Here is a 72089-nt window from a genome sequence, read left to right on the forward strand (position 1 = left end):
TAAGAATATTATATATATATATATATATATATATATATATATATATATATATATATATATATATATATATATACGTATATATATAATGTATTTCTTTTTTTGGGGGTTGGGTGTGGTGTGCATAAAACTTAATAATCATCTATTTTCGGCTGCTCCCTTTAAGGGTCGCCACAGCGGGTCATTCATCTTTATCTTGCCCCGTTCCTAATCATCCTCCTCTGTCACACCAGTAATCTTCATGTCCTCCCTTATTACATCCATAAACCTCCTCTTTGGCCTTCCTCTCCTCCTCAGCACCCCTCTCCATATCGAACTCTCATCCCTCCTCTGCACATGGCCAAACCATCTTAATCTCACCTCCCTAAATTTGCACGTCTCTCTAATAAACTCGTTCCTAATCTTGTCCATCTTCGTCATTCCCAGTGGTCAATATGCTAATATCAAAACGTGTGGCACGGCCATTACTGTAAATCAGTTAAATTTGCTAGTTTATTAGCTACATATATCTAATGTCAACAGTGTACAAGCATTTAAGACCAAATACTTTAATGTAATCTCAGTTCTATCGATTTGAGGTACAGGTTTTATTAGAACTATAGGATCCTAGCACAGCTATCTGTTCTGCTTACTAGCAATTTGTTATTTTATTAAATTCTATACACATCACTGATTGCAACCGTATGTGATCCCTATTACTCATCTAAAAACAACATACCTAGAGTAACTGAATAGGCTTGTGTCCTGTCAGCCTGAATGAATAAGAAGTCTCCAGTACTAACGACTATACCGAGTTCCTAGTTAAACTGAAAAAGAGACACAACAAAGAGGTGTTCATTGTAAAATACATTTAATCCATATGTAACTGGGCAAAAAACTGAACTAAAATCTGTAACTGGTGAACGAGGACAGAGATTTGAGTCAGTTTGCCAGTGTGGGTCCTGGTGAAGGAATCCAGGTCCTTTTAATAGATCCAACATTTCTGTTTATGTTATTGAAACCTGATTTGATCCAGATGTTATCAAACTCCATACATCTGGCTAACTTTTACTAAAATCTATGTCCTTTTTCTATACCAAAGTACCAGAGGAAATCACAATGCCTTCACACAGCCAATAGTACAATGATATATGGAGCTGTACATATTACAAGACACTTGAGCATATCAGCATAAGCAATATGTGCAATTACAAGATCAAGCTGGAGATTGTATGTAGGAAAACAAAGTGTGTGTGTGTGTGTGTGTGTGTTGGGGTTAAAAGAGATGATCTGGGTGTGTTACCCGAAGCCGATGTAGTGTTAATAAAAATGACTCTTTTATTGGCGTCATTTGGGCGACACCTGGTGGACAGCATAGGAAGTACAGAAAGCGCCGTTTTTGGCAATGGCAGTGAGGTTGTGTTCCAGCTGCTGTGAACACTGGGACATTTTTAGAATCCGTCATAAACAAAGTCAAAACATTAATTAAAATGACCAATCACAGTCCTACAATTACCGTGTCCGATCATGCACTATCTGTGGAACGCTGGACACGAAGGGGGCATTCAGTCTAAACAAGGCACCACCTGATTAAACCCAAAACCAAAGGACCTGGACATAAGGGATCAACTAGATCTGTAAAACCCTAAACTACCTGCACCACTGTACATCACCCTGTACGATCCATTCTTTGATTTATTCCTTCGTTCTCCTTTAGTGACCACCCTCAATGGTGTGCCAGTTCAACACAGTCCCTTTCTTACACACTAAGGGCATCTGAGAGCACCCAGTCCACCTACAGGCATGTTTTTGGTATGTCTTAGAAAAAAAGTGCCTAGAACCCCAAATCAAATCACCTTGGCCCATGTGTTCAATCATTCATTAATTGTCATTGTCTATTTTTCCACCACTATATCCTGGTCAGGATTGCGGTGGGTCTGATTCTTTGGACGAAGGGCAGAAAACACCCCAGTTCATCACAGGACACACACACACACACACAGCAATTTTTGTAACCCCAAATGGCCTGAATTCATATCTTTGGACAGCAGAACATGCAACAGGAAACACGGAGAACATGCAAACTCCACACAGAGGGCCTGTGTCGCCCTCCCCATGTGTTTAACAGTCACCAAACGTACATTAATGTGTCTTGACGGATTCAAAATGTGCCAATAAACACAACTGGTCAACAGCTCACACACTGGAGCCTTACAGTACACTGAAGAGTTATTTAGTGATCGATTACACAACAACATTGTCAAACAGCTCCAGAATTTAGGAAGGTTTGGTGGAAAAGTCAGTAAAGATTGTTTTTTTTTTTTTACTTTATTTTTTAAAAGAGAAGCATTTCATCAAATTGATACAGCAGATTATATACGAGTAAAAAAATTCCAGTAGGAATTTACAGGCCATTCTATATAATGCAGTCTTAAGTGTTTTCGCACCGGCAGGGCAGGGCAGGACATTCAGTCGGTAAGGCTGGGAGGTGCATATAAGAGCTTTGGCATGGGTTAGTTAAAGGTAAAGAGGCTAAGCGTGACCATTCCGCTGGTTTCCAGCCTGCCTTAAGGGAAAGCATGCGGGCGTCGGTTAAAATACGTTAGTCACAAAACATCGGAGGGAACTTCGCTTGGCATCTAGGAGCCGGTTAGGATCTCAAACGTTGGCATGCTTGGTTGGGGACGGCTACGGTTCTTGCAGTTGTCTGGCACAGACGAAGCCAAGGCTACACCGCGTTACGCTTTCAGGCTACACCCTAATGTACAAAGAACAACAATTTAAATTCATTGTATACTTTGACCTACTCTTATCTAATACTATTTTCAATTGTTAGCAAACATATAAGTACAAATTCAGCCAAACAAAAGTCAAGAGGTCAATATTCATGCTAAACGGAAAGGGCTGCAAATATATACAGGTTTTACATACAGAAAAATAACTGGGAATCTGACGTCCATATGGAGAAGAAAATAATAAAGCTAACTACTATAGAAATCAAGACTTAAAATATCAATATCAACGCGTGTTTACATATTTCATTTGTATATATACTCGTGTATGGTTGTGTTTGAGTGTAAAAGCATCTAGCTGTACTGTTTTTATGCATTATTAATACACAGCATACACAGGGAGAGTCGTGATCAGAACAGATTAGCATCATAATAAAACGAACCATAATTCATACTTGTTCCAAACGAACTACATTATACATTAGAAATTCAGGCTAGAATTATTCCGAAGAATATTTATCCTTCTTCTCATTGGCTGGTGACTCCAGATGCCACATCTTGATCTGCCCAGTCCTCGTTTTTTTAGTATACAGGGCTGTTTCGAATGCCGCAGCAGAGCACCATGCTGAAGATCATCTCAAAGATCTTTCAAGAGCAAGACGAAAGAAAGACACCATATCAACATGAGAAAAACATTAGCAACACACACACATGAATTTTGTTACTTCTGCAAAGTCACAATTATTTAATCCTTACAAAATACTGTTGATCCTAAAACCTGCTAGTCTCAGATGTATTAATAAATATTGTTTCTCTATTTACAGAGACCTATTGCTGTATATTTTAATTGAATTTCATTCAGTTATATTCAGTGGTGATTACGATTCTCTATGTGAGAAACGTTTTGTGATGTTTCTGAGGAATGGAGACGTCACTGGACATGCTGTCTGTATTGCCCCCACACAATCCAAATCAGTGAATAAATTACTACATTACTACAAGTTATAATGTACACACCCGGTCATGTGCATGCAGTCGATTATTCAGCACAGCAGCATAATCCTGTGAACATCTACCATATAAACAGCTGCTGAAATTAAAGTCCCTCTGTCATCACTGTGACAGGAGTAAAACATGACATGTTGATGTGTTACCTGGTAATCTAGCCTGTGTGATTGTGGTCGGTCTTGACCCAGTAATTACGGTGTTATTGCTTTTAGTTATAATGTTTTTATTATACACACAAAACCATTTAACTGTTTACTCACCATGATGGCAGCAACAACCAGTGCAGCGATGCCGATAAGGTAGATCTTTTCATTGAAGAGTTCAGTGATTTTAGTGTGACAGTTCTGCAAGCAAACAAGTTTATATTTAGTGTGGGTCAATTCGGCACAAAAATGACCAAACAAATGTGGATGTCTGACCATTGGTCAGTCTGAAAACTTAGTGATCTCTCTACTCAGATGCTTTCGATGTCATTCTACACTCCTGAGAAGAGGGCGTATCTAAATTCTTAGATCCCTTAAAATGCTCCTACTGACGCACCTTAATTCTAAGTGATAATCTGACTGAATAACGAGGGAGCGTCCGGCGCTTCTTTAGTGCTGAAGACAATCCCAGCATTCAGTGCGGCACAACTTTTCTCATAAAAAATGACAAATATGGCGGACATTCTATTTAAATGTAAATAAATTCTCACTGATGTTTAATTTGTATAAAGGTGTAATTATACAAGTGTCGTTTATTTGCAAATCCAGGCTCATCAGGGACAGTTTAACCGTAATCGGCGTAATCTGTCTAGTAGTGCATCTAAATAATCTGCCTTATGAGTTCGATGTCTTATTAGAATCCTCTCCACTGAGGCAGCTGATCAGATAGGCAGTAGGCAGCAAGGCGATGTAAAAAAGTGATGTGCTTTGTTTCTGAAATTCTTAAAAAATAGAGTTTGAAAAAGTGCAGAAAAAGTGCACTTTTTGAAGAACCCTCGTACATCCTATGCAATCATAATCAGTGATTTTAACGTTAGGGCTGAATGGTGCATAAGCAAGAAATAATAGAATAATATACAGAACTTACATCATGAAATGGTCCTTTTCCTTCAGGACAAACATTAGTTGTTAAACTACTGAAAATAGAGTCAACTGCACCCCTGCCACAGCATTGCAGCTGAAAAACAGAAAGCACATTTTTAACCACACTGCAATGACGGGCGTTTCTGGTGTCTGCTTCAAAAAAACACCGATTTTACTTTTTAGAGACTTTTTAGACTTCAAACATGACGAGGGAGGCGTGTGCTACCTCAAGCCCCCCTGGGCCCAGGAGGTTGTTGGGCTTCAGGCAGGAATCATATGCTAACAACTAACTATACACTCACCAAGCATATTACACGACACAACTAGTACTTACATTAACCATTTTATAAGCTACACCTACCATGCAGATGAACTATCTGTTGTTCTGTACACTAAGCCCCCCTATTCTTAACTCTGCAATGATACTAACATGTGTTGTTTTGCTATGAGCACAGCAGGTACAGCAGTGTTGGTGGAATTTTAAACACCTCAGTGTCGATGCTGGAAGAAGAACAAAGTTCCAACCAAAAACATAAAGCCAATGGCGGCCTGTGATCCCAAAAAGGATTAGAACAAATTGAGCATGAAATCTTAAACCGTATGTGTTCCCAACAAAAAATCCCAACAAAAAAATCCCAACAACACTGCTGTACCTGCACAAGTGGGCACGGACTGCGACATTTAGTCATGGACAATTTTGTAACTCCAATTCATCTCACTTGCACGTCTTTGTACTGTGGGAGGAAACCGGAGCTCCTGGAGGGAACCCATGCAGACACGGGGAGAACATGCAAACTCCCACCTGGGGATCGAACCCAGGACCTTCTTGCTGTGTGGTGACAGTGCTACCCCTGCGAAGTTATAAATAGCGGTGTAAAAAACACAGTTAATAAAAAACCTAATAGCCAAAGTCAGCAATACTGCAGCCGTTTACGTTTCATTTATTAAAGAATGCCAAAAATCCTCATCCCAAAATGTATCAAATCTGTGCTTCTGTGGACTCACGATCTCATGGAAGGTCTTCAGCACTGTTACTGCAGCTGCATTCTTATTGTCCTGGAGGGGCAAGGCCACTCCTTTTTCATATACCGTGTCGTAAAAGCCGATCATTTCTTTGGAGATCTGAAAAAACAAAGAAGTTAAAACTCATTTACATAAAGGACAGGAGGAAGAAGACTGAAATTAGGTCTGGGTGGGGAGCAGCTGCTGTATATTGGTTTGGTGCTTGTAGTGTACAATGTATATTTCATATGTAAATTGGATAATACACTTGAATGGTTTAACAAACTCACTGGTGTCGTCCTATTATCACATCCTTGTATGTGTAGGGCAGAAGGGGCGATATTCACCGATGAAAGGCTTATGAAATAATCACTGAAGTTATATATGAGAAAGGCGTACCTAATAAAGTGCTCAGTGAATGTTAATAAAGTCCACGCTACTCTATTATTTTTGACTGTTAATATTCATATACATTATTAACCAAAATGATAAGGTGAGAGACACGAGCCCACTACCTCTGGGATTTAGGGTTCGAATCCCCAGCTGTGCTATCGGTCAATCGGGAATCTACACACAGACATGACGGGCTATTACTGAGGTGAGGGGGACGGCTGAGGCCCCTCGATGGATTGGCGTCCTGTCTGTGGTTATATTATTTACATGACCAGTATAAAGCAGTGGTAAAACATAAGCATGAAATGATTTGGGGTTTGCAACTGTAACTGGTTTGCTTTCTCCTCACCTTGTCTTTGTTAATAAATCCCCAGATGCCAGCAGCGACCTCGCAGGCGAACAGGATGACCAGGCAGGCGAAGAACTGGAGGAGGGGAAGAAAAAATAACAAAAACCGTAGTGAGTTCCCTCCATTGTACCAGTTTTCCTGATGAACGACTAACACGCCGTTATTAAAACAGGAGACTAACAACGTGTTACAGTTTGATATGTGATTAGACTGCATTTCAATATTAATTCCATTTTTATTTGTTTACCAGAGCATAAAATGCACACAATGTGCTAAAAATGAAAATATAATATATGTATTATTTATTATTATATCCTATTTTATTTTAAAGACGTTTCATCCAGTAGTCCAGAAAACAGTGCAAGTTCTTCCTGACATCGGTCCGTTTGCTTGCAGCCAGTCAAACGATTCACTTCAGGACAAATCATTGTCCTGTGTATTAGCTCGGTCAGGGTCACAGTGGCTTGCTAATCAGTCTTTTTTTGGGCCTGGAATCCTGTATGGACACTTTAAGACAATGTGCATTGTTAAAGGAAGAATGCTATACAAATAGATTTGGTATGAAGGGTAGGAAAAATTAGGAGTGTCGGAGGAAACCCACATGGACACGAGGGAAGGTGAGAAACCCCTCACGCTGACCACTGACAAGGGTCAAACACAGATCCTGTAGTATTGTTAGCAGCAGCCACTATACCAGATCCACCTCTGTGCTGAATATTACTAGTATTAGAAGTAATTTATTAGTATTAATAGTATTAGAGTGTTTCATTTGTTTACTTGTTTAAATTCTATCACTCTTTATTTTAGGTTTGCAGTGTGATGGTGCTAGGTGAAAACACTGGGCAGGGCATCACACACTTACACACACACACGCGCGCACACACACACACACAGACTAACACCTCTAAACTACTGACTATTTACAGATGTTCCCTGAGCGTTAAAAATGTGAGAAGCAGTGCCATAAATTACCATCCAGTACCATAACCACTAAGCTAGCACTACTATTAAAAGTCAGAATTTCCATGACATTTCAGTTTAAGCTGTGATGACTAATCTGACTCAAGAGCAAATCTGTTTAACCAAAATAAACTGGTGTCATGGTGGGGATTTTTAAACTTCCAGGATCTGGCAGCACATCTAAAGTTTAATAAGTTTACCAGAAATCCAGTCTGGGTTCATTTTAAAAATAAAATATTGTTACAGAATGAAATTTTGCATCGGGTGCGTTTTTATGCTCGTCATGTACATTTCTGATCACTGGGTGTCACTGTAGTTCAATATTTGTAAACTGTGTCGCACATGGATTCGGTGCAGAAGTGTAATGTGGATTCCTTTAATTTATTAATTCATTTTCTGTTACCACGTTTTATCCTGGTCAGGGTCGCAGTGGGTCTGGTTCATTGAGCAAAAAGCAGGGAACACGCCCCGGACAAATTGCCAGTCCTTCACAGGGCGCACACACACACACACACACACACACACACACACACACACAGGACAATTTCTAGCAGCTCCAATTAACCCGACTGCATGTTTTTGGACTTGTGGGAGGACACCCATGATGATACAGGGAGAACATGCAAATTCTACATGGAAAGGACCCCTGACTGCCAAGCTTGGGAATCAAACCCAGGCCCTTTTTGCTGTGAGGTGACAGCGCTACCCACTGCTTTAGGAAAAACTTTAGGCGCTTACATTACACTGACCTTCACTGTATAAGAAAGCTGTTGGGGCCAGTGATAGCTTGGTGGTTAGGGTACTGGACTAGTAAGCAGAAGGTTGCCGGTTCAAGCCCCGCCACCACCAAGTTGCCACTGTTGGGTCCCTGAGCAAGACCCTTAACCCTCAATTGCTCATCGTGTTCCGCTCATTGTGTAAGTCGCTTTGGATAAATGCGTCTGCTAAATGCTGAAAATGTAATGTAAATGTTTAGCTTTGAATAACTCTGTTATCCTTGATTGATTGAACTGATAACCCCACTTACAGGAGCGACAGGAGTGTCTCTCAATTTGTGCTAAAAATAAGTCGGTTTCCTTTTGGAATTCGCTTTACTAACAGTTGATACTCATATAAAAGTCCATGAATGCTGGACAATGCTGTTCTTCTACTTGTACAAAACAAAAGCCTTCATTATTTAGTCGGGTTGTAATTAAGCAACACAGACAGCAACTTACTGTGCTGTGGTGTTTTAATTAGCTTATTTACTTTTTATAAAAGCTTTTCACGTCAAGAGCAGCATTTGGGTCACATCAAACCAATAAACTAAACAAAGCAACTCTGCAGTACCAGTAAAATAGAAATGCTAAAATTATACATTGTAGGGCAGTTGAAGCCTAGCAGTTAAGGTACTGGACCAGTAATCAGAAGGCCACTGGTTCAAGCCCCACCACTGCTAGGCTCGTCAAAACACAGACGAGAATTTTCGTATTTGAGACAGAACATGAAGCCTCGCACCATGACTGAATGTTCCAGGTTTACATTCAACTATTAAGGCTGTGCTGTGTATTATAACTTCTATTTATTCTATTATTCAGTTTATGAGTGTAATTTAATGACTGCAGGAATGTAGATTAAAAATGTCTGTGAAAAACAGTAAACGTTCCTAGAATTTTTGTCTTAGAATTTATAACAGGAACAAAAATATAACCCAAGCCCTGATTTTGTTTTGGATTCGTGAAGGTAAACACAATCACGTTTGTTTGTTTTTGGAACCATGATGGCTTCCTTTAGCTCCAAATTTAGTAGCACGGCGTCGCCCTGAACTGCAGCTTTAGTTCGGTCTCACTGTGAGATAAACGAAGGCCGAGCAGATGTGCTGTGTGCTGTCTGGATGGTGCGTGACTCACAGTTCCCAGCAGGCACTGAGACTCCTGGATGGCACCGTAGCAACCGAGGAATCCAACAAACATCATCACGGCGCCAACGGCGATCAGGATGTAGACACCTAGGGTGGAGAAAGAGAGCAGATTGTGACATATTAATAAAAGTCAGCTGTAATAATCATTAATCTGTTTTTTTTTATTCTTTCTTGAAACATCATCCACTTAATCTCTCTCTATCTGATCTCTGAGGATGTGATACTGCCATATGTCCACCAGGTATCAGTATGAGTTTATTTATTTATTAGGATTCATCAGTTCATGTTTATAATGTCAAACACAGTCATGAACAATTTAGTATCTCCAGTTCACCTCACTTGCACGTCTGTGGACTGTGGGAGGAAACCGGAGCTCCTGGAGGAAACCCACACAGACACGGGGAGAACATGCAAACTCCACACAGAAAGGACCCAGACTGCTCCACCTGAGAATCGAAACTTGGACCTTCTTGCTGTGAGGCGACAGTGCTACCCACCGAGCCACCGTGCCGCCCTTGTCAGTATGTGAGCAATATATGACTGAATTAAGCTCGGTACTTTTCAGATTACAGATTTGACTTTGTATTTTCTTTACTATAATTTATTCATGAAACTAACGAACAAGTCGTTATCAGTGTGTAACACAAGTGTGTTGGTAACAGAAGGAAAAGGAAAAGTCTTTCCACAATCTCAGAATGTGTTTACAGAGGCTCCACCGCGTCCTGGTGCTGTAACCACAGAAACCTGCCCGGGTGGAGGAGAGACGAGACGAGACGAGACGAGAGAGCAAAAGCTCTCCGCATTACACAACAGTGCAAACTTTTTCCACCTCTAAAGAGCAAAGGGGGGAAAAATCCACTGTACACGTGTTGTTTCATGTGACTGATCTTTACCCAAAATAATCTTCTTGCTCTTCGTCAACTTTTGCACCTCCATCCTGAACTAATGATCGTTTCACACAATGCTCACACTGGCATGTGGTCATTTCCTTCCTGTCTGTGTTCAAGTTTAACATAAATAAAAGTCAAGCAGGCTAAACTGAACTCTTACCTTTGTAATGTGTGTGACTTTTAATATAGTTCTTCGGCTGCATGTGTTAGAATGTAACAGGTTACTGTCAAGTTTTATGGCCCTAATGTTATTAATGAAGTGTAATTGTAAGAGTGTAATAATTATTATTTATAATTATATATTTTGAGTTTTTCAAACTTACTTTCAAGCGAAAGATCTTGTCCATGATTTTTACAGAGATCAACACAAACAATGCATCAATACTAAATATACTTAATAAAAATAGTGGCAATCTGGTCCCACGGTGGTTTACAAAATGTAACATAAAGCCTCCACAAGGGGGCGTTCGTGTACAAGTTTAATTCATGTAGTTCTTACCTTTTAGTGCTAATTTAACATGTACTCTGTGTCCACGGAATTGGTAGGGAGTTTTCCCAAACACAAGACTTCAACATCTTGGACATTTTGACTAACCAATTGCTGTAGGATTGCTAGGACGCCTCATAGTGCAAATTAACCAGTAAACGTGAGGCGCTTGAATGCTACAGCAATGAAAAATGTTAAATTGCTAAACACAAATTTTAAAGTTTGAATGTCACAGCAAATTGCATATTACATGGGAAGAAGGCTCATTTCACTTATCATTTAGGAAAATTATTAATATATTAAGGAAAATTCCTCCTGGTGATTAGAAAGTATCCATCACCTTCACAGATCTTTATTTTTACAGTAAATTTTTATTATTTTGTTGTGCTATGTTCTTTTCTCAGTACAAAAAACATGTTGAAATTATTGTCTGTGGTAACTGGCTACTTGCTACAAATGCAGCACATGCAGATCAGGTTAAATGAAGCTATCGGTCAGTATACACAGATTTATGCTTCACACATTTAGATAAATGGCTGGTATCGGTTCCTTCTGCACAAAAGTACCATATTTTTATTTAGTTCTCTTCAGGCCCATCAGTCTCTGCTTCTCTAAAAATGTTATTTCTCATTTTCAAAACCTAATAAATCACGTCCTGACAGCCCTCATTTTCTGTGGCATTTTTAACTGGAATGGGTGGGCAGTAAAGGGCAGGAGATGATCAGACATCTTTACGTTGCCCTGGCTAACAGTAAGTCATTTCCAGCGCTTAATTAAATTCTGGATTCCTGGGTTTGAAATGTCTGCAGAAGCTCTCGATGGCAGATGATGGCTCTCCATGCATGAAGCCATTAAAGAAATTGATGGATGGAAAGACAGAGAGAGATTAATTGGGATGTATAGTTGGTCTAGAAAATGGCCAGCAGCCAAAAGCTTCCCGAGATACACAGCATGACTAGAATACTGATAAGCTGCTCTGGACAATGCAGACCAATCACTTTATTCTGTCCTCCACGTCTGGCTCCCAGCTCTTTTCTGCTTCGAGTTAAGTCAGTCTCACTGTTTTTCCCTCTCAGTGGTTGTTTACTGTTTAACCGAGCGACCTGGAACTGTTTTACTTAAATACATTCAGATGTGAGAAATTACTCAGTAACGTTGTACACGAACGCCCCCTTGTGGAGGTGTTATGTTACATCTTGTAAACCACAGTGGGACCAGATTGTAATCACTTTTATTAATGAATTATATTTCGTTTTGTGTTTGGTTTTGATGCTTTGTTTGTGTTGCCTGGGTCGTGGTTAAAATCATGGACAAGATCTGGGTCACTTAAAAAAAGTTTGAAAAACCCTGTACTAGTGTGCTTTAGTCTCTGGGAAAAAAACACACTTGAGTGTAAAACGGTGACGCCCAGCCCCCTACTCCGTCCGGCCTTGCACATTCTACTCAGTGTGTGTGTGTGTGTGTGGTGGGGGGGATGGGGCTCGGCTAAGTGTGTTAGCGCAAAGAAAGTCGTCCTGCCAAATGCAGCTGCTACTGTGGTTCAATTCACAGAGGAGATGACCGGCCCCGGGGCCCCGAGCCATAACGAGATAAAGATACAAGATGGGGAAAAAAAATGATCACAACACTCATTCATTTATAACTCTTATAAAACAACAAGACTGTTCAATTAGCCGAAGAGAGAGAGAGAGAATGAGAGAGAGAGAATGAGAGAGAGAGAGAGAGAGAGAGAGAGAGAGAGAGTCACAGAGGGAGACCAGGGTGTGGCATGTAGAAGAAAGACTGAGGGAAAATAAGCCGTGGAAAATAAAAGAGCAGCAAAACAAAATCCCTAAAATCCAGTAAGAATAAAAGATGACACGATGGCGGAAAAGCAGCAGAGAAAGAAAGTAAACGAGAGGCGAAACGAGAAGTGCAGAAAGTGAGAAAAGTGAAACTAGGTGCCTAAAAGAGAAAAAGGGGAAGTAGGAACAGACAGCACACACTCCACAGACGTTAAACACAAACAGATGTGCCGAAGCTCGACCTCAGTGGAAAGTGATGTGAAGCAGAGAACGAGGAGGGGTGGAAACAGGGGCCATCGAGGGAGCTCCGAGGAATTTTTTCCTTCCACCAAAAGTTCTGGGTTTTTTCTTTGCTTTTTCATTTTAGCTCTCTACAGCGATACATCGCGATAAAGCTTGTTAGCTACGTTAGAACCTACAGCCAAGAGGTCTCAAATAACAACGACCAGCAGAAAGCAGAAGAACCAGTGGTACCGAAAGTTCAGTGATGTTTAACAGTACACTGTTATAGTGTAGAAACGTTCCACAACTCCACAACTGTTCTTGTTCTGGCTAGAGATGTTGTGGTCAGTCGTGCTTGTTAAGTGGAACTAAGAGTGACAATTCAGTTGCAAAGCTGCAGCCCACTGTGCACAAACCTCAGATCAATGTCAAGCTTCATAGTGGTGCAAAGAACACCCTAGGTGGACTGCAGCAGAAACACATTTCAGATTGGCACTTTTATATGATCAATTAAGTTGATCCAAAATCTTCAAAAGTATGTGGACACCACTCGTAAGTACTAAGTTCAGGTGTTATAGTAAACTGAAACGTAGTAATTGGAAATCAGCTCAATGTTTTGACTAATCGGCCACAAATTCCAATAGACCCACTTAATAAATCTTTTTTAATGCCTGTGGTTTTGGATTTGGATTGGATTCCAACAGGCTCTTGGCAAGGTGTAAAATGCATTTTATAGAAAATTCTGGACGTGTTCTATGCTCGAAGCAAAGCCTGAATAAATGATTTGTTATAGCTGCAAAGAGCCCCGACCTCAAACCTCTTCTGTACATTCTGGATGAATTGGAAGCCTGACTATGAAAAAGGCCAACTCTGCTAAAGAATAATATAGAATGCCTTTTATTTATCATATACACATGTGCACGTGTGCCGCCACTGTACGGCGCCCCTGGAGCTGAGAGGGTTAAGGACCTTGCTCAAGGGCCCAACAGTGGCAGCGAACTCTCAACCTTTTGATAGTCCAAAGCTCTACCCACTACGCTACCACTGTCATTCTTGTTGCTGCATGGTTGTGAATTCTTGTCTATTTATTTATTTATTTATTTATTTTAAATCCTGATGGAAAAGGCATGTCTCGACCTATTCTGTATGTCTGATAATTTGAAGTGTTGAGCCGGGCTGTAAATTATGTTAAAATGATGTAAGCCTCAGTATTTTACACCAGCATGCTTCCTGCTGTATATTACAACAACTGCAAACACAGCCCACTTAAAAATAGTTCCCATTTGAAACCCAGACTGCTTCCTTTTCCTGCTCAGAGATGCCCACGATTGTAAACCCTGACCTTGCTGGGTACTATTTTGCCACAATTAGACGTATTTCCTGTTCACTTGATCACATCTGTCTCTGTGGCCTCCACTGTTTAAAGCTCATCTAGCTGCTAATGTAATGCATAGGGGTGTTTTCTTCCCATTTGGGTCTTTTAAAATTAAAATTAGGCTGGTACCTGATACGTCACATATTAGTCCTCGTTGTGAGGGACAAACGTTCATGTAATTTCGGTGTGGGTATTTCTCTTGCTTCAAGTGGGGCAGGAAGTTGTAAATAAAGTCAGTGAGAGGAACTGACGTCCATGTACAAGAATTTAAGGAGGGTGTGTTCTGCTAACTAGAAGTTCATTTCTCTTACAGATGATAATAACATAAAATTCTCAGCTCAACTCCCCGATGAACAAACATCAAAGCAGACACACAAAAATGCCAGTACAAAACTGATTTTACTGCATTTAATATTGTTTTCATATTGGTAATGGTTCCACATCGGAATGCACACTGTCAGATTCTCTTAACCATTAATTGTCACCAGTTAATTATCAAACGAAAAGTTTATGGCACCCTGTTAACATCTAAAAACACATCAGAGTTTCAGGGAAGAGACCCCATCTGACCTTCACACCCTTAATCAATCCATCCATCCATCCATCCATCCATCTACCTATGTCTCTCTCTCTCTCAAAATATTCAGCCAATGCAACTGTTTGGTCTTCAAATCAATAAAACTGCTCCATTTACTGAAATCTGTTTACTAAGCAGATAATTCAGTCTTATTTGGGAGATCTCCAGCAGGTGTGGTGTTTTAGCCGGCATGGCAGACGGCCACAAAGATATTTTCCCTTCACTACTGTAGGAAGTAAGATTTTATACCCAGTTCTCTTCTGAGACCCAGTAACGGTAACAACCTGCACACCCAGTCTAGATACGGGTGTAATTAGGACTACAGGATAATGGTTGAAACATCATTACCATTTTATGGTAATATTTTAGTGACTGTGATACACTGCAGGCAGACAGTTTACAACCAACATAGCTTTATAGCCAAACTCTGGAGTCACCGCAGCCTAAAATGTGTTTAAAAGGAACACTCTGCATCACTCTGATGGCCAACACACACAAAAGTGCTCATTAAATAAAGAGGGTGGGGTAAATGTATCTTACTATCAATGGGAAACCTGAGCCTGAGAGAATGCACACAAATGCTTCAGTCTGGCCGGGATAGATGAGAGGTAGACACGGCGCTCCTGGTTCTCAGCCCTGGACTCGAGAAGCTCGGTTCGGACAAATACAGCATAGAGAAGGCCAGCAGAATTACAAGTAGTCCTGTATGAAACTACTGGCTAAAAAAAGTAGAGCTTTCGGGCTATCTATCAAAAGGTTGAGAGTTTGAATCCCAGCTCTGCCATGCAGCCACTGTTGGGTCCTTGAGTAAGGCCCTTAACCCTCTCAGCTCCAGGGACACCGTACCATGGCTGACCCTGATGAAGCCAGGCGGCACCCTGGTTCCGACAGGTTGCTACAGAGTACACTAAGTACCACTACTGTCTGAGAACTGCACCCTTTCAGAAAGTCGTCAAATTTCCGTCCTGCTGAAGCTGCCGGTTAACAGTAAGCACCATTAGTTTGGTGTATGCCAGGAAAATACCCCCATGCACCAAGAGTGATTCATGAAGAAACCACGGCCAAATTTGATGTGGAAATACTTGATAAGCTTACACAGAGCACACTGTCCTGAAACCACCGAACAAACCAAAAAATATTGTGCTGATAGTGTTTCATTTAATAAATATGAGTAGGGAGGAGCAACAGATGGAGCACAGTCAGTAATTGTATACCTATATAGAGCATCGATCTGGTAACTGCGGCTCAAAAAATGGCCAATACATGTATGTTTGAGGCAGATGTTTCTAATAAAGTGCTCAGGGAGCGCAAGTCTAATCAAAGCTGACGTTTTTAATTCAACGCGACTGAACTTTAAGATTTGCTCTTGGATATTAAGGCAAGTTTGGTGCCTGCGAGGCCTTAAATGCTTCCAGTCTCCGGGGACGAGATAAGTGCTCACCTACAACCATGAATAAATAACCTACATCAACATAACTGGCTTACTGAGCAGCTGGATCAATTCTATTTGGTCGTCCTCCAACAGGTGAAATCTTTCTGCCTGCTTGGCCGGTGGCCACATGATCACTTCTCCCTTCGCTACCTTTAAAACTCGGCTCGACGATGCATACTAAAGTCTCTTAATAGGACGCCACTAAAACCAAAAAACAACCAAAAAAATCACAATGACATGCCACTTAGATTGCTAGGATACGACTTGATTGAGTGTTAGATAATGATGAAGGGAGCTTGGGTGGTATAGTGGTAAGTTACTGTTTTAAACCAGACATGCTATCGAACGGTCGGGCCTTTAACACAGACATGATTGGCATAACCCTGACTAGGTTAAAGTGGTGGTAAAACATGAAAATTAATATAAAAAAGAATAGATACAAATATTCATATACTAATTATACATTATATTATTTAATTGTAATTAATTATATTAATTATTTTCATCAATTTAAATAATTATAAGTCTGAACACAGGCAAAATGCATATTTTCAATAAATTTGAATACATTTTTCAACATTTTATTTCATTTAAATATTAATGAATAACATCTATGTGTTTTCCACTATTTGTGATGCAATATGTATGTGTGTGTATTTTATTAAACATATAGTTATAGTTAGTGATATTTCCTGAGTGTCCAGACTTTAGGGACACCCTGTATAGTGGGCAAAGGCATAAAGGCAAACATAAATATTAATAAAACCGAAACAGATGAAATATAAAAATGCACTCAGCATCCAGTTTAAAGAGATTTGTGTGTTCCTATTATGAGACTTTAGAAAATCTTTACATCATGTAAACTCTGAGCATTTTCGCATTTTGATTGTTATGCAAAAATCTGGGACATTTTGTGGCTGCAGTTAGACAGCAAACATCACTGTATGAGTGTACGTGGGAAATGACTAATGCAATATGCAAGACTCATTTTGTTGACGTCTGTGTTGGATTTCCCCAGGCTGGGGTTTTCTTTTGGTTTTTTATAACCATTTTTTTTTAAATCTGAGATTCTTTTTTTCTAACCTTAAAACAAAAGGCTAAACGTCACCCATGGAGAAGTTTGTTACTCCTAAAGTACAGATTCATTTGATTTAATGCTTTTATTAATGTTTTATTAATATACGTGGGTTTGGACTCGGTAAAGATGATAACAAAGGTCTGGGTTTCTGAATAATAATTAATAAAACAAAACAGGAACTACCGAGCTGTGATTCTACATGTTGCTCAATCTTATAGTCACGCATGAATAAACCAAGCCATTAAAACAAGTCCACTGTACGTCCAAGGAGCTTCTGGCCATGAAGGTTAAATACTTAGAAATAACTACAGGTCCACAGTCCTGTTTGCATTTTCTGCATTTAGCGGACGCTTTTATCCAAATCGACATACAGTACTGTGACAGTATATTATCTAAGCAATTGAGGGTTAAGGGCCTTGCTCAAGTGACCAAGAGTGGCGACCTAACAGTGGTGAGGCTTGAACCAATGACCTTTTGATTACTAGTCCAGTACCCTAACCGCTAGAGTACAACTAGGCTATAACTGCCTTGTTTAAGATGAAGCACCTATATGATGCTACTGCACTTATTTATCTTCTTTATTGCTAAATAAAGGGGGGGGGGGGGGTCGGATACAACTAGTTTGGGAGAAATTTGGGGAAAAACTGCATAAATAGGAAAAAGAGAATTGCTGAACTGTAGAAACATGTATGTTGGATGTCTTGTTAAGTGAAGACAGCATATTAACCGGGTGTTCCTAATTATTCGGCTCATGAGTGCATAACTACAAGTTCTATATGATGGCAACATAAAATGCAATCAATAAAAAAAGAACTGCAATTTATGACGTGTTCTTAAATATTTAAAAGCAAGAAATTCAAAGATTTATGAATGAAGACGTGCTTCCATTATTGACTGCGGTGAAATTCACGGCTAATGTGTAAGGAGCCCATTAGCCTGATGCATGAATTTGCCAAAAAGCTCTTGCCGATGCCGGACCGATGCATTAACAAAGCACGAGCACTCAGGTAATTCGGTTTCTACGGATACATCACTCTTCTTCCATTAACGCTAATTTAGTCACCCCAACCCTGCTTGATGCCGCTAGCACTCTGCTCTGTGGATCCTCTTAGCAAGACTGACCGCAAAACTGATAAAATCTCTGTATCCAGGGCACGGGTACAAAGACGTTGTTTCGTTCACTCGGTCTTCACTTCGCCGTTACTTTACGTGTTATGGACCGACAAAGTGCATCTGCTTTGCTTTAGCCTGATTCATGTCAGTATAGATTAGAGATCTTAGTGGGAATAATGACAGGGTGGGAGTGAACGCCAACATGACCAGCATAATCCAATAAATCTACTGTGCTGGCACAGTCCATGCCCATTTAGCTCAGACCCAACCAGAACTGAAGGTGGTTTCGTATCTATTGTCAATGAGTTGGTTTTAACTCTTATTTAGTGACAATTTTGAGCAACCAGTTTGCCCACTGGTAAGCATTTATATCGGATCTAAGATTCAAACTCAAATCTCTAGGACTGCGGCGCTCGGAGGCACTAACACTACATTCGGCACTATAGTGTTGCCCAACAGCATGGTCTGTAACGCTGTCGGCAACAGTAAATACTACATCTGATGTGTACATATATAACTGGGATGTGAATTATTGGGTTAGATATATTTTTTGGTTGGTTGGGGCAATGGGGTGTAACTCACACTAGCCCACTACTGCTGAGATCCAGGGTTCAGCTCTCAGTGGTGCTATCGGCCAGTCGTGCATCTACACGGACATGATGAGGAGCGTACTGGTAGGTAGCCAAACAGCCTCGCCAGTTGTACGTGCACTTGTCAGTGCGCTCCCAGTGACCGTCCCAGTGACCATCCAAATCCTGGATACAATATGAAGGGTTGCGTCAGGAAGGGCATCCAAATCAGTGTCGCCAAATCAGATATGTGGACCAGAATTACCCACTCTGACGACCCCCCAAAAATACATGAGCAGCCAAAAAGTACAATGAGAAGTTTGTTCTGTTTTGAAAAACCATGAACACTTGAGATAAGTTTCAGATGCCTCTTAGGGGCAATTCTGATTAAATATAACCACCATCACAATGAGTTAGTTCGGTTTGTTCTGAACTCACACATGCTTTTGTCATCATGAGGCATGTTCTCACCTGCAGCCATTGTATGAACAACAGGCTGGATATCCTGATTAAAAAAACATTCAGATCATCACGGGTTCCTCTGGCTTACATCCAGCTTATGTCATGAACCATCTCTAACTCAATGAGGGGAATGTTTTGTACAGCCATGCTAGACTAACATTGCCATGATCATGGAGGCTGTTTATGGACTTACAGGTTCTTCTTATCTTCTAGGAAAACTCTTGTAGCTTTTGTACACAAGTCTACGTCCATGAAGACATGGTCTGGTGAATTTGGTGTAAAGAAACTACAAGAGCTCTGACCAACTCTACTGAACACATTAGAATGAACTGGAATGTTGACTGCGAGTCAGGCCAGTGTCTGACATCACAACTGATCTTCTGACTGAATGTAAATTGTTATCAAGGGGTGTATACAACTGCCAATACCAACTGCCACTGTTGGGGCCCCTAAGCATGGCCCTTAATCTTCAACTGCTTTTACAATTTGCAAGTGCCTCTGGATAAAAGCATCTGCTAAAATGCCAAAATATAAATGTAAGTTGTTGTTGAGAAAGAGACCCAACCCTAAAGAATGTTTGCACTGGATTCGAGTTCAGATGAAAGCGTCTGCTAAATACCGTAAATGTTTACGTAACCGCTGAGCTACCGCCGCCAACTGTAACATGAACACTACCTTAGTAGGAATCAGTTGGCGTTTCCTGGAACATTAGCCCTGCTTCATACACATTTTCCCCCGTTTGATCAGTAAACAATACTTTTAAAACATTGATCAGCTTTGCACGGCATCTTCTGCAATAAAAACTACAGAATTACTTAACACGGGTCGTTATTGCTAATGTTTTTATACTTGTGTAATCAGTTTACGTGGTGAAATGAGGGTTTTTGAAACGCAGATGATTCAGTTATTCAGACAGACTATCGGATCTGCCCTGCTCACCCACGAGTGCAGACTTGGCGACGTTCCTGCGCTGGAGCCACATCGCAGGCGGAGATGAGCGTGTTGATCTCTTGAGCGTGTGCTTAAGGATTTCCCTAAAATCCAGAGAGGATGACTAATTTCTTTCAACTGATCCACACCCTCATAGATCCCGCTAATATACGAGACAAAATCAGCCTCTAGTCTGCTGGGTGGGAAAGACCAGACTAGATGGTGGGGTTGCCAATGCTGTGTAAGGACCTTGGTTGCCTAGGGCGTCTGTACAGAAGTGGAGGAGCGCAGAAATCAGGGTGTGTCTCTCCGTACACAAACCCGACCTCACACACAAATCCACCAAAGTATAGGAAAATAAGTGGCAACTTGGCAGTGGTGGGGTTTGAAACAGGGACTTCGGATTACTAACCCACTATATTTTAACCACTGCACCTTTAATTGGGAAATAATAAAGGAAACAGAATAAAAAAAGACAAGTTATTATACACTATACGGTCAAAAGTATCTGGACACCTCTTCCGATTAATAAGTTCTAAGTTCTGGTGCTTCAACCACCTTCATATCAAGCGTATTAAATCAATCAATCCCGATTGGCTGCACTGAGCTAGAACGATTCCTTTACTGAGCCAAAAAGCCTTCAGTTGTCTTTTATTTAAGAATCCTACATTAGCTGGTGGGATCACACTGTTGGCTGCACGTCCACAGACTGCTAGCGAATTGCCGTCCTGATCCTTGGCATAACAGTGTTACTGTACCGGTCCTGTGGGATCAAAACACAGACGCTCAGCTGTGCTATCTAACTGGCTGGTCAGCCAACAAACACATCTGGTAGTCTGAGAGACAGAGGTCGACAGGAATGAGCAGATTCACCATCTACAAATGTGAAATGGCTTTATGTGAGACTCCACCTCTGCCAGGCGATTAGGAGCTTGTCAAAGAGGGCAGGTGATAGTCTGATACTCTTCTCAGTCAGGTCGATGGTGGTGCAACTGGTGAGAGAAGTTCTAGCTCTTGTGGCATGATATTTCTGGAAGTACAAACTTGTTTCCAGAATAGCTTTGTACGGTATTTAAACCGCATTCCTGTCAATTTCCACCCTGCATTAGTAATTGTACTCTCAGTCTGTGATCCCAGCTGTTCCCAAAAATCAGCACAGCCACCCGCAGAGTTTTACAATGTCCACTCTGTCCATCTGACCCATGTATGGCCCCTAAAGGCTAGGAGGTCAAGGCCCGGTTAAAGTATTGCATAGATACTGAGGCTGTGGTTTTGCTCCTGGTTTATCACTTAGGCCACATGTGTGGTTCAATTCAGTGGTAAAATTTCTGCGACACGTTTTTTTGGGCTTGCAACCCACCCAAGGGTCACGATCCAGTGTTTAAAGAAACCCTGCTTTACTAAAAGTGACATCCACTCCTGCTAAAACTGAAGTAACATGTGGGTGAAGTTGTGAACACATTTAGAAAAAGACTCCACACAAACAGCGATCACATTTCTGACATAACTTAGACGTTTGGGACAAACTTTGGACCATCTACTACAGAATTTTCCCCTTTTTCCCATTTTCCAAACCCCCAGTAAAGCCTAAAAGTTTTCAACTCCCCCTTTATGCAAACAGAGTTGGACAAAAAAGTCCCCTATAAGAATGGACACAATAAAGAGAGACATTCAGTTTTCAGCTGAGCCTTTTTATCCCCTAATAAAGAGAAGGAGCTGTGAAGAGGGAGCACAGAGAAGCTCTGTGCTAAAAAGCTCTCAGTCAGTCACTCTTCTGTCACCACTAACATGCTCCCACAGAGACCAGGCTAAAATTTACGAGCCTTGGTTTTGCATTTGGACAAGAGTGAAGACGAAAGTTCTCCGAGTGGCAGGAAATGTAATCATGACGGAAAATTTCTAAATGTCTGCCAAGATCTTTCTGAAGCAACAGAGAAAAAAGACAGAATGTAGGAGAGAAACAAAGTAAATTAAAGTGTCTCAGATTATTTACATTTCATACATTTTTTATGAAATACACAATCAACTAAAACATTAGCACCACCTCCATTTGCATGTTACAGCCAAAAATAGATAGAAGGATAGATGGATGGATGGATCGATAGATGGCTGGACGGACGGACAGACAGACAGATATTCTCATAAACAGTAAATACATATATAAAACAAGTATAAAAATAAATCATCAAGCCACAAACCGGTGACAGGTTTAGTACATGAATGATATGGGGTCTGATATTGAGCCCCACTGTGGCTCAGATTGCAGATTTTAATCCTGGTAATGAGTTGATTGTGTCACAGACCAGTCAAAATGCCCACGCTTCCATCTACACCGTTTAATGTTAATGAATTATTGTGTAGGAAAAACAATAATGCACAGTATCTTAGTATAAACATTAAACTATATTAAAGCTGATGGATGGTTTAGTTGTAAACATGGTTGCACATTTATCCGTTTCTCTGATCTTTTTGGCGTCTATTCGTCAGGTTTTACTGCTCGTTGTATAGTCTCTAAACTAGCACTCACCTACTACTTACCTACCTTCCACTCATCTGCCATCATTTTCAGAAGACTGTCCATGCAGCACACAGCACACTTTCACATCTGAAGCGTCTTTTGAAACGTTTGAGAGACCGAGACGGAAATCATGTTTTCATTTACACAACTACACTGTGTTACAGACAATTTGCAACAGTTTAGCACAGCCCATGTTTGCAACAACATTTCGTGGTTTGTATGTGTTACATTGCCCTCATAATGACCTTTCGTTACAGGGGGCCTTCAGAAAGCATTCTAAGAACAGTTACAGCGTATTAAAGCCTCAGTTTTCAGTAGTGGATGTCTGAACACTAATGCATCAAATTAATGTACCATGATCACAAACACAGCTCAAAAGTGGCGGCCATGGCAGTAAAGGTAATTATTAAGACAGATCCGAGCACTATATTTTATAATTAAGTCCAGTGTAATACGCAATTTGCTGTGAAGTTCAAACTTTAAGGTTTGTGTTTAGCGATTTAACATTTTTCATTTCATTCAAGTAACGTTCAAGTGTCTCACGTTTACTGGTTAATCTGCACTATGAGGCGTCCTAGCAATCCTAGAGCAATTCAGATTCCACACTGCTGATTTTATGCAAGACCAGTAACTAGAACACATCTGCTCACGCCTGTCTAAGATAAACGGAAAATTCCATTGAGAGGAACTCGATTCAATTCTTATTATTAACAGCACGTCAAAATATGAATTCGCTTACTGATGTAGAATGTGCTTGGTGCTGCTTTGTCCTCAAACTTCAGTTCCAGCAGACTGCTGGTCTTCTGATCGTGACGGAGCCAGAGAGACACGCCCAAAATCACGCATCCTGCCAGCTAGATGGAGAGAAATAAAGAAACAGCACATTTAACAACATCCTGAATGACCACAGTACTGAACATCAGTCCAATAAACGTTTCAGGTGTTAATTCATAAAAATAGCAAGTAAAATATCAGAAGTAACAAACGTTATATAAACTTTCCCTAGGCAATGAGAATAAAATATGGGGGCGCTCAGGTGGCGCGGCGGTGTAACACGCTAACACACCACGGGACGGGACAGGGTTTCTTCCTACTGGCCTTTGCGCAGGTTGGGGGGTTACATGGAGCTAAGCGTGACTCTCCATACACGATACAGCTCTGTGTAGGAACCCAACACTGGCAGGTGATAAAAAGTGGCCGCAGATTGGACACGTGTTAAAGAGAAGTGTGGTGAGCCGACTGTCCTTGATCAGATTGGGTTGTACAAGAAGCAGCGGATTCATAATCGGGAATTAGAAATGACTAGATTAGGAGATAAAGAGGGAAAATCCGGTGCCCAGTTTTCACAAACATGAGCAGCTGCAATCAACTGATAAATAAATTCATTATATTAAAAAAATGGTACAAATGTTTTGTCTAGATGATCTGTTTAACCCGATTACTGGGCACAAATCCAGGAATCCTTTCCTCAAGATCCAAATTGAATCTTAATCAGATTTAGATCGTTAAAGCATGATGTACACGACCATTTAAATAATCAGGTTACTATGGGAACCAATGCTTAACCAGATTAGCATGCATGGAAGCAAATGGTATATATTTATGGTATATTCTTAATGTTTTAAAGAACGTAAATCTTCCCTATCCACTCATTTATACAGATTGTTCTGTCTGTAAACTGTGTGCTAAGCTTTATAGCCTAAACAGTGAATATATTGGACTTATTTAGATATTAAAAAAGAATCATGACCAAAAGACGAGAACTCATTTCAAGGAAGTTTCAGAAATATGACCGGTCAGCGTGAGTTTTGACTACGAGCACGGTCAAAGTTCAAAGTTCAGCCCTACATCTACCTAGAGAAGGAAACCCACACAAGACCTGCTTCTTCCTTCATTTAGAGAAACTGCTGTGTTTGTAATTTTGTCAGCAAGTTTGACTGACCCACTGGTCTCCTCATTCTTATCTCTGTTTTCCTTCTGGTACTGGGTTACTGTCTTCCCTCTCATCCCCGGAAAACTGAAATAAACATTTCTACAAGAAAAAAAAACACACACATCCGGTAAAACCTCTCGGCTTTTCTGCAGTCTAAACTCTGGATTGTTTTAGGAATGAGGGAAGACATTCTGGGAATTCTGTGATCTTCAGTTCGGCTCGGAGAACCACCAAGCCACCAAAGCTTTGGGGGGAAAGAAAGGTCAGACGCTCACATCCTGACCATCTGAAATTATTACCATGGTGAGTTGTATTTTGTGGGCAGAGGTTGGTAGAAGGGGGAAAGGGGGCCTCTCGTTTCCGAGTAAATCACTATCGAATGGAAGCGTGGGCCGAGAGCCGCTGGGGCAGCTGGACCTCGTCACGAGAGTACAGACGGTCGAAAGGAATGCGGGACACAAATAAAAAGAGATGGGACGCAACCCAGAGCCCAGCAGGGTTTGTATTAACAAGTGACCGGAGAGCCAAATCCACCACTAATGGAGGAGAACCAGGATTGGAAGCTGGATTGGAGTTATAGCAGGAATTCTGGGACAATAAGAGCTCAAACTATTTTAAACAATATTCCCTCACACTTTTAACCACCCTACCCTTTGAAATATCTAACAAAACACAGTCATCGACCCCCTGTTCGCCCTTCACAGACCCCAGCTTTACATCTGTGACCAGCTGGAGAAGGAAATTTACCCACCCACACGTAAAATTCAGAAGGATTTTTTCCCCACTCACAGTGCTGTTCTCCCACAGTATTGAAAATTTACTGAAACAACGGACCAGTGTAATTTCTGGGAAATCACTTGATGGACTTGTGGGAGTGGAGGCTCATGGGAGAGGAAGCTCATTACTTAAATGGTAAAGATTTGCCGATGTCTTGCAACGACAAAACGAAAGTAAAACAAAAAAGGAAGACACTGTTGTAAATAATTAACCAGTTACCCTACACAAACATCATTGTTTAATTATTGCTGTTATTATTTAAAATGTCTTTTCCAGTACAGTCTGTACAGTGTAAGAGCACCGATTTGAAACACGCCCCGACCCACCTTCATCTGCTCAGCTCTGTGTACAGAGTTTTTAATCTGACTTGTTTATGCATGTATATCATTAAAAAAACTGAATGAAGAAACTATTATGCATTAAACTCACAAACGGAAGCTGTTCTGTGTCAGTATGGAGTCTGCACATGTGAATCTCTCTTTGTCACAAAAAGGATGTGGATATTTTGCATCTTCTTACTATATAAAGTCAAACTGATCATTTGTGCTGATCATTTTATAGTAACTACACTTATGTTGTCTGGAAAAGCTTTAATATACTGACTGCATCTTAATAAATCATATTGCATGTTTAGTTGTACTTGTAGCACTTGTAATGAACTGTTCAGTACAGACTTGTCAAAATAATGTTCTGAATGGTGAACTGGTTCTGCTCACGGTGTTCATGATCATCTTGAAGTTTTACATTACTGACATGCTAACTGCAAAGCTGTTTTTTTTTTTGTTTTTTTTAAGTATAAAGACTCATATTAGTGTACTGTGTTTAAAATTTTGAAGCGATGCTACAAGCCTGTCGGTTATTGGTTAACCTTTAACCAGTGACTGTATGTTATTGGTCAAAAGAAATTGGAAAAATTTGCATTTCTACCATCAGAGACTGAGAAGTATGTAGACAAGATTCAGGTGATTGATTAACTAAGATTGCAGAACATCGATGAGGGTCTTTCATAGCGATTCAAACAGGATGCAAAGCCATATATATTTCCAGTAAAGATATACTGGTAATGTCTTGGTGTTGGTGTGAAGTGGGCTATTTTAGCACATGACATACTGTATATTCGCTAGCCCATGAGGCACCTGAATCTAAACTTGCCTCTGGTTTGGTTGCTTAAAACTGGATTTATGATTTTCTGGAAATGTTTGATGGCGTGAAAGTGTACAGGCATTTGGGACAGTACCCAACTTTTTGAGAGAACCCCCATCACACCACCGTGCTTCCCCAGTGCTGCTTGGAAATTCCAGTACTTGTGTATTATGTAATAAAGCTTTGAAAAGCCAGAAGCCAGGTTAATACCTTGTTTGCCAGGCAAGTACAAACAAAAACGAATGGAAACCTGGACCAAAAAAATCAGCTTTTACTCAGAGCCCAAACTTCTGTACAAGATACTGTAAATACATCCTGGCTATAAGAATAAACGGGAGATTTTACACTCATGTTCTCATTTATCTGTTTAAATGTTAGCACGGCAGCCCTGGAGCAAACAAACCCTGAATCAAGTATCTTTCCCTCAAACACCAAACATTTCTCAGAAAAAAAAATCGGCGTGACCAAAGCGCCTCATTCCTGTAACCCGATCTGTTGCCATGCTGGATGGTTCCCGCGAGGAGAGGGATAATGTTCGCCCACCGCTCCGAGGGGACGAAGGCATCTAAGTAAGTGTCTGTTGGACTGATATAGAGACTCTTTCATCCCGTTCCTCCCCCGCTATCCCTCCCTTTTTTTAGGTCCATTCCAGAGCCCAAACTGCCTGTTGCTCAGTGACCGTATAAACACAAGCTGTGCCAAAGGGTGAGGCTGAACTCGCACCGAGGGAGCTCAAGTCTCATCTTCAGATACACAATCGTGCCACCCATGCCAAGGCATGTTTAGGTGAATCAACTCAATTTAGCCCTAAACTGAAATTCGAAGGGGGAGGGAAATTTAGGGGGTTCCCTAAAGCTTGTTCTGAGCAGATCAAGCAAACATGAAACAGAAACTAAAGTGTGGGGATTTCTAGAGCCACTGATTACCCATCATTCAGTACCACAAAACACACAAATACCACAAACATCCTAACAGGGTACAGTAATGTGACTGCAGGCTTTGGCTGGGCGTCACTGTGTCCGCTGGCTACCTAAAAGGATTTAAAAAAACTTCAAGCTCAAAACTTCCATCATTAAATTCCAGTTTGCAAATAATTGCTTGCTCACATAAATCAGGCATTAATATGCAGTTGGCCCTCAGTTTATGGCCTAAATAGCATTTTTTCCTCAATTTTCCTTCCAATCTGGTCGTATCCAATTACCCAATCACATTCGCCTCTACCCGAGCCACTTAAGGTCAGGTACTGATGTTGGACGAAAAGGCCTGGCTCACAATTTGGGTTCTAATTCATCCCAAAGCTGATAAAGTTAAGGTCAGTACTTGTGCAGGAAAGTAAAGTTTCTCCACAGAAACACAACCTCAGGACCCTCCAGAAAATGTTGGGACTAAGTCAGAAGCATGATGACTTATGATGAATAATTGTTATTATAGATCTGTTAGCAATGGGTGTGGCAAAAACTCCTAAACTCAATGATTAATCATTTTGGATATGTACCTGTCTTCATTACAAACAGCACCACATGTTTACAGTATAAATATGAGTAAAATTAATAAGTAAAACACCTTAGAAATAAGGAATTAATTCATATTACTGGTGTATTTTGAGGGAACTTTTTAGATTCTATACACATACAGCCCTAAATTACAAATAATCCATCTGTACATGATAAAACATGATAATGGATACTTTCACTGGCTTTTCACTTCATTAATATATGAAATTCTTCCATAAAAGTATTTTTCAGATATCCTGATGTTTCCTTCAAGGTGCTCGGGTGGCGCCAATGGCCGGTTGGACGCCTACATGTGTGTTAGGGTGTGGCCGAGACCCTGCGATGGATTGGCGTCCTGTCCTGGATGTGTAAGCCAGAACAAACCATGATTCAAACCAGGAAAAATTGGTGATAAAACATAAAAATAAAATAAAAATAGTTACTTTTCTCACAGCATTAGAGTCAAATGTAAAACAAACATCAATAGAAAGTGAAAACGACCTCTATTTAATTTCCACACTAAATCATCCAGAAAAGGTGAGAGGAGGCAACAGATCTGAATCAGTACTCAACGTCTTCTCAGGAACTTTGTACCTCAATAGGAACTTTTTTCCCCCTCTTTCTTGTTAATCGTGTCCCAACTGATAGTGGCGTAAGCAAAACCCCTCACACTTGCAAATCTGGCATGGCAAATCTACCCCAGAATGCACCGCTTTGGTTTGGTCCAATTCCGAAAACTATAGATGCCTGCTTTAACTGTACCTATAGGGGTTGGACAAAATAACTGAAACACCTGGTTTTAGACCACAATAATTTATTAGTATGGTGTAGGGCCTCCTTTTGTGGCCAATACAGCGTCAATTCGTCTTGGAAATGACATATACAAGTCCTGCACAGTGGTCAGAGGGATTTTAAGCCATTCTTCTTGCAGGATAGTGGCCAGGTCACTACGTGATGCTGGTGGAGGAAAACGTTTCCTGACTCGCTTCTCCAAAACACCCCAAAGTGGCTCAATAATATTTAGATCTGGTGACTGTGCAGGCCATGGGAGATGTTCAACTTCACTTTCATGTTCATCAAACCAATCTTTCACCAGTCTTGCTGTGTGTATTGGTGCATTGTCATCCTGATACACGGCACCGCCATTGGATGCACATGGTCCTCCAGAATGGTTCGGTAGTCCTTGGCAGTGACGCGCCCATCTAGCACAAGTATTGGGCCAAGGGAATGCCATGATATGGCAGCCCAAACCATCACTGATCCACCCCCATGCTTCACTCTGGGCATGCAACAGTCTGGGTGGTACGCTTCTTTGGGGCTTCTCCACACCGTAACTCTCCCGGATGTGGGGAAAACAGTAAAGGTGGACTCATCAGAGAACAATACATGTTTCACATTGTCCACAGCCCAAGATTTGCGCTCCTTGCACCATTGAAACCGACGTTTGGCATTGGCACGAGTGACCAAAGGTTTGGCTATAGCAGCCCGGCCGTGTATATTGACCCTGTGGAGCTCCCGACGGACAGTTCTGGTGGAAACAGGAGAGTTGAGGTGCACATTTAATTCTGCCGTGATTTGGGCAGCCGTGGTTTTATGTTTTTTGGATACAATCCGGGTTAGCACCCGAACATCCCTTTCAGACAGCTTCCTCTTGCGTCCACAGTTAATCCTGTTGGATGTGGTTTGTATGCTGACATTACCCTGGATACCGTGGCTCTTGATACATCACAAAGACTTGCTGTCTTGGTCACAGATGCACCAGCAAGACGTGCACCAACAATTTGTCCTCTTTTGAACTCTGGTATGTCACCCATAATGTTGTGTGCATTGCAATATGTTGAGCAAAACTGTGCTCTTACCCTGCTAATTGAACCTTCACACTCTGCTCTTACTGGTGCAATGTGCAATTAATGAAGATTGGCCACCAGACTGGTCCAATTTAGCCACTAAAATGACAGGTGTTTCAGTTATTTTGTCCAACCCCTGTATGTTCCCAGTAAGCAATGTAGGACGTTTCTAAACTAATATATTCAATAAGAAAGTCGTCAAATACAGAAGGGACATGTTTTTCTTAACAGAGTTTTCACAGGTTTAGTGTTTAGTTTTCCTCCTGTATTAAAAAACTTAAGTCCTAAAGTTTGACTGATTGGGAGGGGAGGGTCACTTCCCATCTCTAATCACCCATCTTTAAACGTTTGTACTCTGATCAAAGGAGAAGTGAAATGTTTTGGGATGGTCTTCCTGGGTGGGGTAAAAATACATTTTCTTAATAATATTTATGTTTTTTTGCCCCTCTCACTGTCGCCTAAGCTTGCTCATCAGGGTTTTTTGGTCCTGGTATCAGTAAAGTTATAAAAAGTTTTATAAAAATACATGTGGCTTGACTATCTGCCCTCACTGCTTCGGTTTGAGTCAGAAACGGCATTTAAAACCACATCCTACTCTTTCACAACTCTTAAATCTATTACAGATCTCCTTTATCACACTGTGTATCTCCTATCGAGGATGTTTTGCAATAATAGCTGTGCAGACATGTCATCATAATACTGAGGCCATATGTCTGTAGAGACACGGCGGTGGAGTGTTTGAGGTGATGCCTACCGCGCTCCTACCGCAATCTGACATTAAACGGAAGCAGTAAATTGGTGGGTGGGTTGTCAATACCACAAAGACAAGTCGGTGATGGTGGGCAGGGTAATGACTTTTCTCATGAATTTTTGATTTCAGGAGATCTACAGAGATTAAAAGCTTGTCTGCACGGCGCGAGCAGATCTGAACGTGTAACATGAGACGATATGATTGACACATACGCCTAATTACTCTGAGTGGAGGAAATAGATTTCATCTCCACAATATTGTTGTGTTTTTTTGACATTTAAGTGTGGCGTCTGCTTCCCACACATTTTCCCCCGAGCAAATAAGAAAGCCTTAAGTGTTTACGCTTGGCTGTGAGTCTCCATTTAAAAATGGATAAGCCATTTCCTTGGCCTGAGTTGTAAGGAGAGCTAAGGCCAAGTTTCCAAGAGGATGGAAATCTAAAAGATCAGTTTCAACATAAATGATTTTGTAATCTCTGTTTCACATATACAGTGTATCACAAAAGTGAGTACACCCCTTACATTTCTGCAAATATTTCATTATATCTTTTCATGGAACAACACTATAGACATGAAACTTGGATATAACTTAGAGTAGTCAGTGTACTAGCTGTATAGCAGTGTAGATTTACTGTCTTCTGAAAATAACTCAACACACAGCCATTAATGTCTAAATAGCTGCAACATAAGTGAGTACACCCCACAGTGAACATATCCAAATTGTGCATAAATGTGTCGTTGTCCCTCCCTGGTGTCATGTGTCAAGGTCCCAGGTGTAAATGGGGAGCAGGGCTGTTCAATTTGATGTTTTGGGTACAATTCTCTCATACTGGCCACTGGATATTCAACATGGCACCTCATGGCAAAGAACTCTCTGAGGATGTGAGAAATAGAATTGTTGCTCTCCACAAAGATGGCCTGGGCTATAAGAAGATTGCTAACACCCTGAAACTGAGCTACAGCATGGTGGCCAAGGTCATACAGCGGTTTTCCAGGACAGGTTCCACTCGGAACAGGCTTCGCCAGGGTCGACCAAAGAAGTCGAGTCCACGTGTTCGGCGTCATATCCAGAGGTTGGCTTTAAAAAATAGACACATGAGTGCTGCCAGCATTGCTGCAGAGGTTGAAGACGTGGGAGGTCAGCCTGTCAGTGCTCAGACCATACGCCGCACACTGCATCAACTCGGTCTGCATGGTCGTCATCCCAGAAGGAAGCTGACGCACAAGAAAGCCAGCAAACAGTTTGCTGAAGACAAGCAGTCCAAGAACATGGATTACTGGAATGCCCTGTGGTCTGACGAGACCAAGATAAACTTGTTTGGCTCAGATGGTGTCCAGCATGTGTGGCGGCACCCTGGTGAGAAGTACCAAGACAACTGTATCTTGCCTACAGTCAAGCATGGTGGTGGTAGCATCATGGTCTTGGGCTGCATGAGTGTTGCTGGCACTGGGGAGCTGCAGTTCATTGAGGGAAACATGAATTCCAACATGTACTGTGACATTCTGAAACAGAGCATGATCCCCCTCCCTTCGAAAACTGGGCCTCATGGCAGTTTTCCAACAGGATAACGACCCCAAACACAACCTCCAAGATGACAACTGCCTTGCTGAGGAAGCTGAAGGTAAAGGTGATGGACTAAACCCAATTGAGCACCTGTGGCGCATCCTCAAGTGGAAGGTGGAGGAGTTCAAGGTGTCTAACATCCACCAGCTCCGTGATGTCATCATGGAGGAGTGGAAGAGGATTCCAGTAGCAACCTGTGCAGCTCTGGTGAATTCCATGCCCAGGAGGGTTAAGGCAGTGCTGGATAATAATGGTGGTCACACAAAATATTGACACTTTGGGCACAATTTGGACATGTTCACTGTGGGGTGTACTCAGTTATGTTGCCAGCCATTTAGACATTAATGGCTGTGTGTTGAGTTATTTTCAGAAGACAGTAAATCTACACTGCTATACAAGATGTACACTGACTACTCTAAGTTATATCCAAGTTTCATGTCTATAGTGTTGTCCCATGAAAAGATATAATAAAATATTTGCAGAAATGTGAGGGGTGTACTCACTTTTGTGATACACTGTATTTTCGTCATCTGTTAACAGTTTTGTCACACGTTATGTCTTACATAAACGTTTACATTAAGAGGTTACCTTAATGCCTAGTGCACACATTGGCAGGTATTTAAGGCCCAGCGTTCCAGACAAAGTCATTTTGGCGATCAGTGAAAAGTCCCCAATAAAACTAAGTCTAAGCTTACTGATGAGCAACCTGAGAGCAAGTATTACTATCCACATAACTATACTACATATATGTCAAATAAGTAGGTTTTGACTATAATATTTAGTATGACATTTGGGACACAGCCTTTTCAGCTAGGAAGCTGCAGCAGTGCCATTTCCCCACTTTCTTGCTGACCTTGGTTTATGATTAACTGAACACTGACTGTCACAATATAATACGGTCACAGGAAGACCACCGCATGGGGTCAAGTAGTGCATTGTATGCATTACATTGTTCTGGTACGTACGATGACATGTACAACGTATCCAACATACACTGGATGTAATGAAATTTGGCCAAACTTTGTCAACTGAGGTTGTTCGTCATCTGGAAAGTAGCTAGAAAAAACGACTGCTAACCAAGAGAAACAGCAGTGAAATAGAAAAAAGGGCCTGGATGATAGACTGACAGTTCAAAATATATGCTAGCTTTTTACACAGTAAGGACTGAATTGTGTCCAACAGTAAACAAACGTTCTATATTGCATTGTTAATGCAGATCAGCTCTTAGCTTAGGAAGGCAGGGGGCAACAAATGGCCTGGAAGCCACAGGTTAAGAACCTCAAGAAGAATAACAATATACATGAAAATAATATTGTGTTAAGAAATATGCATTTCTGGATTGACCTTGTTGGAGTAAAAAGGCTAGTAAATGAACAAAAAAACCTTATTATCATAATGCATGGGGTCTTATTACAGCCTAGGGCCAGTGTGGCTGTATGTTATCCAGGCGTTAACTAAATATGACACAACAGAGCAGAGATCATTGGTCAGAAAGTCTGACTGCCTGTCAATGTTTCACCAAAACACTTCTTTCATTCCCCAGTATTAACACTGAAGTAAATAAATGATCTGAGAATAACCCTGCACGCTAGTGAACAAACAGCCTAAATCAAATGTTTGGATATAGCCGAGCTATCTGTTCATTCTGGGAAGCTCTGAGTGTGTATCGAATAGGTCTGATTAGACACTCCCCTACTAGGCTTCTTCTATTTCCCACCAGAGTGATGGTGGAGTCTATTTCTACCCTGTGACTTACTGATATAGGGTTGGAGAATAGCTGGGATGCCAGTGATGGGGCACAGTATGCTACAACCCCAACCCTGACTCAAATTCCACAACGTATCTCGAACGTAGTTTATAATTTGTAGACCAGCGTTTGACATGCTGCATTACTGATCTTCTTACTGATCTACCGTCATAAATCTAAAAGTAAATTAGCTCTGGGAAAATCAATATGAGGTAAAAAATGCAGCGACTTCTTGTGCATATAAAATGAGGGGAAATCCTTTAGGAAAGGGAGGGAAAGCAGTGGCTAATGGTATAGAATTTCCCATCGGGAGGAGCGTTCAGATGAATAAGGAAAATCCATCAGCGCTGTATGACTGATGGTTACCATTACAAACCGAGTTCGCTGCATGTTCAAGCTCTACGAGAAGTGCCAAAACCACAAGGCTCCACTCTCCGCCCATTCCAGACATGGTTACACAAAACAAAGTGTGTGTTCGCAGTTGGTGCCACTAACTGGTTAGAATGAATCTAAAAAGCGCTTGATGGTTATTTCCAGTTGAAGTAGCCACAGGTTAAAACGGAACGGATGAACAATCAAGATCCACCCAAGCAAATGAGGGCTGTAACAACATCACAGATACTTAAATGTTAATTTTAGTACTACATTATCATTCTTTTAAGATTAATATTTTAGTTTTAGAACTACGATGGTTGGAATGTATTTCTTTCTACATTTTCCAGAGCCTTTGTGTAGTCTTATGTTACAGTTTAAGCTGTCACATTCATTCCCTTGATATAATGATCTAGAAAAACTGACGCAATCTATTTTTCCCCACAACTTTTTTTTCTCATTAACAGGTTAGATGGTAAAATGTGATTTCCCCCCGAAAGATCTTAAAAAAAGAACCTGCACTTTTCCCAGTAAATCTATGAGCAACAGCTTTTCCGAATGGGAATCTCAAAAGCGAACAGAGCAGCTCAGCTCATGCAGGGCTAAATCTGTGTGGAAAAAGTGCCTCACGTTCTGAGGTCTTTTGCATGCATTTGGTTATTTTCCACGGGCGTACACATGACTCATTCAGTTCCATTTTAGAATGAACATCTGGATATAATTAGACACTTTATTATGAATTTAAAGAAAGTGATCAAACTGCTTACTGGTTATTGGGGCTCGAACCCCACATGCCCCACTATGTATAATAATGCACAGCACTTGTTTACTGTAGAAAAGGATTTTAGACACTAAACATTAAGTGAATAATATAGTGTATACATGTATACACGCACACATATATACAATGTATGCACTGTACACTGTTTACCCAAGGCTTTCAAACATTCTAAATAAACACACTTCCTAATTTAGAAAGGTCCTGTACTTGAACCAAGCCAATTATTAACATGGCTCATTTCCATTCTACTGTACATTGGCAAGTAGAAGTACCGAAAAATAAAATTGTAATCACTCATTCGTTTCCTGAAAGCTGGAAATGCTGCCATTACAGCCTTAAAGCCGAACGTGTTTTTGAGTTACATACACACTAGGTGAATTGTAACCCAATTTGGGGTGGTGCCTGAGCTACCCCTTGATCAGCAACTTGGCCACAGTGCACAATCACTTACAGTCGCTTATGTAGTGTTCACCACTGGGTCACTGAGCTGCCAATATTAAAGCATGTTTAAAGCTCTTAGTGATAATTTATGTAGTCTACACTACACACTAGGTTTCTGTCACCAGAGCCACACCCATTTTTTACTATTAATAAAACTGAAAGTGCTGTCAAATCCTGTGGCCTGCATGGTCTGTTTTGGTCAAATATTTCTATTGAACGAAGATAAATGTTTACTACTTGACACTAAAAGGCAACACACCTCTGTTCATTATTATCCTAATATGGCTTATGTATTCATTCATCTACACAAAGTATAACAGTATTTAGTTGAGGTTTAGTTAGATTTACTAACAAAACTGCATTAAAACAACTAAGTTATCAATAAAAACAATGTTTACATCTCACAATAATGTAAAGTAGTTAATATAGGGGTACATGATCAGGACACAAGTTAAAAACACCTGTAGACACCCATGTGTCAGTAAATCACAATCAAAAAGATAAACTAAAGCTAGATCATCGACAATACATCAAAAACACAATTAATATAATGAAAAATAGCACTGCGATCTGTGTTGCTTTCTTTTTGTTATTCAGCACCCGAGCAGGGTTCCACACCCTTGAGCTCTGTGTGATGTCAGTAAATTCTGAAGGGGCGTTTATGGGCATTTAAAAACAGGGAAACACAGCAACGGAAAGAGCAAAAAAAATTTGACAAATTTATGTTTGTTATGACAAATTGAGACTCGGCATTTCTGACCACAAATGTAACACACACACCACCCATTTCTCAGCAGCCAAAAATTCTTTTTCATTCAATTTTTCCCAATAAGCATTTTAGAAATTATAACTGAAACAGTTTAAACCATCAGAACAAGCACTAACAATCACACAGTGATGAATACTCCTCAGCAAATGTGCTAAAATAATGAAAATAATAGAAAACAGTGGAAAGATTGTGTACTTTTACACTGGGGAAGGTGGGGCATACTTTATTAAAGTATAAAAGCACTGTCTGAGTAAAAGTACAACTAACTTCTGACAGATCAACACATTATGGTACAAATATTACAGGAATATGAAGGAATACCACAAAATAACCACAGAAATAATATCATAGAGATTATCATCACTTTAAAAGATAAAAGTTCTGTACCGTGCAAATGCAAATCTGTGCATATGTTATTACATAATGAGAATACTTAATTACATTTAATTAATAATAATAAACAGCAAGCGGGGATGAATTAAAAATTAAAATTAAAAATTTAACCAGGGTTGCAAATTACCGTTATGCGGGGTGCGTGCACACCAAAAATAGCGTTCTAAACGGATTTCTACAGCTATAGAAAATACTCATGCCTTCAGTAGAGTATTGCCTTTTCACTTTTTAGGAAATAAAATCGAGCCGACTGGATTTTAGTACCGCAATCAGTTCATTGGTTTCATTTATTTAATGTGAATAAATCTAATAGGCCTATATACTCTGCGTTGTTGCTGTACATCAATAAGAGAACGAAATATCGCGAGATTAAACTTGTATAGTGGGATATTTTCAAGTATCGCGAGATTATTGGTTATCAGACTAATTCTGTTTAATTTCACAAGGACAAGGACAGACGCACCGTGGATGCAACAGCAAAAGCGCCTCTCTCACACACACACACACACACACACACACACACACACACACACACACACACACACACACACACACACACACACAACACACACAACACACACACACACACACACACACACACACACACACACACACACAGTTATAAAGACACAAACACTCACCCAGAAAATAAAGTTAAAGAAAAACAGCAGGTATTTGATGCATTTCGTGCAGCCTTCCACTCCCATGGTTGCTGATTAGTTGTTGTTTTTTCTGGCCGGGATGCTGTGAACACGGAGCCGGTGTGCGGATCAGACAGACGCGCTCAGAGGAAAACTCGGATTTGAAGAACGACTGCGAGGCTCCACAGACCGACCGTGGAAACAAACGGGCAACACCCAACTCCACCCCCGGCTGCAATGAAAAGTGGCACAGTCCAAAATCATGCAGCCTATTCTCTCTCTCTCTCTCTCTCTCTCTCTCTCACACACACACACACACACACACACACACACACACACACACACACACACACACACACCTTTATTTAAAAATGACAGAAAAAAACAAGTTACAAATATATATAAATTATATATATATATATATATATATATATATATATATATATATATATAATATATCAGTAACAAAGATATAAATGTATCAGTTAAAAATATGTAAATATATCAGTTAAAAATTAAATAATTAAATAAACCAATTTCTTCCTGCAAACTGTATTTGGGATACAATTTCAAGCTTTGAAAAAAAGAGTTGCTAATAACCTGACATTATTATTTTACTTTAAATTTAGAGTCAACTAAAATTTAATCTTAGCTCTTTAATTTTTATTGTTATTAAAAGGACTCTACTTGTTTCCACACAACAATTTCACTTCATAATGGTAGTACACGATCTGTAGTTTACACTTAGTTAATATCAAGACATTCTGATGCATCATATCTCAATGAAGGCCTTTATATTACTATTTTCAATCTAGACTGTTATTAAAAATAATTATCTAGTTTCCACACAACAATTCCACTTCATAATGATAGTACACCATCTGTAGATGTCACTCAGTTAATATCAAGCAATTCTGATGTATCGTTTCTAAATTAAGGCCTTTTAAATTGTAATATTTGTATTGTTTTCACTCTAGACTGTTATTAAAAAGAATTCTCTAGTTTCCACACAACAATTCCACTTCATAATGATAGTACACCATCTGTAGATGTCACTTAGTTAATATCAAGCAATTCTGATGTGTCATTTCTAAATAAAGGCCTTTATATTGCCACATTTCTATTATTTTAACTCTAGACTGTTATTAAACAGAATTCTCTAGTTTCCACAGAGTAATTCCACTTCATAATGATACCGTGTTTCCCCGAAAATAAGACATCCCCTGAAAATAAGACCTAGTAGAGGTTTTGCTGAATTGCTAAATATAAGGCCTCCCTCGAAAGTAAGACCTAGCAAAGTTTTTGTTTGGACCGTACGCTGTCCCTGCTGTGCTGCACGAGTGTGCTGTGGTGAGCTCCCCCTGGTGGCCGGAAGCCGCCATACAGTGATGATGTTCCAGAATCTTTCTTTGTTCATAAATATCAAGATCAGTAAATGTACCATAGATTGTTGTACATGGAAATAATGGTAGTAACAAGAAATTCTTGATAGGATTCACAGTTTGTCTGGTTATGTTGGTTTGTGATGACAACTACTGTACAGTATATAATAAATGTTCTTTTTTTTTTGTTCAACAATGAATGTGAATTCTTCTTCATGGAAAAATAAGACATCCCCTGAAAATAAGACCTAGCGCATCTTTGGGAGCAAAAATTAATAAAAGACACCGTCTTATTTTCGGGGAAACAGGGTAGTACACCATCTGTAGTTTACACTCAGTTAATATCAAGCAATTCTGATTTGTCATTTCTAAATAAAGGCCTTTATATTGTAATATTTGTATTATTTTAACTCTAGACTGTTATTAAAAAGAATTATCTAGTTTCCACACAATAATTCCACTTCATAATGATAGTACACCATCTGTAGATGTCACTCAGTCAATATCAAGCAATTCTGATGTGTCATTTTTAAATTAAGTCTTTTATATTGCCACATTTCTATTAATTTCACTCTAGATTACATAAAGAGTAAAAGTGTCAGCATAAGAGTTGTAGCATATTTGATGCATATTTTAAAAGTTATTGAAGTTATTAATATGCTGAAAACTTTAAATGTTATTGAAATTATTAATAAAAAACGCTTTTTATTATATAATAAAGAGTAAAAGTGTCGGTATAAGAGTAGTAGTATGTAATGTGGGTCACACTTGATAAAATACAACTTGTTTTTGGGCAACTTGACATATTTTAAAAGTTATTGAAGTTATTAATATGCTGAATAATTTAAATGCTATTGAAATTATGAATAAAAATCAGTTTTTATTATGAATGCATCACCACTCTCACTTGTGCCATATTGCTTAAACATTCTAATGTGAGGAACTATAAACTTAACCCTTATGGTTCTGATTGTGAGTCGGCAGCTGGTTTGACTGGTCAGATTAAATCTTTCACTTGGGAAGAGCACTTTTCTTACAGTCTCTTGGTACAACTCTCTTGGCTGCAATTTGGTATTAAACGCTATGAATGTTTTTAATAGTAGCAGCAACTGAAAAAAGAAAATAAATACTTTCATGGCCACAACACTGATTGAGCCTAAGCAGGAGTTAAAGGGACAGAGTATCGTTATTTTCAAAGATAATGTTATTTTTAAAGATAATCTGTTGTTTGGGTGGTCTTTTTGTGATCTCAGCATTAATTTTTATGGTGCACAAAATATTTATTGCTGAAAAACATGACTTACCTTCACCTGCACTAATGCACTGCCTCAGACAGATGTTCTCCCTCTTTAACCTCAACAACAAACAGCATCACATGCAAAATATAATAAATTACGGCCACCATGAGATGGCGCTGTTACTCTATCTGCAAAATACCCTCATTTTTAAACTCGGGTCTTTATGCTGATCAGATCTGCTGCATTTAACACGAGAACTATGAGAAATTATTATCAGATCAACATTTCATACATTCATAAGTGTGGCATTCACACGTGTTAGAAAACTGGCATTGCCATGCATATTTGGGGGGGGGGGGGGTTGGTACTGATGTTTAAGCAGATTACTGTACATTAAATAAGCAAATCACTGCATGAAATTACTGGTTCAAGCTCCAGCACTGGCAGGTTGATACTTAATCAAAGTCCCTAAACATAAATTGCATAATCTAGTATTACTGTTATTTTACACTCATGTTGTCTTTGCATGTCTTCGATATATCAGTCATCCTTTGTCTTTAGTAATTGCAATTGGAACACAGAGCCTGGATAAGCTTTTAGTCCCTTGACTTAATGAGTTTCTGACTGCCAAACTATAGTTGGACCCATGAGAGACAAAAACGTGAGTTCAGGACTAGAGACACAATAAAGAGAGGCCTTAAATAAAGAGATTTTTAAAAACAAAACAAGTAATCCAGATGTACATTTGTCTTTTAGATACTAGCACCAGCATATAATATCAATAATGCATGAACTAAAGTGTGCCAAAATGATTTTAGTTACAGTATAACAGAGATTTCCTAGCATGGAAACAACAAAGTGGTGGAAGTCTTGTTAACATAACTGTGTTATGTAATTGTCAGGGTTATAAGTCATTATCTAAGGCTCAGGAACTGCACTGAACCTGCACTGAACCACAGTAAGAGCCACTATTTAAAAATTCTACAATTTCAATGATGCGCTAGCCCACCATCAATGAGATGTTGAATTTCAGCTCTGCTATCAACCAGCCAGGCGCCTACACAGACATGATTGTCTCTGTCTGTTGAGACATTTACATTTACTTACACACACACACACACACACACACACACACACACACACACACACACACACACACACACACAGCTGAGCTCCCTCTGGTTCTGTAACCATTTGAAAGCTTGAGCTATTAATTCATTGCGCATGCGCACAGGTGCAGCTACTCCTCAGAAGCCTCTCTTTTCTCTGTTCCTGCAGCGCAATGCAGAGACACAGAGAAGCTCAGAAACAGGACTGATTCTCTCCGGGCTTAAAATACAGATACAGAGGAAAGAAACCAGGCTGCTGAGGGAGGATGTTCATGCGCCGTACTGCCGTACTGTGAATGAATGTAATGAATGTAATGTTTCAGCTGAGAGGAAAACCACGCAAACTGCCTCACGATGCAAAGACAAAAGATCAGTTGATGGTTTGGTGAGACTGATCTGACTGGCACAGATCAGTGCTGAATCCTGATCCTACACATCCTGAGAGAAATGATTCTCCATGCTGGGCTGTAAGTCAGGAGAAAACCAGGAGGGTTTACAGGGTGTGGGCAGACCGGGAGCTGTTCCTTCAGTACCAAGATCCTTTCCATCCTTTATTCCACGGGTTGTGCGGCATTTTTGAATGATGGTCATGATGCTTTTGGAGAAAGTTGCTTTGTGCAGCAGCGGTTCACACATCTGTGGGAGGTTGAGATTTTATTTTGAGGTTATCTGCGTCTCCTGTAATTAATCGAGACACACAGGGGTTTTTATTTCCTCACTGGTGTTACATAACACTGTTGAGGAATATCCAAGGCATTTATAATGCGAATTTGGATGCGAGTGTTAGTGTTGCGCGAATAAAACTTTGATCACCGCCGCGCAACTGCTTGAAGTCGCTCCCCGGTTGCGCGCATGTTTCCCCCGGGTTTATGCGCGCTGCTGTGCGTGATCCTAGCGTCCTAACCGCCGGTCCTGGGTCGCGACATGCCCGAGCGACGCGATGGTCCAAGGCGACGAGAAAGACCGAATTGTGATTAATGTGGGGGGGATCCGGCACCAGACCTACCGCAGCACCCTGCGCACTCTGCCCGGGACGCGCCTGGCCTGGCTAGCCGAGCCCGACGCCCACAGCCACTTTGACTACGACGCCCAAAGCGACGAGTTCTTCTTCGATCGGCACCCGGGAGTCTTTGCGCACATTCTTAACTACTACCGCACCGGCAAGTTGCACTGCCCGGCCGACGTGTGCGGACCCTTGTACGAGGAGGAGCTCGCCTTCTGGGGCATCGACGAGACCGACGTGGAGCCGTGCTGCTGGATGACCTACCGACAGCACCGCGAAGCCGAGGAAGCCCTGGACAGTTTCGGCGGTGGCCCTGCAGACCTGGGTGAGGATACGGATGTAGACGGTTTGGGGGAACTGGGGGACGCGGACGATGAGCTGGAAATGACCAAGAGACTTGCACTGGGAGACACAAGTGACCCCAAAGCTGCAGGACACTGGCACCGCTGGCAAAGGCGCGTCTGGGCACTCTTCGAGGACCCGTACTCTTCTAAATATGCAAGGGTGAGTGATGTTATGAAATTTGGAGATCCCTCTGGTGTAGAACATGCCCACTCCTGGTTCTGGCATGCCACAATTTAGAATAGTCTGGAGAATTCTTGCTTTTAAGTAGTTCTTTAACATGACTTATTACAGTTTACAAGTTTAGAGTGATTACCACGGGCAAAAAAATTAACACGTTCCCTTGTACTAAGAAAATATAAAAACATAAATAAATAAATAAATAATTAAATAATTAAATAAATAAATAAATAAATAAATAGTAAAATAAAAACACTGACACAAAACATATGTATAATTTAAGGCTATTGCCAAAGCTCTCAAATCTATAACTTTACACAAGGATACACATATAAAGAATATGAAGCATAATGTGTGTATTGAATTGAACACATGTTTTATTAAGGCAGTTTTAAGTATACCAGGAAATATTAATAGATAAGCAGAATACTTTGTATATTAGCAAAAACTAATTATTAACAAGGCTGGCAAACTGGCAGAATGGGTACCACACAGCAACATCTCAGATCTTTCCTCTAATCACCATCAGTGAGGGGTTTGGCATGTTCTAGCGTGTGTTCCTGGCACTGACGGTGCATCCTGGAGCTCTGTTCATCATTAAGAGGTTATTAGAAATGACAAATACATTCACACTGCATGTCTAATTTGTCGGGACAGCCAGTTCAGAAGATTTATACAAACACACTGAAGGAATATAGATTGAAATGCCATGGTGTGGGTGCGCACAACATAAACAGCATCAATCATTTTAAAATTATTATTATTATTATTTTCTCTCAGCTATCCACATTTTAGGGGTCACACAGTGGATCATTTTGGTCAGCATAGCTGATTTTTATGCTGGATGCCCTTCATGATGCAACCCCTTCTTTTATTTATCTGGGCTTGGGAACAGCATTGAGAGCGCACTGACACGTGCATCTCTGACCAGCTGAAGTCACTGCTGAGATTCAAACCAGCAATTGCTTACCGTATTTTACTGCTGTGCCCACTGTGTATCATTTTAAATAATTATAAACAAATAATAATTCTAAATTAAATAATTTCTGTTTAAACAATAGTCATGCCATGAATACTTAGTGAAAATTTATGGAAAGAAGCAAACGCTTTTTATTTACTTGGGTCATACTGTGTACTAAAAGAAAAAAACAATGGCTATAAAGGCATAAAAATACAGTAAAAGAGCTACATGGTGTTCAAATTATTTATAATCTGTCTTAATTATGCAAATAAATATGTTTTAAGTGTGGGTTAAAAGCTTAGTGTCCATATGGTGTTAAGATACAAATATGGGTTAAAAATATGCACACACATACATCCTTTCTGGATCATGACACCAAATCTTGATTCTCCTGAATTCTGTGTTGCTTATATTTGGTGGCGGGGTGACTGTGGATGTTTGGGGTAAAGGTATGGGAGAGAAAAGAAAAGTGGACTCGGCTGAAGGTTAGAATAATTAAAATAAAAAATGGGGGCTCTTGGGGATGAAATAAAGTAGGTCTACATTAGAAAATAATCCTGTGAACCGTGAATAATCATAAGCATAAATGCAAACTCTTGTAGAGCATGAAGCTTCGGTGATGTTATAAAACAGATACTGTCCGTTCACGCAGGACTATTAATGCTTTTAAGATTCATCAGGTAATAATGAAGCAATTACAGACATTTAGCCAGGAGGAGGTGTGTGCAGTCTGCCCAGGTATCGTGTTGCATTGATCGACAGCTTCCCCTGCCTACATTTAACACTGCTGTGCGCCGCCCAGTGAGCTTGCTGCATGTCAGATTAAAGGGAACGCATCACAACCAGAGGCTTTTATATATTAATGTATCCATGCTGCTTTGAGCTGTGGCGTATGGGGAACTGATGCATCATTAATGGCGTGCACATGCCTATCAGTTTCAACCAAGGGATCAAAGACGCCAGATGAGATTTTTTTGCGGGATGGTGTTTTTAGATTAAATCTGTAGCAATATGTGTTAAATGATAATGATGTTAAATGATTCTTTTCTGAAGGATGCACACATGCACCCTAGTGTAGCTACATTGTTGTGATTTAAATGCTTATTAGTAATGGAATCAGAAGGACACAGGAGCTCAATACCTACTTAATGCCACAATAGCAATTAATGCCATCATCCTGTCATCCTTTCATGTGGTGCACAGGGCAAGAGGGCAATGCTGAACCCATGATGAGTTCATATAACCTGAACTACTCTTAACTATTTGTTGTAACTGCACCATGAATACCTAATTTCACTGGAGAAAACCCAGGCCACCACATGCTGCAAAAGCCGTTAAAGTACCTATAAAACAGACTACACTGGCATCTAAAGGGACATCGAAATAACACCTATCACAGGGTATTACAAACCCTGGGTCGCTCACTTGTGTGTGTTGCGAACCAAGAAAAATGGGTCGCAGACAAAAATAATAATAATTATTTATAATAATTAAATATTTAGATGTTTAGATGACAGCAAAAAGGGTAGGTAGTGTTTATATCAGTCAGGTGTTGTTTAGTATGTTGATTCATTTTTTTAGATGCGTTCTATTAGACTTATTTATTCTATTATTTTTTTTCTATTAGATTGTTTCTATTTTGGCTCAGTTAAACATTTTTCTCATAGTCTTGGGTATTGCTATAGATTGTCATTCTAACCAGCTCAAAAGTTTGGTTATATTTGGCAGACTGAACTTTTTCTTGCGCGCCCTTTCAAGTATAAAGTTTAAACAAAGTTTAGTCTTTTTCTGAAGGTCAGGACGTCTGAATACAGAAAGCACTTGCTCGGAAATTCTCTGGGATCTTGTTAGCCTGATTTAAAGTGGGATCAATGAAAGCGATCATCATTTATTTATGCATTCTGCACGATCAGCGTACACTTCTTGAGTCAGGCCCGAGCGAGTGAGCTTCAAGTTTTCATTATCAATGAATCAGACACAACACTGAGGGCTGGCGTGCTGCTTCGTGCCCTCGAGTTAATCGAAACGTGAGTCATATGATTGGTGCCCCGTGCGCAGCATTACGGGTGAAATCAGAGATGGAGTCGAATGCAAATGCTGCCCGGGCTCGGCTCATCCAGCAGCTGTTTGTGTTGCTTTCCCACAAGCACCTGATCTCTTCACGTCCTTGGCGGATGAGATGCCACTTCCTTTTTTTTCTGCCCTGGTTTAAGTCTTGGGAATAAGTTGCCATGGCAACAGGTTCAGAGCGCAAATGAAACTGATTAATGTGCAAGGTGCTGGAGAGCGTGACAAACTTCGCCCGAGCTTTTCTGCATCATGAGGCGGTGCGCGCTCGCCGCAGGCCAGGCCACCAAATTACGCCGAAATCCGGTTTAATCAGAATAACACGACACCCGGCCGTCATCAGATCCTGTGTTGTTCACTGAGCATCAGGGAAACTGATCCTTCGTCCTTATAATCATATAACATCATATTATTTATTACCAAACAATACTAATGTTGTTAGTGTTAATGTGAATCATGTTAAGGTTAGTGTTCTAGGTGCTAGTTAATAATGTTAGTGTTCTGGGTGCTAGTTAAAATTTAAAATATACAGTACAATCTGTTCGATCGCCTATTAATCACTAGGCAAGCCGTAGCCTAGTGGTTAAGGTACTGGACTAGTAAACACAAGGTCACTGGTTCAACCCCCACCACTGCTAGGCTGCTGCTGGTGTAAGTAAAGAGTCGGTAAACCTACTAAGAGATCTGAGTAAGAATTTCAGTAAGTAGAATTTCAGAAGAAGCCGGTCTGGGTGCTCGTAAGATACAATCAGCCACTTTGCATGGAAGCAAGGCTGAACAGGAAACCACCTCCTTACTGGTGCCAGCACAAGTGGTGGAGGACTGCAGAGAGCATAGTGTAATCCCCTGTACGTGTTAGGACTCCCTACAGAACACAAGCAACCTGCTTCACCACTTTTACATCAATCTCAAGGGATTTTAAAATGTCATTAGTGACATTTTAGTATTGATGAATTGGCATTGATTCTGAATGTGTGGCAGGAGCCTTGTTTAAATGAAATCCATCCAGGGTTTAAGCCCTAAGTGTTTGGGATGTACCCTGGATTATATTCAGCATATCTTTGGGATTAATGCTATTGAACCTTTTTTGCTCAGTAAGTCTTACTCACATTTACTGGCACAGTTTAAAAGTGCAATTTACTCCGACGCAAGTTTTACTGGAAATGGAGTAACCCTCGAGTCTAATGTAACGTGTACATGCTCATAGTGTTTTCCTTTTGTCTCTGCATTCCAGTAGATGAATGGTATGTTGTGTTGATGCTGCACATCTCCAGGGATCCAGGTTTAATCTACACCTCCAGTTACATGTTCTTATTAAGACTACATTAATGCTTTTAAGATTTAAAAAGCATTAATTTTAACAATCTGTTTGCTATAGGAATATGTGGTTTGGGACACTTCCTTCTTATTAGTTTTGACAGATGAACTCTTTTTGACAAGAAATGATTATTGTTTTTAAAAACAATTAAAGGAATTGGCCCTTAAATAACACTTTGTCGAACCCAGGACCTTCTTGCTGTGAGGCGATTGACTTGTATAAAAACTTAAGTTATCCCTAATTACAGGCATCATTAATTCTTCTCATTGTTCTCTTGTTTCTGTCGAATTTGATTTCCTTCACTGTCCCCCACTTCAGTTTTTTTCGGCTCTGGGTGATTTGACACATCATTGAGTCCTTCGAAAATCGAGGCCAGTATTGTAAAGCTTGTTGTTATTAATGCGCTAATCAATATCCACGTGATGTGAACTGAAAGAGGTTCCCATTACTTTTTTAATTAAATAAAGCAAAAACATTTAAAATGTTCTGGAGCTATCATTGCTAAGATGCCAGTACTTGTTGTGACTGAGACCAGGTGACTGTACAGCACAGGTAGACTGTTTTAGTTCCTGTGGAGAGTGTGAATTTACACATTATCACCCGGGTTCTCAGTGGATTTTTTCATTCCCGAGCTCAGAATCTTTTACCCATCATTTCACTGTGGGATTTACTGTATCTGCACTCCGAGCCGAGCTGTTCTCAAAGCAACCGGCGAACACGTCCCGTCAACAAACTAATTAACAGGTGCCATCTTAATAAAGAATTCTTAAACAGTTATGAGATAAAAATGGATTGAAAAGTAACACATAGCAATAGGAAACACATAAAAAAATAATACTGTCAGGATGCACATGGACAGTACTGAAAACAACATAAGCTAAAGAGATTTTATACATATGAAAAACATGCTACAGAACATGATTTTCATCTGGAACAAACAGGTGAATGTGGAGCAGTCGAATGTGAAAGATGCTCTCAGATTCTTTCCAGCTCATCAGATTCCTCTGTTGCTATAGAGACAGAGCGGAATAAGATGCTGGAGAGGAGGAGACCAATCAGTGACCAAATCAAAAATAAACTAAGATGCACAGAGCAAAGAGCTGATCAGAACCACAATCACCGAGTTGCAGTGAGCTTGTAAAGTTTACAGTCGAATCTGGCAATGTGGCGTTCGTACTGAAAGAAGAAACATCATGAGGAGAATTGAATAAAAACAATAAAAACACTGAAGTTTGCACAAAAAGTTCTGTAAATGATTAGTAATACTGAGTAACATTCATCAGCACTAAAAAATCTGTACTAGGATTTGTAACTACTCTACACTGTAACCTTAAATTGACCACTTATGTTTCTCCAAACTATCAATTTAAAGCAGACTAAACAATAAATGTTTGCAGTACACAGATTATTCAGGTTCCCTCAACTGTCTAATATCGACAGTTTTCGCTACAATGACCTAAATTACAATCACAGTTAGTGAGTTGCAGCAACTTATCAACAAATCGACAACCAGAATCACCTGAAGTTGCAGCTGTTTAGAATAACAACTATACTATAAGTATAACGTGCTGCTAATATCTTTTTTCTTAATTTTATAACGTAATAAGTGGGTACAGGGTGTGACAAGTTATACACAGTAACACATGATCTATGGTCAGTAATTGTAGCTTATAAAACAATCAATGAATGTATGTTTTAGATAGGTGTACCTAATAAAGTGCTCGGTGTGTGTATATTCATGTATGTTTTGAGTTCAGTTTGATAGTAGTTACAATGTTTGAAAACAATAACCAGCATGTATAAGTCAGAACCTGGTTTGAAAGAACACATTTTCTACATTTGGATGTTATGTGATAAAGTAAATAGAGAATAAAATGCACTGTGGCATGATTTATAATTATTTAATACTAAATTTTCTTAGTTTCTGCTTGACTATCTTCTATTCCTGTTAATTTTACTTCTGTGTCTGTTTTGGTGTAGTTATTAAGCTGTCAGCACGGTCTGGTTTGCAGTTGCTGCTGGGCTTCTTTTAGTTCACAGAACACAGTGTTGTGGCAGTGAAGACAGTAAATGGTAACACAAAAAAAGCCACGACATTTGGATGTTCATCCCGTCTGACTATTCCCGAGACGTGTCCTGTAGTTAACGAGATTTATGTGGCAGCGTGAGACATGGTTTGCATGGAATAACAAGGATTGTTCTCTCTTTAAATGCAGAACAGAGTGTCTCCCCGGAGGAAGCTCGGCGTGATTAGTGTTAATTAGACTGCAGCAGCCGAGCAGAACCCTGGTCCTGTTAATTACTCCGAGAAGAAAAGGGAGGAGACGCATTACTAACGCACTGGATTTTAACTCATGCTAGCGGTTTGCTTGCTAGACAGCATTACACGGTCTACCAGATTAATTCATGCACACAATATTGAATGCAAACATCATTTAGATCCATTCTGTCATGAACTGGGTGAGAGTTTATTATAAGTTGTTCAGCACTGTCTCATACGGACAAAGAAACATTCAGTTAGTGAAAACAAAAGCCCGTTCTGTTCCACATCCCACTCAGTCAATATTATGCACGCACACGTACACTTCTATGCCTACAAATACCTACACACCAGATTGCACTGATGTTTGTATTAGTGAGGGATTAACAGTAAACAGTTTATAGACAAACCCAAATCTTTCTAATCATGTCACCTCACCCCGTTCATCTCCCCCGGGCGTGTCTCAGAGCTGTAAGTGGAGCAGGATGTCTCTTCTGAGAAAAAGCAGCTGTTAATAGCCCAGGCACGACCCACCCAATAGCACCAATGTCAGACACTCAAACTGGGGCATCCATAAAGGCCAAGACTCCCAGTTCTCAGCTGAAGTTTGTTTAAAGGTTATACTTGTGGACTGAGATATGAGACTCCACTGGATGGAGACTCTATAAGCTTTAAGCTTGCTTGTAGTGCTTTTCGTGTGCATAAGTGCCTCATTCTAGATCTTATTTACATAAAACATCATGAATTGCGGACTATAAAAGGCTAAATCACAGTCAAAAATGAACAGATTTTTATTACGGAACACACAGTCTGCAGCTGTAGAACACACTATATTATTCCTTCGTTCCCTCAGACACTCACACTACAGATAAAACTAACGCTCCACTGAAACTTATATTCTAACAGGGGATCCCAGAATAGAACAATTCACACAGTTCCAAACAAAGCATATTCAGAGTGCTGGAGGCGAGAAGTGCCGCCATAGCCGGGTAAAAAAACTCTCTCTGATAAATTCATCACCCTCAGCACGCATGTTCATGTGGGAAAACCAGAGAAAGATGGTTTATTTTTAGACAGACTTAATCATGAAATCAGTGTCTGGTTTGCTTTGCTTTTAGCGGTGGCTGAATTCCAAAAACATCAAGACGACAGCCAGGATGTATAAATCAAGCGAATCTTTAAAGAAACCAGTTCGCCAGATGACTGTAGTTGCAAGTTCAGTCTGGAAACTGGGCTCAAAGTAGAACACAAGTCTCAGAGAGGATGCCAGTCCATTTCAGTGGCAGTGGGAGCTAAGCAGTAGCTTTACTGGTTATCTGAATGGTGCTGGTTTGAACTTATTCTGTTTCTGTAAACACATTACAGTGTGAATTCAGCAAAAAGGCAAAAATCTGAAGTGTATTCGAGTTTGCTTGTGCTGTAGGTGTTCTAATATTGGATTTGTGTAGGCGCCGTGTGGAAGAGGTGAGAAAGATCCAGAACCCTGAGGTGGTTGTGTGGTTTCACATATTCCACACACTACTTCTGACCTTATGCCCCGATCACACCGGCTGTGCTGAAAATGTAGTCGTTTTAAGTAAACACTACATCTGGAACTGAAGTGTTTTTAAAGTGAAATAGAGTCATAAATAATTAATATTAAACTCACACATATCCAGACGTGAAGCATGACCACCCAAACTACCACTTGATTAAAATGCATGGGCAGGCAGGTGCACACAGCTCTAAGATAAGTGTGTGTAATGCCAGAAAATGCACTCTCAAAAGCAATGAAACACAGATTGCTATTTTTGAAATTTCGCACCAAAATTAATAGAATAGAATCTGTATGCCATGCAGAAATATTTGTATCTAATTATAGTGTTAAATATCTCATAGCCTTAACAGTCACTGCTCCTGGACCCTAAATTCTAAAGCAGTCATAAAGGATTCTAGTTGACTGGGAAATTCAACATGAAATCAAGCAACATGCTGAATCAGTTTCAGAATTAAAACAAACCCACCAGGTTCTGCAAAGTTTGTGACTTAATTATCCTGCATTTCAAGGGGATTGGGATGGAATCAGGTCCTGAGGTGGTACCTTTAGGGACAGTTGTGTTATGGAGCAGTGTATTCTCACGCAGGTTGTGGTTTAGGATTATGTAAGGGTTTTAAAAAGACAGGACTGTTTGTGCAACATGACGTAAATGCTTTTATATCAGTGTCTGCAAAGCTCGTGGCAGAAAGGTCCCCGCTGGTCCACAGTGGGAGTGGTGGCGTTCCACGTGGACATGGCAACTGGTCCGCGTAAGTTTATGCCAGGCTTCTAGGGCACTTGACGTGCTTGCCAAGATCACGACTCTGGGCGTGTATATTATACTGGGTCTTCTGCTACAGAGCTGTTTAAGGGTTTGGATTTAATTGTTTGTGTTGTAACCCAACGTGTGTTTGAATGATTTATGCTGGTATCTATCTGGCACCACCAACAACATACATCTGAAGAGGGCACCCAGGTGGCACAGCAGGATAATCTGCTAGCACACCAGTGCTGGGATTCTGAACTCCTCGAGGTTAAAACTCAGCTCTGCTACCGGTTGGCTGGGCACCCCTACCAGGCACATTTGGCAGTGCCTGCAGCAGACAAAAAAATTGGCTATTAAAGTCTGCCGGGTGGGAAAAGACCAGACTGAAAGTGGGTGGTGTCTTCGATGCTGTGCAAGGACCCTGGTTAGTACTTAGTCATTTTATGTAGAGGTTACTGACGTTCTGTTTGTTCTTTACTCATTTCTTTCTTGTTGGAGGAAGATGAGGATGGTAATCTGGTAAATGGTCATTTAAACCCTGTACTGTTCTTGGCGATGTCCAGCACAATCAGTTCATGACCAGCTACTAATTCAGTAATAACTGAGTGGTGGCAAAATCACAGTGTCAAGCCCCTAGCTGGAAATCATGGACGACATGGGTGCAAACTCGCGCTGTAACAACCATCATTTACGCAGCTCTCACTGCCAATAGAAGCCCTGTTTGCCCACAAGTGCCTCTTATTGGTTTATCTTGCGGGACGAGAGTCTTACAGGCTCAGGCGGATGGGACGGGAACACGTCATTAGAGCTGTTAATGTATGAAATGACTAATGGAGAGAGGAAGTGTACAGAGAGCCTGGGTCTGTCTAAAAAAGTGAGCTGCCTCGCTGCCTACTGCCTTCCTGGGCAGCTGCCTCAGTGGAGAGGAAGCTCACTAGGTTTTTTAGACAGACCCGCAATCAGAGACAGACAAAAAATAGCCAATAATTCCTTACAGCTGTTTAGAGCAGTTTTGGAAGATCTGGTGGACGAGTAGCATTCGGATGCCTACAAATGTCAACGGCTCCAACGCTATTCCTCTACTCTTACACTCCCATCTGATGAGAATCATGAACTGTGACATTTAGGAAAGGTCAGCGGGCGGGCTCCAGTGGCCGGACCCTCTTTTAAGCCCCATAGTGGAGGGACTGTGGTTCTATGTTTGGCGGGTTCCTATGAAGTCCAGCCAATAGGAGATTTTTTTTTTTTTTTAACCAAAGGGCATACCTAAAGGTCAGGTTGGAGAGTGGCATGGTCAGTAGTGTTTAGTCTCGGAAGGTTCGTCACTGTTTTGAGCGCATCAGGTCCATAACAAGGTCCTTAAATATCCATTCAGATCTCTGCAGCTGTAGAGATGCAGACAGAGCTTAAAATATGGGTGCAAGGCAGCGCTGGGTTACATAAGAGAGCGTGACAGGCTTTCATCTTTAGGAAGAGAGGCAGAAAAAAAAAAAGAGGTAGAGACTGAAAAAGGATGCTTTAAGAGAGAAGGGAGGGAGGAAAGGCTGATGTGCTATATTTAAGATGCTTGATTAAGACTCGCTTTTTGCTTTCTCTGCATTTTTTTGGCAAAATAACAAGGAAGCTTGGGAACAATGGCTGGATACCTCAGCAGACTAATTACACAGCCATTTTTGGTTTACATTTCTTAAAGAAAAGACTAATTTTCCCATGGTGCAATGCTCGTTTCATTTAAATGTGACCTAGACTGTTGTGATTACAGTTACAGTTTGTGCTTGCGTCACCACCACACGCTGGCTGAGTAGTACAACGTATGCAGAGTCAAGCAATATCGTTTGTGGACCTTTACTACTCATGTTGGCACCTTAACCAAACACCAAGCTTCTGTCCAAGGTTTTCGGACAGACCCTCCGTTTTGATGTTACAGTTTATCTAAGTGTGGGATTTTTTTATCTGTCTGAATTAATATCCTTTATTTCTCTCTGTCCTACAGTGGGTGGCATTTGCCTCTCTGTTCTTCATCCTGGTGTCTATTACCACGTTCTGCCTGGAGACACACGAGGCCTTCAACCCCATCATCAACCGCACAGATATCGACCCGGTGGATAACAGCACGCGGATCTACCAGGAGACAGAGACTGAAGTCTTTCTCACCTATATTGAAGGTGTCTGTGTGGTGTGGTTCACGTTCGAGTTCCTCATGCGCATCACCTTCTGTCCCGACAAAAAGAAGTTCATCAAAAACACCCTCAACATTATTGACTTTGTGGCCATCCTGCCTTTCTACCTAGAGGTGGGTCTGAGCGGTCTGTCCTCCAAAGAGGCTAAAGACGTGCTGGGATTCCTACGCGTGGTCCGATTTGTTCGCATCCTCCGAATCTTCAAGCTGACCCGCCACTTTGTGGGCCTGCGAGTGCTCGGACACACACTCCGAGCCAGCACCAACGAATTCCTGCTCCTCATCATCTTCCTCGCCCTGGGAGTGCTCATATTCGCCACCATGATCTACTACGCCGAGCGGATTGGCGCCAAGCCCAACGATCCCCGTGCCAGCGAGCACACGCACTTTAAGAACATTCCTATCGGCTTCTGGTGGGCCGTGGTCACCATGACCACTCTGGGTTACGGAGACATGTACCCGCAGACGTGGTCGGGCATGCTAGTGGGCGCGTTGTGTGCCCTGGCTGGTGTGCTGACCATAGCCATGCCGGTCCCAGTCATCGTCAATAACTTTGGGATGTACTACTCGCTGGCCATGGCGAAGCAGAAGCTACCAAAGAAAAAGAACAAGCACATCCCACGAGCACCGCAGCTGGGCTCCCCGAATTTCTGTAAGTCGGGCACAAACTCACCCCACCACAGCACACAGAGCGAGACGTGCCCACTGGCTGCCCAGGACGAGGTTTTACAAATGAACCTAGCAGGTAGGAAACCCTTCAGTGGCATGTCCCTTTGAAAAGAGACCAAACACCCCTCGCCTGAGAATGACAATGAACCCGTTTTATTTACCTTCCGCCTCACTGACAGCTCGCTCAGCCTGGTGCCTGAATTTCTTACTTTCCAGATAACCAGGCAGTTTCAGCATTTCGACCTCCAAACACATTCCAAAAACACCCATCCTGCATCCCCCCTCATCCTACCAAACACTCATATACACACAGTGCCATCAAATCACACCACACACTGTTTGACATTCGGGTGCTTTGGAAACTACGTTTTTAAAGCAAGATTATAGCACACTCATTCTGCAGGAATATGAACCACGAGCTACTCTATCCAGTAAGTCATTTAGATGTGAATGCGTGTGTGAAATAAATTAAATATTAAAATAAGTGCAAAAAATTTAATTAAGTGCAAAATTGCGCTGTGGGAGTTGGTTAGTTCAAATCTCTGATGCTTGGTGGGGGTGAGCAGAGTGTCGTTATTGTTTATTCAGTCACGGTCATGATAGATAGATAGATAGATAGATAGATGGATGGATGGATGGATGGATGGATGGATGGATGGATGGATGGATGGATGGATGGATGGATGGATGGATGGATGGATGGATGGATGGATGGATGGATGGACGGATAGACAGATACACATACAGATAGATCATGGAACGGAAGCGTTCAAGTTCATATCTAGAGGACTCACTGTATTGCCGAACATACAGCCTGAAGCAAAGTCTGAAAACACTTGGTTTGATGACTTTGGTGTGAAGGAACTCCAGTGGCCTGCACAGAGTCCTGTCCTGTCCTGTCCTGTCCTGTCCTGTCCTGTCCTGTCGTGTCGTGAACCCCAATAAACACCTCTGGGATAAACTGCTAGATCGATTGCAGGGCAGGACTATTTATAGAGGGAAAGGAAGCTGTTACAGCTGCAAACAGGGTCTGTATTCATGCGTTTCAAAATGTGCTCAAACGAGCCTGTCCGACCCGCTTACACCCAGATGTCCATGTAGTGTCCGCTGTAGTAAGGGTAAAACAGAATTCTGAGATTGGAAGTGGGCCTCATTGATTGTAAAGTGGTGCCAAGCAGTCACATCGTCGAGGCTCTTCTCTGCATCTTAATGAAAGAGAATCAGTACGAAGGACATTTCTGCCCCTTGACACGAGTAGCTTACAGTAAGAGTAGGAGCAGATAAGGGCCCTCACTGGCAGTACTCACAGACTGTCCAGTATTATAACAAAGTCAGAGATTTGGCATGACCGGGTCCCTGATCATACTCGAATTATTTCTGAGAATGATTCCATTAGTGTGTAAATGTGAGTGGCTCTCTGGTGGCGTCCTCAGGAAGATGTAATGATACTGCACGGGTTTGCGTACAAAAGGATGCACTGTACACACACACACACATAAAGGTTCACCTGTGCTCACAAATGCCACCCCACCCTGATAAAGACACCTGTAGTCTGTTTATACACACTAATTACCCCAGTGTGACTCAATTTAAACATACTAGATGAGCTAATTGACTATTAAAGCTAGGCATCATCATTGCTAGTAATAGAAATTGAACTACAATTACATATAAGTATATGAAAAGCATTATGGGGCACGTCATCCTTATAATGTTTGTTCTCCTTGTTTGTTCTCCCTCCCTACCTACCTTACTACCAACCGCCCACCCTCCCTCTCTATCTTACTACCTTCCTACCTCCCTTCTTACCTCCCTACCTTCTGACAAGTTCACATCAAGTTCTGATATGAAGTTTAGTAATGTGTTTTATTAGGACAAGTCTTTAGCAAGGAGGTATATCCACATCTGGCTTACGTCCCTCAGACACAGACAGTTGTGCCCGTTGTGTGTCCAGCCAGTGTGCCCCTCAAACAACAATAAGAAAATTTCAAATCCGACAATATAAACTGCATCATTAGGGCTCTGTGCCAGGCACTGGAGTTTCTCTACACCAAACTAGTCACACCATGTCTTTATGTGTGTACCATGTCTGTTGCTTTGTACGCAGGGGCAGAATCACGCTGGAACCGGAAAGCGCCTTAGTAAAATGTTAGCGACAGGTGTGACTGATAGACATAAACTCAATATTCAGTGGTGTCCACTAATTTTTGGCCATATATTATAAAGTCTATGGAGGTGAGGATTTATGAGCTTGTCGTCATGTCCACGCTGTAACTTCATGACTCTTGGCTCTTCAGATGGTAAATGAATGACAGTTTGCGTTTTCTCCGCCGTCCCCTTTTCATTCGACGTCTTGTTTGTTTCCTTTTACTGCGACGGTTTTTAACGCGGAGCCGGAGCATGTTTCCATGGAGACAGTATCTAAGCAACCACACAATGGGAATCAGGCTCCGCACCGAGCCCCGGTCGTTCAACCCGACTCCTGCAGAAAACCCGCACTAATACGGACGAAGACGAATCAAAACAAACGTGAACTCGATCCTAATTCTTATGCCGATTTGACGAGGCTTCCTTTCTCTCCTCATTTACTGGTTTCCTGATCTTTCACCAGGAATTTGTTTCCATGTTGCTGGCCTCATTAACACCGAGTTTACAGTCTGTGATCAGTTCGAGCCGCTTGACTCTGGGCAGGAAAAACATGGCGAACAGGAGCACGATGGACAGATGGCAACTGTTAGATTGGCAGTCGAACAGGAAAACACACAGAACACGCAGGCGCGGTAGCAGCATGCACTTACATTTACTTTCCTGTGTACACACACATTCACACACGCATAAACCGCCCCCCCTCTGGTGAAGAGCTCACCTTTCTGCTACACACACACACACACAGTGCAGTACACATGTTAAATGCAGCGGATATGATCAGGGACAGTGGTAGCCTAGTGGGTAGAGCTTTGGGCTATCAATCAAAAGGTTGAGAGTTTGAATTCCAGCTCTGCCACTGTTGGGCCCTTGAGTAAGGCCCTTCATTCTCTCTGCTCTTTGATGGTCACTTTTGGGCATTAAATAAAATTGTACATTGTAATTTACTGATACCTCGTTTTCACTAGACAGCAGATGTGTGTAGATTTAAACTGCACATTACTGTTGCTGCATCTAAATTCACCAATCACTTCAATTAAACGCTGTAGATGTGGACACAGACCTGAACGTCTTACTAAAAGTGATATAAAAGCTTCATGTCCCGAGTCTTCTTCCCGTGTGGAGCCAAAATCGTCGAGTGGAAGTAGGGCACCTTGCCTGAGTCCCAGTAGAGCTGCTCTTTGCCACTTTCTGTACTTTAGTTACCCAATCTTCTTGGGAACTGCGGTGCAATGAAAGCATATTCAGTCACAAGATCATTTGTGAGGTCAGGGACGGATGCTGGTCACAAATGCTTGGCTCATAATCAGTGTTCCAATTCATCCCAGAGGTGTTCATTAGGCTGGAGGTTAGGGATCTGTGCAGGTCACTACGGTCTCTTTACACCAAATCATTCAAATAATGTCTTTCTACAACTCGGTTTGTACACAGTCATGCTGGAACTGGAAATTGTCTCAACAACTCAATAATTAAATGGGGTGTCCTCAAACTTTTGGGCAGATAATGTATATACAGATGCTCGTTGAACATTTACATCATTTTCTTTAATCTTAAAACTTAAAGCAACTTAAATCTGTGACCAAACACAATGCAAGCAATAGGGGTAAGGGCCTGTTCAGGGGCCCAACAGTGGCAACTAAGTGGTGGGGCTTGAACCCACAATGCTTCAGTAGATAAATAGCAGCTTGCGTTCAGACAGCGTTCAATCTGTATTAGTATTAATTAAAGCAGACCCTTCATTTGCCAGCCTGGACCAGTGGTTGTCAACTTTTCTTTTTGCTGGGATGCACAAGGTCACAAATCAATTGCATTAAATAAATTATACAACATTTTTGTGGAAGGCCCTGTCCTGGTCCAGCATGACTGTGCCCCTGTACATAAAGCAACGCCCATTAAGATGTGGTTTGAAGAGTCGCCTGCACCTCAATCCCATTAAAGACCTTTAAGATGAATCAGAATGTCGATAAAGAGCCAGGCCTTGGCTCGTCCAAAATCAGGGCCTGATCTCATTAGTGGTCGTGACTAAATGGACAAAATTCCCACAATCTTGTTGAAAGCCTTCTCAGAAGAGGGGCCAACTCTATATTAATGCATATGGTTTTAAAATGGGATTTCCAGCAATGCTAATCACAAGTCCACATATTATTAACAACACTGTATGGCCAAACCTGTATGTTAGTTTAAAAAGAAAACGCATACCAATCAATTACAGCAGTTAGATTTATGAAAAATAGCTTATGCAAATGTTACCTGAGGTTAAACCTGTACAATTTACACCGATCGTACAGTTAACTGTGTCCTGCATTGCGTGTACCCACAACACCGACAGAAACCCGATTAAAAAGCAAACCTAATTAAGATGCAAAAAATAGCCTTTAAATTGGCCATAGACGCAATTAAGCCATATGCCCACACACATTATCAGCCAAGCTCCTAACATTTCACAAATGAACGCTCTGCAGAACAGAGGAAGTATATTTTGAGGTGTGGTATGGATGAATCAGTGCACAGAAAAAAAACCAAATGAGTGAAAGGAAAGCCTGAATCGTTTTAGACATGACTCATTCCCCCCTCTCCCCTCCTTCTATCATCCTAAGAGGTTTGCGCTAATCCCTAGAACTTCCTCTGTCTGCGAGGGGCCTGGACGTCTGTTTACTGATCCACACATTTGTGAGACAAAACCTGAGTGCATGTACTTATACTGTAAAGGGAATTTAGATGTACAGTATTAAGATAAAAAACAGGAATCTATGTGGCCACAGCATCTGATGGTAATGTTTGATTTGCGAAAAATGTTACTGGGCAAACTGGGCATAGTACCAATGGAGCGCAGGAGGGGTAATGTTTAAATCCCACTGAACTCACTACTGGATTTCACCACATACCGGACTAAACAATGAAGAGCTCATATTCATTTTTTTCACTGTTTATACACTTTTATTTAAAATGATTTCTGTGTACGTGTGACTTGTTCAATTCTAATTTGTTTAAATTATCCTTCAGGCCACCCAATGAGGATGGTCCATGCTAAGTCTGGTTCCTCTCATGGTTTCCTCCTGCATTGTTTCTGCTTGCTCACCAGGGGTTTTTGGTTTATCGGCCCTGGATGCTGTGAAGTTGCTTTGAGATGATGCCTATTGTAAAAATCGCTATACAAATACTTTTGACTTGACTTACACAATCTGACACACATATTTAGTACAGTAGCATGTCGATAAAGTTGAACTTTTTTTGAACTCAATCGCTTAGATTTATTGTAATTTGGTGCCTAATTTTAAACAGTGTGCTTCACCTCTTGAAAACACAACATGTGCATTTACCTACATTCATCATCTTCTACAAACACCTTCTCCAACCCTACATACTGCACTCTCCCTCCTCCTCCATGTCCCTCCCTAACCCCCGCCAGGAGGCATGCAGGCAGTCGAGCACAGTCCACCTGTATTCTCTTACGTGTGCTTGTGTGTTCCAAGATCCCAAAGTGAACGGCGAGGCGGCCAAGGCGGCGCTGGCCGACGAGGACTGTCCACACATAGACCAGGCACTTACCCCCGAGGACTGCCAGATCTTTAGCCCTCGCGAACCGTGCGGGGAGACGCCGTGTTTTCTCCTGAACATGACCGGCCGTGCCACACACCCGGGTACCAGAGTGAAGAAAGGTACGTGACCGATCTCAGAGTGCACGCACAAACACATCTGCACAGACTACAGGTCACACACAGTCTGCACACAGTCACCGAAAAATCCCCAAAACTCGAATATACAGTGCATTTTATTTCCAAGGCAGCCCTGCCAGCCAGTCATGGATAATTTTGTATCTCCAATTCACCTCACTTGGAGCTCCCAGAGGAAACCCACAAAAACACGGGAAGAGAACATGCAAACTCATAGAAAGGACCCGGACCGCTCCACCCTGTGAGACAGTGCTACCCACCAAGCCATTTATTTCATGAATCAATACTCTTACAATGACTGCTTACTACCAAGCAAGCATTACAAGTACTAGTCTGATACTTTAGCTTTCAGTCAAGGCAAGCAAAGATGGATTGTGGCTCAGCACTCTGTCCAAAACATGATAAAAGAATCGGCAAATGAAGTAAAAAAGAACATCTTTTAACACAAGATCACAAGACTGCAAATTTTTTAGGTCTCTTACCATCTACCGTACATAAATCTAGAGAAATCTTAACCTTTGTAGAGACACTGGAGACAACAGTTGAATGTGCTTGATTTTTGAGCCCTCAAACGATGTTACATGAGAAACAGTCATGCTACTGTAAAATATAGTGGGCTTGAGAGTACTTCGGAAAACTGTTGTTACTTAATACAGTCCTCCACTTTATTTAGAAATGTTTATCTGTGCTACAGAAAAAAAAAAAGATCTGCTGGCTAGAAACGTTGCCTACAATCTCACAATCTCACAATGTCTTAGTAGGCCGGGTACTACAAATGTTGTCTTTCAAAACCACCGCCCTAGGATGCTGCCTTTTGATTAAAATGCACTGCTAGACTTAATAATACTAACCCAAGATCTTATCCATAACAGAGAGACAGTGGTACAGAAGACCCAACAGCTCAGTGCTAATCTGCCTTTCAGATTTTCTCCACTATTCAGCATTTTAATTTTATTCATTTTCTTGCATATTGAACATCTACATTAATATTACTTTCACTCAGCCATCTTTTAAATGTACTTTCTTAATTAAAGTTTTACCATTTTTACTAATAATCTTTACTAATAGCTCCGTAGCTACGCATCACCAACCCACTTCACTTTCTTAAAAAATGATTTTATTCTTTAAGCGTCTTGTTTCATTATGTTCAAGTTCACTTTAACGCACGTACAGTTGCCTCCTGGGGCCGACCTTAATCTTCCCTTTTTTTCTGTTTTTTTTTCTTTGTGGTTTGTTCGTTTTTTACTTGTTATCCCCCTCACTCGCCCGTTCATCCGTCTGTCCGTTTGCGTGTACGTTACCCCCTCCATCTGTCCGTCCGACTGCGATTGGCCCATAGCTGGGACGTTCTCAGGAAGGGCAGGCGCGGAGCTGGCCGGTCCTACGCTCGGCTACCCGCTGCTGCAGCTAGGCTGGACTCACAGCCAGGAGGATGGCCATGCCAGAGTCACCACCTGACTGCCAGCCTTACATTAATCACGGATAGGAAAACATTAGCAACTAAGAGAGCATCTATCTTCGGAAGCCTGAGAGCTCCCCCATCAGTTACGCAACTGCTTATCCATAGCCTATAAATCAGCTAGAAAAAAACACCACCCATACACAGCCATTCACGTAACGCCATCCTAAATATAGCCACAACTGGTTATCTGTTAGCTTAGCAGCTATAAAGTAAAAAGGATGCTACAAAGAGGCTACATTTCAGCAAGATATTTATATCCCTTATTTCCAGGCGTAGTCCATATGCTAATGAAGCAGCAGCACTGTCTCTCTGTGTCTCATGTCCTGCTCTGTGTGAGCATGCTTTGTTTAATAGCACATTGCCGTTTTTAACCACCATAAGAGCAATCACACAGCCACACACACCAACACACACTGTGTATTTCTGTCCCGGGTTCAAGCTACAACGCTGATCGTGTCTGTAAGAGCTTTTTATGTTTGTGAGCGTGGATGTATAAGGTAGTATGAAAGAATGTGTGTGTGTGTGTGTGTGTTTGTGTGTGTGTTGGGGGGGGGGTTAAAAGGTGAATTCTGTGCTGTAAAATCTTTTCTGTGCTGCTCGGTCTGGTGCATGTTTGCGGCCCATCCGGGTCTCCCAGCATGCTTTGTCCTGCTGCTTGGGCTGGTATTGGTTAGGAAAGTGGGCAATGCAGTTAGAACATTTACAGCCAATGACATTTCATTTTAGGCCAGACTGCAAGGTAAGTCACAACAGACAGATAGTGGATCTCCTGTACGAGTGAATATTTACAAATTAGAATCAGTTCATCTATTAAAATACCCCCCCCCCCCCCCACCCCGCCCCCTTTGCATAACCAAAAATCTAAACCACTTGTTGAACAATTGGGTAAAAACTCCATAGAAATGTCTTCATTGCTTGAAACTAGATAAGGAAACGAGATCATTAAAACACATCTACAGCAGTTGCAGGCTTATAAAAGGTCTATCGAACCTGCAGCAAAGATCTAGGACAGAGGAAACTGTATGTTTCCAAAAGAGCCAAAATCTGCCAGCCAGTTGCATTCGTCCTGACCTGTGTTCTCTCACCATTGCCCTGTCCGATACCAGCCCAGACGTGCATGTGTGTGCTCACTTAACCTGCATGAAAACTGATAACAAACGACCTGATAGCAGCTCATTCGAATCTATAAGGCCATTCAGAAAACAGCAGAGCTCTTGGACTCCAAGACTCCATTGTATCCCATCCCTCTCCTCTCAACCGAGGTTGCCAAGCATCCTGGAAAGTAGGCGCCATCACCAATAGGACCGGCGCTCTAGTCTAGCGGCTGGTTCCTAGAACTGTACAGTCAGCTAACCCCGTTCTCTGGTGCGTCGCTGTGCTCTGTCCTCTTTCGTCCCAAGAGAATCTTCTCGTGTGTCTTCAGCTTTCCGCTGTACTCTGTGCTGTCTCTATGGCTCTGTCCCTTGTCTTTGTCTTTGCTTTTAGGCTGTTATATCGTCTCTATAGACAAAGTAGACGTTCTCAGGGAAGGTTTGTAGACTAGGCTCCAATATATCCAAGTAAATGTCCAAGCTTAGTGTTAATATATCCAAGTTGTATATCAGCTAGTTTATGCATCCAGTCATTCAGTGCCCGCCTGTAGCTTTCTCCAATCTTTAAAGCCAATAGCCCAAGACTTGAATGGTTTTTTTTATGTTACACCCTTTTTCCTTTTGTCCTTGCCTCATCTGTTTCTTAATCTACCAAAACTACCCACCTGCTTGGGTACAAGTGACCTTCCCTTTCCTCCTTTGGTAAAATGGTCAGCTCTGTACCATTTTAAAGTCCTCAGTCTGCCAAAAAGACCCAACCGAAAATGTCCCGTATGCGAGACCCTCTTTCTGCTGTCCTCAGCAGCTGTCCCTCCACAATTTTCCCTTTTTCTCTGTGTTTGTCTATCTTTTTGTTTCACAAATTTGGATGGTCAAAAACCCTTGTCTGTGAGAAGTCTCTTCACCTTGTCTTCTCCGTTGTGTACGCTGAGTTGAATGGCCAAGGCGCAGTGGCAGGATGACCCTGAGCAACCCCACCCTCCCCTGTATTCTCTACCGCAGATTCCTGTAAAGACGAGACTGTCCTTGTTAAGTATATGAAGGCCGAGGTGCTCCGCGTGACCTGAGGATGCGGCGACTCAAAAACGGGAACTTTTCTTGGAATGTTTCTTGGCTTTGAGGCAGCTCGAGATTACTTTGTATAAGAGAAAGGCATGTGGTCTGAAGGATACTGGTAGTGGAAATATTTCCCTAAACAATAATGGCAAAGGTATTTCTCTCAGATGCCCCCTCCAGAACAACCAGGGGTCATTTTTGGACTACGGACCTAGTGTGTGGAATACATACGAACACCAGTGGCACTGTACATTACGCTGATGGTTTGACAAGGAATGGAATGAAATGACTAACCAATGGTTCATTTAAAGCACTAACATCTCTAACAGACAATGTCTTTTGAGACATTTATAGAGGACTCGTACATCCTAGCATGAGCTGCATGGTGGTATGTTAAAAAACAAGGAGAAAGAAAACTGCTTATCGCTGTTATAAATATCTGTATGAAAATAATAATATATATTTTCTTTCAAAAGTTCTTCACTTTTGCATATGCTTCATGTAGCCATGATTACAAGATGTTCAAAGACAGTGTACATTACCGTAGAGAAGCGAACCCTTCACGTTTCCTTTCATGTTTTCATTTGTGCTCCTAACTACATGTGATCCAGCTCTGGTCATATTGACCTCAAATTTGTCATTCTGAACAGAATGAGGGGGGAAAGTATTCCAGCGAGCTTTCTGTGTGGTCAAATTAATCTTCATCCTGTTACTGTTTGGCATGCTTGTGCTATTGGATCTTTTAAAAAGGAAAAACTGAGCAAATTCAGATAATATATTTTTTTGTTTGTTTTATGCTACGTTGGTGAGTAGATCATGTTAAGCGCTATTGTGAGCAAACGTTTATTTCTCATCTTCGGTACAGCATCTGAACAGTGTTATTTTTCGAGAAATACATTTTAAAAATGACATAAAATTTCATTGTGTTAAGAATAAGGAGTCGAGGTGTGTTTTACACATCTTTTGTCTCATGTGTTTTATCTTCGAGGTACAAAAAAAGAAAAACAAATGTATATTTAGAGCATAAGAGCACTGTATGCAATTTAGAACTTTTTTTGGGAGGGGGGGCAGATGCATGTACAATGTTATGCAAAAAGTGATAGCACATAAATAGCACATGATTCCAACTCTTAGCATGAAATAAATTTTGTATGAAACCTGTTTGCAGAGTTTGATTTTTTTAGTGAATGTAAAGAATGTGTTTATTTTTTTTATTCTTATTAATTCTGTGATTGGGCCTGGAGTTAAAGAGGCAATAAGAGGCCATCAAAATGTGACAAACTGCACTTAAGCCTAGTGCACACTACACTCAACAGTTTCTTTTAAAACAGCTTTAATTACACATGTATATATCTTTGATTTGTAAGTAAAAAGAAGCTATTCTTAAAAAGAACTGCAGTAATAGAGACACCTCTCCAAGAGGCTTGGTGCTAAACACAGTGCATGAACAAAAAAAGTAGAAAAGCAAATCTACAAAATAAAATTAAGGACTTAACAATTGGTGGATTACCAGGGTGCATTTAACATTACAGTTGCCAGACGTTGCATTATTATAAAGCACATTTGGTACAAAAGTGGGCCATGTTCAAAATCTTATATTGCTTAACTACAAAGTAGTAGTATGTGGTTTGGGACACAGCAGGTGTTTAGTGTTATCTGGCTCTGTTCTTATTTCTTATTCTAGCTGCAGTTGGAAACATTGGGTCTGTCCTAAAACCTAATGATCTCGCTATATGAACACATCATACATCATCCTACCCTACTCACGCTCCCGAGAAAAAGACATGTCTACATTCTTAGATAGCAAACGAATGCAGAGCAACCAATGGAGTTCTTTCTAAATGTATATAAATTCTGTATAAAGATGCACAAGTGTCATTTGTTTGCAAATTCGGTCTCGTCAGGGACAGTTTAACTGTTTTCGGTACACAGAGAGAGACGTCAGCTGGCCCGTTGGTTTGAATGGCCTGAGGCTAACTGTGTTAGCATAGTAAGCCAAAACTGTGGTGACGTAATCGCCGTAATCTGTCTTAATAGTGCGTCTAAATAATCTGCCCTAGAATCCTCTCCACAGAGGCAGCTGATTAGGCAGGCAGTAGGCAGCAAGGCAGCTCACTAGGTTTTCGAACAGACCCTATATGTGCCTAATCACTGGACCAGTAACAGAAGTGCATAACCACTCGCACTGGCATGTATAGTCGTGTCTGGTAAAATCTGGTTGAAAATCAAGTAGTGTGCACTAGGAATCACATGCATGAACTGAACAAAACTGTTGCCATATCCAGAAAATGACAGGCAACCAGCATGACATCTGGGAGATGATGAAACTGCCACACCTACACGTGAATCTTCACACTTCTGTATTATTGCAACACGCAGCGCATGGCGGAGACGCATGGTAAACACGTCTGCTTTCAATTCCAAGCTCACAGCGCACTAACTCCTGTCATCTCTCTTTCCTTTCCGTCCTCTTCTGAACGTCATTCCCACTTCTTCTCTGTATAATAACCGCTGTGTTGTCTTTCTTCTTTTCCCCATGTGTAGAGGCTGAGCGGCCTGGCCGGAGCAGGCAGCCTGCAGACTCTGTGTGTGTCATGAACCGTGGTGTACCGACCACTCTGTGCATGGCTCGCAACACCCGCGACCCCACCTGATAAGCTTGTCTGTGTGTCGTACGTAAATAAGTGGCTTAACGGGCTCACGGGAGGGAAGCAGCTCATCGTCCAGTTTCTGTGTTTCTACACTTTCTAGGAAGAAATGTCGCGAATCGTATTGTCGACCTCTCTGTTTGTGCCGTGGTGCCAGATTGTTCGAGGTGTGTTATAACTGCATGAGTGTTTTCATCTGTGCCGTGTTGTTAAAAGTCGTGTGTGTTCAGTGTGGACGTGTGGAGTGGTATTTTCTACTCTGCTTTTCTGTAAAAGCTTCTCGCTTGACGCTTGTATTTGTTATTCACTTTAACCCTTCACAAAACTGCCTTTCCTGTAGGTTTTTAAAGTGTGCTGTCTTAACGTTCTTCCAACCTGTAAGCTGTCTTCCTTTGCAGTTTGCTTCCTGTTATCATTATAAGCTGCTGAATTTGTTGAAAGTCAGGTTAAAGAATGGATAGAAAAAGGCCTAATTTACGGTTTATAAACTATAAGATCTGTGCTTTATCTGAGCCAAATTCAATCAAACCAATATGCAAAGATTCAAATAAAAACAAATCGAATTATCGATATACTCTAATTAAATTAAAACATAGTAATGTTATTGCTGCATGTCTATTTGACCTGTAAGTATAGCAAATTAACGGTTTAAACTCTATTTAAACATTTTAGGAAGAGCAGCAATGGTGGTTGAGGTTAAAAAACGCCTCGTTTATTTTTACCTAAGACTACTGACTGCTCACTGCCGTAACCCTAAAAAATAAATTACACTGAAAATGTATCTACGAATCTACGAAAAAATATAACTTAGGTAAATATTAATAAGGTTTAGAAATATCTCCCATCAAACGCCCAGTATTATTATTTAATCAGTAAACACCCCATATTCTCCTGCCATATACGTTATATAACAAATGTGATATAAGCATTAATCTTATATATTAAATATATAATTTTTTTTTGTTGACACACAGTTTAACAATGTCAAAATAAAGCAAAACAACCATGATTTGTATGTAGGCACATGGCTGAAGTCTTGGTACGTAACTGTGTACGAACTAGCACACTAGATTTTAAAGCCCCTATATAAAATAGAACCATAAATCTCGGATGTGATTGGCTGAAAGATGTAAAGCTACAAAGATATAAAACTTGTGAACTCGTGCATTGGTAACTGAAATGGCATCTAAACTACGGTGGGTGATCTTAATTGCTTAAACATTGCAAAATTAAACTCTTCATATTACAGCGATTTGCATATTCGTTTGGGTTTACTAGGTGATGCAATGTTTCATACTTTGGCATGATTAATTAAAGCACTGTTGTGGTAGCAGTATATCCTCCCTGCCAAACAGTATACAAGTACAAAGCTTGCCTGCTGATTAGTTAAGCATGCTTATTTAAGAGCAATAACGATTACTGACTTTATGACTATATACATAAATACTTGCATAGAAAATCCATGGCAAAAATGACAGAACGTCACACTTGGAGGATGTTCAGGCATCAGTTTTAATAGTACAGCAAATAAACAAATCTCAGATATTACTGCTACTGTCAGCTGAACATTTTTGCTTTGTGAAATAGTCCTTAAACTAATACAATATTTTAATTAATTCCATATCAAGTACTAGAAAACAACGAAATGTATGCCGTCAGGACAAAAAAAAAAAAACTTATTTGCTCCTCCTTGAGCTTTTGTGACGGCCTGAATTCTCTGCAGCATGGACTTCACAAATGAAAACAGTATTTTACATCAAGTTAGTTCCAGTTTAATAACGGTTGACAGCTCAGTTTTGCAGGACGGAGCCTTGTCATGGACCAATTTTTTAAATTTCCACTGGATTGAGATCCAGACGGTTTGCTGGCCGTGTCACTGAGCTGATAAGCCTTTCCTGGAGAAAAGCTTTAACACTTTTTGCTCTGTAGCAAGAAGCATTATCATCCTGTATCCAGCGACTGCGAGTGCCAGAGGCAAGATCCTAATAGGAAGGAATTGGAGACGACTATAGATTGGGAGCCAATAGGCATTAAAAAGAAGTGCAAATACAAGGCGAGTCCATATTTTTCCCACAATACTTTCCTTTACTTCATTTTTGAGAATGCTGATAATTAAAATAATTCAGTTTAATATGTTTGATTTGTTTGTTACACAAAGACAGAATGTTCAGCTATTAAACACAAAATGTTTTGAGTCATATTACTGATTGGTATGTTTGCTTCGAAGTAAAAAAGCAAGGTGAGCATCCTCCAAATGTGCTGATTCCATTATTTTTGCCAGGGATTTTACAAGACTTTAGTTAAGATAGTACGCTTTAGTCACCTGTGTTGTATATTTTCCTTAAGCATACAGAATCCAGTTAGAGAACTACGATATGCCAAACAAATAAAACTGTTGTACTGTAGCTTAGTGTAAACAGCACGATTTGCATATATTACACTGCATTTTTAACTTCAATATACTATATATATTTATACTGTATGTAAAGAATGAAAAGTGACCTTGTACACAACACTGCACAACACTTTTACCTTACAGAGACACTCAATTTTTAAGATCTGAACAATTTTAATGTTTCAAATCACCAACATGATAAAAGCTGCGACTGCCAGTACTGCACAACGTTCTGCAAAGGTACTGCAAAGGTGAACCTCCGAACGAGAGGCATCATGGTGCTGTTTCAGCAACTCCAGACTGAGGTTTTTAAAGAGGATCTTATAAAGCTCACATATAAATGGAGTGACCAGGTACCTGCACAAGAGCCAAGCTGGCTACTCCTGACAAACGAGCTCTAAACAACTGTTTTTTTGACACTTCATGACTTCAATAAAGACAAAGTTAAAGACGCAATTACTCAGTGGTTTTTCTTACTGGAAAGCATTGTTTAACAATTGTTAAATCAAAGCGAGTGTATTACATGCCTGTTAAATCCAGGATCAGAGTGTTTTGTGTAAACTCCACCTTCCTGTTACATTATGGACTCCTCAGTGCCTGACATGGCTGTAAATAAATAATAAATAAGTTTTTTATAGTCATTCTGAACTGTCCTGGCTTCAATAAATGAGTAAGTTAGATGACGTAATTAAAAATGTATAAGTAAAAAAGTGTGTATGTTTCAAGCCATGTTTTTAGTGAACAATAATGGAATGAACTGACACATACAATTAATATTTCACATTATATTTTTGGCATTTAGCAGAATAACTAAAATTTAATTGGTTATTTATAATGATAGATACCTACAGGGTGAGAGTATGTGAACACTCCCCTAATTACGTTCAGGTGATTCAGCCACACCCATTACTAACATGTAAAAAAAACACCCACAATTAAATCAAATCTGATACGCGTTTAACTTTATGGGTGGAAAAGAAAGTTAAATCCATAAAGACTTGGTTTAACTAGTGTGTAGGAACGTTTGTGACCCCTATTAAAAACTACATTCTATCCACTGCAGCTTTAAGACTTTGTTCGTTTATTGATCTACATTTTTAGTTCAACTTTTTTTCTATTCTAAGCCTCAACATTTCATGGTTTAAGATTTTTCCAATTAAGCACCTGCACTGAATGAACAGTTTTTTCTTCAGCAAACGTAAACGTCCTGGTGATGCCGTTTACATCCTTCCTCTTTTATGATCTGGTGTTTGATGTTTGCGTGTCCTTTATTCCTTGTTAAGTTGCTGAGCTTTGATCTTTGCAGACACTATGGCAACCCAGTTAGCTAACAGAGTAACCATAGCAACAGAAGCCTATGATCTGCTCTCGAGGGTGGCCCGATTTCCCCACGACTCTCTGCTGCAGGGTTTTAGCATTCGGCATCTGTCGCAGACACACCACATCTGTACCGGCCCGAATTAAGATCAATATTAGAATTAATGTTTTTTTTTTTTACATTTCTCTCTTTGATGTGTGTAGTTGTGTACGCAGGTGTGTGTTTGTGTTGTTTTTTTAGCCCCTCCTTAAGGAAATGCGTTCATCCTGACATTCTCACACAATTCCCCCGTTGACGGCTCTCAAAGAAGCATACGCTGCAGTTCACACTGTTCGTTCTGACTGAAAATAGCAGCGCGGCATTAGGCTGTAATGCTCCACGAAATGTTTTGATGGAACTAATAACAAGTTTAACTATTTGGCTAAAAGTATGTGGACGCCTGATCATGAGCTTGCTGGACATTGCATTCCAAATCCACTGGTATAAATATGGAGTCAGGAGCAAAATTTGCTACAACAACAGTCCCCACTCTTTTGTAAATGCTTTTAAAGTGATTATGTAAGAAGCCGTTCAGTCAAAAGATCATTTGTAAGGTCAGGGTGCCGGAGGAGATTCCTAATTACTGACGCAATTCTGACCTCTGCTGGCTGACTTGGCTGACTGATGCCACCTGAGACGTGCAGGTACAAAGATGCGGTCGGCTACTGCAAACATGTGGGACTGGCCTTGTGTTAGTCACGGCTCTCCTCGGTCAGCATCAATAGAGTAGAGGTCAGCATCAGTAGAGAGAAAGTGTAATGCAATCAGGTAATTGGATACGACAAAATTGGGAAGAAAGTTGGGGAAAAAAGCAAAAAAAAAGGCTCTGACCCTCAACTCCACAAGATACTTCAATACAAGGTGCTTGTGTGTTTCGAAAATATGTCAACCCACTAATCTGAACGTAACAATTTGGCCGCTTCACTCAGTCACTCAGGTATTTATGCCTCATCATAACCACCCCAAAGACTTACAGACCCCGTCTGTGTGTGTAACTACACAAAATCTTGATTTTTAATAGTAATTCACGTATCATCAAAGCTACTGTCTGTACTTAAATGGTTATGTAAGACTTACACTCCGGAATTACCTCATTCATTCTGTTGCTACGGCAACAAAGAAACAACCCCCTACACACACACACACACACACACACACACACACACAGGCCTGCACATGATACATGCACCAATTTCACCAGCAGGGTATCAATCTAGCCTGAGAAACACACACCCACACTCCTAAATCTAGAACACGAGTTTTCCTGCACCTCAGCAATGCAGCACCGCATTTTAAATCTGCACGACTAGAAGCTCCATGGCAACATCATCCACACGCTCTCTCCTCCGTTAACTCTTTACACGTCTGATATCAGCATGAAACACCCAGAGGTATCACCCAGAGGAGGACTGGCTTCACTCCTGAGACTGGAGACACGTTCCTTCGTTCCTCTTCGGTTATCAAATGTATCCTAATTAGAAGGTCTGGATGGACCATTGGAAGATGCTTCTTTATTATAGAGCATCACAAACTACCTACTCTACAGTTTTTAAAAAGAAGAAAAGAAATCTCTTCCTTAATCGTATTAATTTATTCATCATTCCTTTAAATAATCACATTTATCCTACACAAGGTGGTGGTGGATCCAAAGTCTAACACAGGAACGATGGGCGCAAGGCGAGAATACATTTTCGGGGAGGCTAATTCATTGCAGGGCATCACACTTACGTATTTATTTAGCATTAAGGGTGATTTGAGATGTAAAAGAAAACCCAAACAATCCTGAGGAAACCCAG

General features: G+C 40.9%; 2 protein-coding genes across 4 annotated transcripts; one reads left to right on the top strand and one right to left on the bottom strand.

The window, feature by feature from the left end:
• Positions 1-830: 830 nt before the first annotated feature.
• cd81a (CD81 molecule a) lies at positions 831-37703 on the bottom strand. The gene is made up of 8 exons (XM_062989721.1): positions 37476-37703; positions 23564-23678; positions 9377-9474; positions 6528-6602; positions 5789-5905; positions 4788-4877; positions 3977-4060; positions 831-3353 (listed from the first exon to the last, which is right to left on the bottom strand). Exons 1-8 carry the CDS (start codon positions 37539-37541, stop codon positions 3291-3293), a joined length of 708 nt encoding a protein of 235 aa, XP_062845791.1. The 5' UTR covers positions 37542-37703; the 3' UTR covers positions 831-3290.
• Positions 37704-42006: 4303 nt separating this feature from the next.
• kcnc1a (potassium voltage-gated channel, Shaw-related subfamily, member 1a) lies at positions 42007-66864 on the top strand. 3 transcript variants are annotated; one of them, XM_062989399.1, is made up of 4 exons: positions 42007-42711; positions 53611-54541; positions 60084-60269; positions 66438-66864. In XM_062989399.1, exons 1-4 carry the CDS (start codon positions 42145-42147, stop codon positions 66545-66547), a joined length of 1794 nt encoding a protein of 597 aa, XP_062845469.1. In that variant the 5' UTR covers positions 42007-42144; the 3' UTR covers positions 66548-66864. The 3 variants fall into 3 exon arrangements, with proteins under 3 accessions (XP_062845469.1, XP_062845470.1, XP_062845471.1); XM_062989400.1 differs by lacking the exon at positions 66438-66864 and adding an exon at positions 63840-64080; XM_062989401.1 differs by lacking the exon at positions 66438-66864 and adding an exon at positions 61624-61954.
• The last annotated feature ends 5225 nt before the right edge of the window (positions 66865-72089 follow it).

This window comes from Trichomycterus rosablanca, chromosome 27 (assembly GCF_030014385.1).
Source record: "Trichomycterus rosablanca isolate fTriRos1 chromosome 27, fTriRos1.hap1, whole genome shotgun sequence".
In the NCBI taxonomy this organism is placed as follows: Eukaryota; Metazoa; Chordata; class Actinopteri; order Siluriformes; family Trichomycteridae; genus Trichomycterus; species Trichomycterus rosablanca.

Excerpts from the sequence above, each read along its gene's own strand:
- cd81a (XM_062989721.1), bottom strand. The coding sequence starts at position 37,541 with ATGGGAGTGGAAGGCTGCACGAAATGCATCAAATACCTGCTGTTTTTC. Across the intron at positions 4,061-4,787 it reads GAAAAGGACCATTTCATGAT|AACTGTCACACTAAAATCAC; the intron begins GTAAGTTCTGTA and ends GTTTGCTTGCAG. Across the intron at positions 3,354-3,976 it reads TGGTTGTTGCTGCCATCATG|ATCTTTGAGATGATCTTCAG; the intron begins GTGAGTAAACAG and ends TGCTCTTGAAAG.
- kcnc1a (XM_062989401.1), top strand. The coding sequence starts at position 42,145 with ATGGTCCAAGGCGACGAGAAAGACCGAATTGTGATTAATGTGGGGGGG. Across the intron at positions 54,542-60,083 it reads TTTACAAATGAACCTAGCAG|ATCCCAAAGTGAACGGCGAG; the intron begins GTAGGAAACCCT and ends GTGTGTTCCAAG. Across the intron at positions 60,270-61,623 it reads GGGTACCAGAGTGAAGAAAG|CTGGGACGTTCTCAGGAAGG; the intron begins GTACGTGACCGA and ends ATTGGCCCATAG.